Source organism: Tachysurus vachellii, chromosome 12, assembly GCF_030014155.1.
Source record: "Tachysurus vachellii isolate PV-2020 chromosome 12, HZAU_Pvac_v1, whole genome shotgun sequence".
NCBI classification, from domain to species: Eukaryota; Metazoa; Chordata; class Actinopteri; order Siluriformes; family Bagridae; genus Tachysurus; species Tachysurus vachellii.
Window position 1 is genome coordinate 12,441,892 of NC_083471.1, and position 72,089 is coordinate 12,513,980.

The 72,089-nt window shown below is 39.3% G+C and overlaps 4 protein-coding genes across 4 annotated transcripts in view; all 4 read left to right on the top strand.

The window, feature by feature from the left end:
• The window catches only part of gda (guanine deaminase), a 12,690-nt gene extending 9,885 nt beyond the window's left edge, over positions 1-2,805 (top strand). The window contains exons 10-14 of the mRNA XM_060883827.1: positions 371-438; positions 1,118-1,264; positions 1,562-1,680; positions 2,129-2,156; positions 2,449-2,805. Of these exons, the coding sequence (XP_060739810.1) occupies positions 371-438; positions 1,118-1,264; positions 1,562-1,680; positions 2,129-2,156; positions 2,449-2,519 (433 nt within the window). The 3' untranslated portion in view covers positions 2,520-2,805. The remainder of the gene's footprint in view (positions 1-370; positions 439-1,117; positions 1,265-1,561; positions 1,681-2,128; positions 2,157-2,448) is intronic.
• Positions 2,806-11,139: 8,334 nt separating this feature from the next.
• On the top strand, positions 11,140-19,062 carry zfand5a (zinc finger, AN1-type domain 5a). The gene is made up of 6 exons (XM_060883190.1): positions 11,140-11,326; positions 14,449-14,607; positions 14,937-15,027; positions 15,605-15,711; positions 17,169-17,285; positions 17,781-19,062. Exons 2-6 carry the CDS (start codon positions 14,451-14,453, stop codon positions 17,927-17,929), a joined length of 621 nt encoding a protein of 206 aa, XP_060739173.1. The 5' UTR covers positions 11,140-11,326; positions 14,449-14,450; the 3' UTR covers positions 17,930-19,062.
• A 6,738-nt stretch (positions 19,063-25,800) lies between these two features.
• On the top strand, positions 25,801-39,560 carry tmc1 (transmembrane channel-like 1). The gene is made up of 20 exons (XM_060883436.1): positions 25,801-25,912; positions 28,532-28,552; positions 28,835-29,186; positions 29,744-29,902; positions 30,291-30,381; positions 30,589-30,670; positions 30,771-30,877; positions 33,392-33,490; positions 33,617-33,759; positions 34,419-34,563; positions 34,698-34,892; positions 34,994-35,173; positions 35,811-35,957; positions 36,344-36,472; positions 37,000-37,067; positions 37,186-37,425; positions 37,792-37,917; positions 38,343-38,421; positions 39,068-39,207; positions 39,398-39,560. The coding sequence occupies exons 1-20, from the start codon at positions 25,801-25,803 to the stop codon at positions 39,558-39,560; spliced, it is 2,778 nt and encodes a 925-aa protein (XP_060739419.1).
• A 19,456-nt stretch (positions 39,561-59,016) lies between these two features.
• tmc2b (transmembrane channel-like 2b) overlaps positions 59,017-72,089 on the top strand; it is a 16,644-nt gene continuing 3,571 nt past the window's right edge. Inside the window, exons 1-16 of the mRNA XM_060882592.1 lie at positions 59,017-59,059; positions 59,273-59,308; positions 59,980-60,370; positions 61,170-61,343; positions 63,071-63,161; positions 63,241-63,322; positions 63,445-63,551; positions 64,058-64,156; positions 64,256-64,398; positions 64,510-64,657; positions 65,196-65,390; positions 65,495-65,674; positions 66,189-66,350; positions 66,449-66,577; positions 71,214-71,281; positions 71,361-71,600. Coding sequence (XP_060738575.1) covers positions 59,017-59,059; positions 59,273-59,308; positions 59,980-60,370; positions 61,170-61,343; positions 63,071-63,161; positions 63,241-63,322; positions 63,445-63,551; positions 64,058-64,156; positions 64,256-64,398; positions 64,510-64,657; positions 65,196-65,390; positions 65,495-65,674; positions 66,189-66,350; positions 66,449-66,577; positions 71,214-71,281; positions 71,361-71,600 — 2,288 coding nt within the window. The remainder of the gene's footprint in view (positions 59,060-59,272; positions 59,309-59,979; positions 60,371-61,169; positions 61,344-63,070; positions 63,162-63,240; positions 63,323-63,444; positions 63,552-64,057; positions 64,157-64,255; positions 64,399-64,509; positions 64,658-65,195; positions 65,391-65,494; positions 65,675-66,188; positions 66,351-66,448; positions 66,578-71,213; positions 71,282-71,360; positions 71,601-72,089) is intronic.

The window sequence follows — 72,089 nt, forward strand, 5'->3', positions numbered from 1 at the left end:
ACAGTCAACTTGGTGTCAACTTGGTGTATGTAAATATTTGACCCACTGCAATACTGATATAACGAATTAAAGCTGTATCTGATGTCAACTAAGCAGATGGCTTAATTGACATGCAAAAAAATGTATGGTAATATGAAATGAAGCTGTGAAACACTGAGTTTGAACGTCTTTAACTGTAATAGCAAACATATTAGCTGCATATTAAAGTTATTTGAAAGTTAAAAGTAATAAAAATAGTACATTGCATTGTGACAAAAATTCAAAGGAGAAAAGTTATTCAAATTTCTTTGATATTCTTAGAATATCTGCAATTAACTGTGATCATTCATTCATTCATTCATTCATTCATTTATTCCCTCTCTCTTTTCAGATTGATCAGTGGCATGCTTAATGTAAGGAATATCCTAAAGCACAATGTCAAATTAGGCTTGGGCACAGGTGAGTGCCGGGAATTTTGCTATCCATTGACTTATTACAGTTAAAATCTGAAATGATTTAAGAATTTCAAGTATAAGTTAAACTTATGTGTAGCTGTAGACATAGTTAAAGTAAAATTAATATAAAATACAATTTCCTGTGGGGGGCACGGTGGCTTAGTGGTTAGCACGTTCGCCTCACACCTCCAGGGTTGGGGGTTCGATTCCCGCCTCTGCCTTGTGTGTGAGGAGTTTGCATGTTCTCCCCGTGCCTCGGGGGTTTCCTCCGGGTACTCCGGTTTCCTCCCCCGGTCCAAAGACATGCATGGTAGGTTGATTGGCATCTCTGGAAAATTGTCCGTAGTGTGTCATTGCGTGAGTGAATGAGAGTGTGTATGTGCCCTGCGATGGGTTGGCACTCTGTCCAGGGTGTATCCTGCCTTGATGCCCAATGACGCCTGAGATAGGCACAGGCTCCCCGTGACCCGAGATAGTTCGGATAAGCGGTAGAAAATGAGTGAGTGAGAGTGAATTTCCTGTCACAAAGCTGTGACCATCAGGACAAAAGGTACTCGACTCCTGAAGAGGTTTCTTTACACAACCGGGTGGTCAAGTGGGACTGAAGTCAAAAGATCATAGCTGGCAGATTTACTAAGTCTAGACCTGGACATTTTAATGGCATATTCTGACGTTTTGTGCAGATGTCGCAGGTGGTTACTCCTCATCCATGTTGGACACAATTCGCAGAGCTGTAGACACATCTAAAGCTTTGTGCCTTCAGGATGATCAGCTTAAGCCCCTCAGCTACAAGGAAGCCTTCCGTTTGGCTACACTGGGAGGCAGTGAAGGTACACAAAATCTCTTAAATAAACTGAACTCTATAGTGAGGATCTCATAGGAATTACATAAAGGATCTCATTAATTTAACCATCTGTTACATTTTTTCCACCTTTCCCAAGGAAATTGTGATTTTGCAAATTCAACTAATATTCAAATAAAACATAACCAGTTTTGTCTGCTGTTTATTTCATTTAAAATTAAAAACTGGAATTTACTAAATCTGTCACAAATGTTAGATGTTATACTAAGTCATAAGTGCAATATTTTACACAAATGATTTTCCAATTCAAATTGTATTTTTACAGTGCTCTCGTTGGACGACTGTACTGGAAACTTTGACGTTGGAAAGGACTTTGATGCCCTGCGTGTGAACATATGTGTTCCTGGAAGCCCAATCGATTTGTTTCCTGGAGATGACCCCGAGGTTTGACCTTTTCTGACATAAACAGTAGCCAGTTTTCTTTATTAACAAATATGGTGTATAAATAGTGGCATGGCTGACTAATTTGTGAAGAAAGTATTTTGCTTTCAAAATGTTAGAACCAGATAAGTGTGTTTCTTTTGTATACTAACTAAGAATACTATACAACTTTGTGTTAAACCAAACAACATTTACAGCATTTAGTAGATGGTGGCTTTAGGATATGATGTTAGCAGAAAAAAAGGTGGAAGCAGTAATTCTGCTCAATCATATAGTGTCACACCATTTTGTGTTTTTTTTTTCATTCTGGTGGTCCATTATACAATGATTCTCACAGTTTAGATGGAGTAAACCAGGCACACTTAAGAAGTATAGTCATATTGTTGTTCTAGTGATAAATGGAGCAGCTGTGGGCAACTAATGAGACCTTTATTGTTGTGCTCATTTTTAGGTTATTTTGGAGAAATTTCTAAATCTGGGTAAGAAATTTTAAATCTTGTATGTGACCTATTTATGTAATATATGTGACCTATTTATGTAATATATGTATTTTTTAATAAACTGTTAAATTGGCTTCTGATTGATAACTAATTGAAAATTTATAAACCCTAGTATAATTTTAAAAAAGATTGCATCGTACGCATGATCAATAGCAAGACCAAGCAAAACCAAACCATGAGTCAAAGTTTTCATAAAATTTATTTTTTTTTTGATGAGTTTATATCACAGTTTGCTTAAAGTCTTCCATGTGTCTACATGTTTATGTTGTAGGTGATGATCGGAACATTGTTGAGGTTTATGTGGCCGGCAAACAAGTTGTGCCTTTCCCTGCCTCGAGTTGATGTTTCCAAAAGTTTCCTTGAAGCTGACAGATGCCATCCATGAGATATGAAAATGGTGCTCATATCTTAACTTATGAATATGTCTTTATGGTCAGATTTAGTTTTTAAACTGCACTTACTGCTCATGAGAAATAAAAGACATTTTATTGGTTTTTATTATGCCATTTTGTCCCAATAAACTATGTGGCACTAAAAGTAAACATCAGTGTGCAAACAATGAAGCACTGTTACATACAAAATAAGTGAACTTAAGTATGAATGATCAATAAATGTCAGTCCCAAACTACTTATCATCCAGTGCATTAACTATAGGATGTAAACACCTCTTCCAAATTTCTCCACAACAAGAAGCTTAAACTACATAAGAGTCAAAAATGGCTTGCTTTCTGTGAAATCCACACAATCTATTTACCCTCTCATAGCTTTCTGTTCCACCTGATCCTGCTGTGTGTAACAAGCGGTACATGTCTGCCATGTGCAGGTGACTCAGACTTCCTGCAGCATAGGAATTCTGCAAATGGCTGCAAATTAGAAAATCAGCCACCGGGGAGCTATTGTACTATTTTTCAGCAGGACAAGTTTGCTTTACTTGGGAATCTTAAACCACACAACTGCTTTAGTTGAATGTGGAAAAACATATTATCTTTTTTTTTGTATCGGGCTTCTCAATTTTCAAGTTAAAATTTACAGGATTTGGATCACACACACACAAAGCTAACAAATCTTTCTTTGTATTTGAAGCCAGACGGGTCTGTTTTGTGATGCTTTCAATGCTGTAATTACCAAACAGCTTCTACAAGTTACATTATGCCCACAGCATAATTTACAATGGCTCTGTCTGTTGGAGGAGTGGCTGCTTTTACTGTTTTCATCCGATCATTTAATTCCAACAGAGCATCTAGAGTCTGGCTGTAGTGTTTAAGGACTCCATCTGTGTAGGGAATGCCATTTAAAAGTTTCTGTCTCTCAAACAGATTTCCTCCTCTCTCAACCTTTGTCTAAAGAATCTTTTCCTGATTCTTATTCTCAGTCTTTTCCTTTTGGTTATTTAAATATGTACAATAATATTGTTTTAGGGCCTTCGTACATTTGACACCTTTCTTCATAGAACACATTTGTGAGTTACTCTGGTTTGGATTAAAGCCAATCAATGCATGTGATGCTATTTATGATATATAAGAACTGTATAATAAATAATAACTTTTATTGAGTTGTGTTTTCCAACAAACCAACAGACGGTACCAACAAACAAAACACAGATCTCTTTGTATACTCCTGCCTCCTGCGGCTCGCCAAGCTTTAATATGCGGCTCGCATGGCAGTAAATGATCATGTGGTTAAAATTTATTTTTCATTTAAATAACATTAAAAACAATCAGGGAAGCATAGAAAAACGAATGTGCTCTATTACAAATAATAATATATATTTATATATTATTTGACTCGTCACTGACTCACTGCGTTCTGCGCAATAGCCAGTTTTTGGCGGCCTGCCAGAAGCTAGTTTGTGTTTCATGCTAGTTACAGTAACAACTTGTGTTTACTGTACACACGGACTAAAAAATGGATCGATTTCTTATCAAACAATCCCACGCACAAAATGAACAGCAACAAAGCAATGTGACAGTGACAAAAGAGGTAACTGATGGGGGAGCATGCATCATCTGCAACTCGAAGACTGAATAACTTGGCATACTTTGCGGTGAAAGTGGCTCTCCTATTGACTTTTTCTTATCAGTGTGGCTCACATGAAAAAAATAGTGAAGACCACTGCTTTACATGATCAAAGATGCCTTGTGGATAGATGATGACAATTTGGGTTGTGAATCACATTTCAAGTGTCATATCCCCTATGGGGAAAAAACATGTGATCACATGAAATGAGAAACAAGGGTGATCTGAGAAAATCAGCTGAAAAATTTAAATCAAGTAAAGGAAGGACGCTCATGAAGAAAAACAATCACACATATGACCTTGACCTGATTTGGATCCATTTCAAAATCTAATCAGTCCTTCTGCAGATATTACAGATAGTGTGCATAATACCACATAACGAGGAAATCTTGGACACATGGACACAATAAAAAAATTATGTAAAAATAAATAATTCATGAACAGCAACAAAATTCACCTGTGGAAAACTACATGCAACAGATCTAGGTAAATAAAAAATCGTGTAAAAATCAGGTGAAAATGACTTGTGAATAAATTATTTAAAAAAAAAACAAATCATGTGGGTTAAAAATACAAATTTATAAAAGATGATATAAAAGAATTATGAAAAAAGAGGTGAAACTAAATGAAACATTAAACATTTCCATGAGAAAATAAATTAATCATACAAAAGTCAGATGTGAAAAATTATGTAAAAAAAAAAGGTATGCATTAAAATCACTTGTGGAATTAAATGTTTAATGTATAAAAGTCTAGTGTTTTAATAATCAGTCATCTCAGTCATAAATTCAAGTGAAATATGACTTAGTCTTGTCTTGCCTGTGAAGGCTCAACATATTTTTTCCCAACACCATAACATTAATTTCATAAATATGTTGTTTGTAAGGTTCCCATTGCAGCGCAAAGTGTAAATGTTTCTCTCAGTAAAGAGTTATTTAAAAATGCCTAGAAATTTCCAATGTCTACATTTCAAAATACTTCAGCTTCTTATATTTAAAATAACACAGCACGAGTAATTGCGATGCACAGCTGTATTTGCTGTATTTTCAGTCCTTTACAGTACATGTGCTATTACTTTTTATTTATTTATTTTATTTATTTAATGTAATCTTTTACCAAACTAGTGTCATTTCATTTACCTACATACACATGTAAATGTGTAAAATAAAATTGTGGTGTCTAAAAAGATATTTTTGTAGGAACCGTGCAAGAAAGACCCTTGAGCTGCTTTTATGATGACAGATGAACCAGCTGGCCATGTTCCAACACTTCCAAGAAGCATTGTGCTCTTCCATGTATTCACATGATTTCACACACTCCCAGTATGTTTAACTGAGATCAGATTTAACTCTGTGTGAAGACCAAAACATTAAAAAGTCAATAGTTATCACAACTGTTTCATCTGACAATGCGAGAGGAATATGATTCATTCAGTGTGACACAGTGCAGAGTGACAGTACTGACTCAGCACCTACTCTTATATTCTTCTATTAGTTTATGAAAGATGTTCTGACTAACTGACGAGCTGAATTGGGTGTGTCAGGATGAGGACATTTCTGAATTACATAATACATGAATACTACTTTGCATGTAATTGGGTCTGAGTGTACTTAGACAGGGAAAAAGCTAAGAATAATAGAGCATTGTACATTAGGGAAACTCTTAGTCTAGTCATGTTTCCAGTATGAATGGACTCTTACTAAACAGAGACACGTTTAAAATGAAGAAGTGAAGCAAAGCAGTAAAGAGGTAGGGATCTGACTCAAACCAAGCAAGGAAGAATGTGAATAAGGAACAGTGAGCAAGTGATGATGGTGGTGAAGTAATAAAAACAAATTTGGGGAAACCCGACTCTGTGTGTGTGTGTGTGTGTGTGTGTGTGTGTGTGTGTGTGTGTGTGTGTGTTCTACACAGAGTCTACACAGAAACTGCAGTGCATGTGGAGCAAAAAAACAACAACATTACGTGTTACATAAATACTGTTTCAACATCAGACACTATCACCCAAGTCGACCTAACTAGGGCGGTCAGGCCCTGGTTTATACCTTGGTATCCCGTTTGCCCTTCAGAATCACAAACATGTCTGACACAATATAGCCATTCAAGCCTCCCCAGTGACAAAGACTGTAGAAAGCTCACTGGTGCCATTAATGTAGGCTCAGTCCTACTGGTTCTATATGAATATCTCATGCCACAAAAAAAAAAAAAACATGTCCACCAAACACTACCCGGGCTGACAACACAGATGCTTTTAGCCAGTTCTCTTCAATGAATAACAAGTACAGGGTTTCCACTCTCTCATAAGATGTGAATGCATGGAATCTGGGGTGGAATCTGATCTGTTGGCACTCGCTAGTCAACCCCATCTCTTCTCCTGGTGCAAGGAATTCTATCCACCTGTTTGATAAACACAGTATATTCACTTTTGACCAAGACGTAGATCACAGCATTCTGTTATTACTGAAAGAAGAATGTTAACCTTAGAAGCCAGAGAGAATGAGAGAGAGAGAGAGAGAGAGAGAGAGAGAGAGAGAGAGAGAGAGAGAGAGAGAGAGAGAGTTAATATTAATATCTCATCTTTGTTATAAACAAAGCAAACAAGAGGTTGCCATGGCAGAAGTGATTATCACACCAATGATAAATATACTGATCATCGCAGAAACAGGCCCAAACTACAAACACCCAAACACACACACACACACACACACATACACACCCTGGAACACCTGCAGATTTTTTTTTGTCAACCTCTCAGGTTACATGACCCAAGAGCAATCTAATACACAAAGAAATCCCAAAGCAATCCATTTAACCCTTATGTTTTGGGTTACATTTTAAAGCAAAAGTGAAATGATAAGAGAAACATGGACTCGGAATTTGAATATATGTAAATCATATTTATATCAGGAAGATTATGTTCATTTTTAGACCTAAGTGCATAAGGGCGACACAAATGAAAATAAAAAAGTCTTATGGTGGTGGATGCATAAGCTGTGAGGAGTCTGATAACGATTAGATATGTTATGAGATATACAGTATATATATATATATATATATATATATATATATATATATATATATATATATATATATATATATATATATACACATATATAATATCTAAAGAGGTATCAGGGTTAATGCAACACTAATCTACAGAGTAAACAGAATTTGTACTGTAGGTTCAAGGCACTAACAGCCCTGCAGTTACCTCAGCACAGTTGAAAACTCACATCATCCTGAGGCTAGATGAGACCAGATGCTAAACAGAGATCAGCTTGAATTCTGAGGAAGAAAACTGCAAGTATATAAACAGGAGAGAAATCATATGAAGCCAATTTGCAAAAAAAAACAGATCCATTTTCATTTTTTGAAACCAACCTGACACTTGCCATAAGAGGATGTAATGCAATAGTGGAATTTTTCCTACAATTTAAACACTTCAGTCTCTCTTAAAGAATGTGCTGATGATTTGCTCATTTCTGATTCCATCTCAAGAAAGGTTTTGTTTGGCATGAAAACCAACAGCTTCCTCATTTCAGAACACTTTTTTCAGATATGTCTCCCGATCTCCCTGATACCACCACTGTGACTTTTCAGCCTTTTTACCCCACTGTTTTATAAAGGTCAGCTAAAAAAATATCATTGTGAAAACATTTTATTATGGCAGAAAAAGGAGGATAAAGACATCATACTCTTTCCCACAGACATTTCTGGGAAATGTCCTTATCTCCTCTGAGGTCTCATCCTGATCAATTTTACACTTTGTTTTCCTGGGTTTTTAAATCACATGCTTTTTGTATTCACATTGTAAAATGAGTTAATGTTGATGTGGATGTGGCAAAAACATTACGCTCTGTATGATAATATGTACTATTATAATGATAATATATACTGTTATTCGGTATATGTATGTGCTTTAATGAACAAAAAAGTGACCCAAAAGTGAAAGGGTTAGGGGATTCAGGGGATTTTTCAGGGTGAATATTGTAGCTATTCACCCTGAACAATCCCCTGGTTTTTCCACCACTCACAGCTTCAAACCTTCCCATTATTTTCTGATTGTAGGACAAAACAACTGGTTAATGGCAAATTGATCATTAGAGGAGAAACCACATTCTGTGTCAAGTTCAATCTATTATATTGTCATGTGTAGAATGATGGTGCAAAAATATTAAGACTTTAAGAGTCAACATGTGTCTTTTGTCTGCATTTCAAAGAATCTGACTGCACAAAATCTTTTTAGATTGTGTAAAGTCAGCAAGCTTTTAAAATGATTACTTGCCACCGTATATGATATGATCCCAATAAAATATTTCATTGTGTTATAACCGGTGGCTTAGTGGTTAGCACGTTGGCCTCACACCTCCAGGGTTGGGGGTTCGATTCCCGCCTATGCCTTGTGTGTGTGGAGTTTGCATGTTCTCCCCGTGCCTCGGGGGTTTCCTCCGGGTACTCCGGTTTCCTCCCCCGGTCCAAAGACATGCATGGTAGGTTGATTGGCATCTCTGGAAAATTCGTAGTGTGTGATTGCGTGAGTGAATGAGAGTGTGTGTGTGTGTGCCCTGCGATGGGTTGGCACTCCGTCCAGGGTGTATCCTGCCTTGATGCCCGATGACGCCTGAGATAGGCACAGGCTCCCCGTGACCCGAGGTAGTTCGGATAAGCGGTAGAAAATGAATGAATGAATGAATTGTGTTATAACAGAATATACTGTATGATACACTCCATCAGAATATATTATAGGATGAAGATCCTTAAATGATAGCTACGTGATTAAAGAAAATGACTTTGTTCTGCTTTGTCATCAGTGTGATCTGGGCTCCTGCGGAAAATGGGGTCACAAACAGAAATAAATAAAAAGGATGATGATTTTAGGGTAATAAGTATATTATCGTTTGTGTTTCTACATTGCCACTGTTGTAAGTCAAGTCAAGTCACTTTTATTGTCACATCACCACAGCACATGTGACTTGGTGAGTGAAATTCTTGGAAGTGAGCTCCAGAAATTGCAGAAACAATTATCATTCAGGTGAAATTAACAGGTGAAAATGTGCAAATGTGCAATATGGTCATACATAGTCAGTACACACAGTGTACTAATAGACATACTTATAGTAGCACTATACATTATATGCAATATGTACTTATATATATAAAAATATGTTAAGGTGCAACAGATTGTATGGATACAGAAATGTCATGATGTGCATCGGATGGTATCCAGTGGTAACAGATAGATTATTGTATTAAATGCCGTGTGTATGTATAGTCCAGTGTTGAACTGTTGAAGTTAAAGTGCAGTGTGTGGCATATCATATTGTGGAAGTATGCTGTAGGGTGTATTAGTTATGACTGTTAATTAGTCTGATAACCTGAGGGAAAAAGCTATGCCTCAGTCGGTTAGTGCGGGATTGGATGCTGCGGAGACTTCTTCCTGAGGGAAGCAGAGAGAGCAGTATGTGGGACGGGTGGCTGGAGTCACTGATGATCCTCCAGGCTTTGCTTATACACCGCCTGGTATAAATGTCCTGGAAGGAGGGAAGCTCACCTCCAACAATGTGGCTGGCAGTTCGCACAACCCTTTTCAGAGCTTTACGGTTGCCATTGGTGCCATTTCCAAACCAGGCAGTGATGCAGCCCGTCAGGATGCTCTCTATAGTACAGGTGTAGAATGTTCTGAGGATGCTGGGGCTCATTCCAAACTTCCTCAGCCGTCTCAGGAAGAAGAGGCGTTGATGCCTTCTTCAGCACTGCTGTGAGTAGCTGTGAGTTTCACATCATCCTATGATTCCTCATTATTGGTGGCCTGTAGTCAAGCCTGGTAGAAGCTCTCACAGAGATTTTAACTTCATCATAGACTTTCTGTTTTAGACTCCACGTTTGCCACGATGGATTTGTCTGTGAACACAATGCAACCACAACGTGTTGTTAAGCAGAGCTCACACTGTGTACGATTTTTCCTAATCCTTCGCGAATATTGCTTGTCAGACTGTACGAACATGATCCCCATGTCACACTGTAGGATCTCAGCTGTCATCATGTCAGACTGTAGGATCTCAGTTGTCATCGTGTCACAATGTAGGATCTCAGTTGTCATCATGTTAGACTGTAGTATCTCAGTTGTCATCATGTCAGACTGTAGGATCTAAGTTGTCATCATGTCAGACTGTAGGATCTCAGTTGTCATCATGTCATACTGTAGTATCTCACTTGTCATCGTGTCACACTGTAGGATCTCAGTTGTCATCAAGTCAGACTGTAGGATCTCAGTTGTCATCATATCGAACTGTATGATCTCAGTTGTCCATGTCAGACTGTAGGATCTCAGTTGTCATCATGTAAGAGTGTAGGACAAGACGTCAAAATCGGATACACACAAGAAGATTTGTCCCGGGTTTTACATCATCAATCCGTGACACGTTCAGAATCTCTCAAATCTCTCAGAGCAATCTCTCTAAAATGGCAGGTAGCCGCAAAGGAAAACGATCTGTAACGTTTGTTAGTTTTCTTCCTGCTGACTCGTTTCGACATCTTCCCTAAGGTGGTTTGAATTTGTCGTGCTGATTGCGTCATCCGGTTTGACGCTACTACTGCCTGTTTTTGACGCTAGTCGTAGATGCAGGTAAGTGTCTGAAACCTTCTGACACTGCCAGCACTTAAGGAAAAATCTGAACGCCATCAATTTGCTGTCGGTGACCATGTCAATCCAGCAATCAAAGACTAGAGATTTTGCCCTAGGATTCTAGAAATCTTTAAGGATTTCGTCTCAGACGACTAAATCGTGGCTAAAATCGCACACTCAGCTCGAGTCATCAGTACATATGTCGTAAACGTATCTATTTCTTTAATTGACATTTCCGTTCCGCCTCCTGGACACATCGCGTAACCAATAGCGAGCCAAAACGTCGAGGTGACGTGTTAGTCCCGCCCACTTTACTAAAGAAGGAAACAAACAGCGTGAAAGAAAAGATCGGGAAAGGACAAGAGACTCCGGGAGTAAATTTATCGCTGTCCTCGTCACAAAGCCATCGGAGTGAAAAAAAAAACAGGAGCAGAGCTCGCTAAATTTACAAAATCTCTACCTTGATTCCTCAGTCGACATCGATTATAAGTTGAGAATCGACCTATAGGTAAGTGTGATGTGGTCCTGTGTCTATTTTAAAGATGTTATTCTCGACAGGAAAAGCTCGATTAACGACGGTTTGCTGACGTGTATTAAAAACGAAAGACCTTTAGAGAGAGATGATGATCACACACGAAGGCGTGTTTAATGTTTATATGTGAATATATAAGGTGTTTTTCGACGGGTGGATCCTGTAGAGACAAAAGTCAACTAGTCAGCACCACCATTATGAATAATTGGACATGACTTGTCTGGGCAAAAACACAGGACAGGAAAAGCTGGCTAACTTCCCTCGTAGATTGAGACGGGTTGACATTGGATTGTCCTCAAAATGTGCTCATTAATCCGTGTATAGTCTATAAATCCTACGCTTACTGAGAATTCGTCTGACGTTATCGAGGTGATGAATAGCTCGTCTGCTAACCAACTAATCCTCTTATCGTCTATTGTTTTGTTCGATTAGTTAGCTACATGGCTAAACGCTAGGTGCTTTGTTAGGTTTTTGGAGACATAAAAAAAGACAGTTTGATTTCAATATGAACATCTGTTGAGAGACACTTAGCTTTAACCAACCCGAACAAAACAGTTTTCGTGTTAGTCAACTAGCGAACTGACTGAAGTGAAAAGGAAGTGCTACTGTAACAAAGAAACAAATACTTGTGTGAGTTGAGATGAATAACCAGGCCAATCAGTACTACAAACTAACCCCTAAACTCTTTTTTTTCATTAATATATACGAAATGTACTGCTTTTTTGTTCCCGTTTTGTAAAAATTAGGTACGAGGTGTCTCCTTACCGAGTTGCTAAGCAAACCTGGCTGGTGTTTCAGTTAGCTGAACAAACCACAAACATTAGCATGTAGCATTAGCGCTTCTCTTTATTCTAGTTTTGTCCTGTCACAGTTAAGCTAAAGCTTTCGGGGATTTATTTACCTAATACCTGGCATCTGAAGGGTATAATATATCGGTATGATATATTAAATATTAATATAAATTGTCATCTTTCGGATTATTTATCGTTCAGACAGGAGATATATCTTTTATTCGTGGAACGTTGCCGTGCGCGAGACGTATCGTTTTAAAAACCTAGCACCAGCAGATAATTTCACTGTATACTTTCACACGATTCGTATTACCTCGGCTATGAAACTTGGGTGGAATTGAGTGAAGCTTATCGCCTACTACAGGCACCATTTCATGTTAAGTGTGGGCGAGACGACCAAAAAAAAGTGACATCACAATAGTCACGATATGCGACTCCAAACATTGTTCTAGAGAAAAGTAGCTAACGCATGCCCAGAAACTAGCTGGATGACGGCACATCCCAATTTGCATACTACTTATTCATCGTGATCATTGGCGTATCAAATTACAAATCATGGCGCACTAAGAAGGTTGTGTCTTTCACTACAAAAAGAGAGCCGTTTATCAAAATGGAAACTGTTAGATTATAGTTTTCCTATTATTATTTTTTTTGTCTACATAAAAAGGAGTCCTCTTTGGTCAGGGCATCACAGACCAAATGTTTGTGCATGTACGAAAACACTATACTGTATTAAGAATGTAGCCGAAACAGTTACTCACTTGTAGTACTTGATAATATCTCCAAGAGTTTAATGCAAAAATGTGGGCTAGGAAAATCAATGATGATTGTTGATTAGTCATGGGGAACAGTGGTGATCAGTGATTGGTCATGGGGAACAGTGGTGATCAGTGATTGGTCGTGGGGAACAGTGGTGATCAGTGATTGGTCGTGGGGAACAGTGGTGATCAGTGATTGGTCGTGGGGAACAGTGGTGATCCGTGATCGGTCGTGGGGAACAGTGGTGATCCGTGATCGGTCGTGCTGAACACTGGTGATCCGTGATCGGTCGTGCTGAACACTGGTGATCCGTGATCGGTCGTGGGGAACACTGGTGATCCGTGATCGGTCGTGGGGAACACTTGTGATCCGTGATCGGTCGTGGGGAACACTGGTGATCCGTGATCGGTCGTGGGGAACACTGGTGATCCGTGATCGGTCGTGGGGAACACTGGTGATCCGTGATCGGTCGTGGGGAACACTGGTGATCCGTGATCGGTCGTGGGGAACACTGGTGATCCGTGGCCGGTCGTGGGGAACACTGGTGATCCTTGATCGGTCGTGGGGAACAGTGGTGATCCGTGATCGGTCGTGGGGAACAGTGGTGATTGGTCATCACTCATGTAGTATGGCAGCAGCTGTGTATGAACTGGGAGCCCTAAAGGGGTGGGTGTGTGTGTGTGTGTGTGTGTGTGTGTGTGTGTGTGTGTGTGTGTGTGTGTGTGTGTGTGTGTGTGTGTGTGTGTGTGTGTGTGTGTCCAAAAAGTCCCCAAATCTAACACACTAAACAAGATCCAGTGTTCCCAGTTGTTTTCAGGAGAGAGCTAGTGCATGCACAGAAAAACACCAGATGAAGTCACAGATTTGTTGCATATTCGTTTTTTGTCATTATCATTTTCATAATTTAAAAAAGGAAGATTTTCTGAGTTTCATCAGAATAGGGAATATTATTCCACTGCAGTTAAATTCTGGAATCTGATTGGACAGAAGATCTAACACTAATGTTAGCTGTAATTCAGCTGCAGAATTCAGCCAGTTACTTTTTAGAAACTTTGTAGATATCAAAGTATGTCACCTCAGCTTTTGTGGTAAACTCACTTATTTTTTTAGGCAGGTACATGATCTAGATTGTAAACTGAAGGTTGAAGGATGTGGTGTCCAGCTTGGTCAAAGTAAAACAAATGTGCGCTAATTACAAACATGTTTACAGGAACATAGTGATTTGAGAGATCTTAGTCACCTCAGGGAAACATCATGCAAATGGTTGGAGGAAGCAGTCTATCTTGAATTAATTATTACCAAAAGAAATGAAGCTAGACAGAAATGACACTAAGTTTCTTAAAAAAAAAAAAGAAAGAAATGCCACAAAGCATGTAAATCAACTTGAACCAGATTATTGAAACACTATGAATGTTTCCAGTTTATTCCATACTGATATCATATTAGTGAATGTTTTTTTGTTTTTGTTTTGTTTTTTACAAGTTTGCCATAAGCTACATGAGAGATATAATCTCACTCTCTCTTCCACAAAAATGATCTTTCCAACAGCAATGGCCCAGGAGACCAATCAGAGCCCGGTTCCTATCCTGTGCACCATGGGTTGTGGTTTCTATGGCAACCCTAGGAATAATGGCATGTGCTCTGTGTGCTACAAGGAGAACCTGAGTCGACAGCAGAGCAGCGATCGCAGCCCGGTGAGCCCTCTGGGTAAGTCACACAGCAACATTATGAAAAGAAAATGACCTGGTGCTCCTGAATATCACAGAGAGTCTAAGGAGTAAAATTGGTCGTAGGCAGGATGTCCTGCTCTGTCCCTACACTGTCAATCACAGTGATGCTAGCGAATCACACGTCTGTCCTGTATGTGGAAGAGGCTAGACTGTTTCTGTCCTTCACATCCCTTTTCTGGTGTCTTTGCATAGTGGAAGACGTTTAGGTTTAAAGCCACTCAGGCCGATTGTTTTAAATGTACAGAAGTTTTACAGTAGTGCTGCTGTTTGCAGTTGCTCAGTCATGTACTTTCCTTCCTGGAGCAGCAGGCAGCCCTTCATCTGAGACGGCGGCCATGCAGAGACTAGACGGAAGCCTAAACAAAGCGGAGGCGACGTGCGCAGAATCAGCATCAGAGTGAGTTTCTCTGTTCAAAAGATGTCCATTTGCCCGTATCATCATGTCTGCATTTTCTTTATTCTCTGCTCCTAAAAATTTCTTTCTTTTAATATGTACTTGATCAGTCTGTCTTTCCCGTTTATAAGTAGACAGAAACAGTGTTGAATTTAGATTTTTTTTTAAATGCTACACTTTAAGAGAAGGTACTTCAGAGAGGCAATATATCCCAAAAAACAATCTGAAAATGATTGACATTTTTAAAAATAGTCTTTTGTACCTGTAGTGTCCTGCTTTAGATAAAATATGATGTCACTATGGCTCTGTGCCACATTTTTATTTTTCGTCTAAAGAAACCTATCTCTTGGTGATGAAAATAAGTGTAACTATAATAACAGTGTAAAGAATAAATCTAAGAAAATCACACCAATAGAAAAAGGCCTTCTACACATGTGTGCGTGTGTGCACATTGTGTTCATTGAGGCATATGACTGAGAAAAGCCTCTTGTAATGGTCAGGTGCTTTGGGTCTTTGCCAGCAGCTGTACATGTGGTTGTGTGTATCAAAGTCAGCGGAAAATACTGTGCTGTTTCCTCAGAGGCATGTTGGCCGCAGCCTCCCTGCCTGTCACGCAACAGATGACAGAGATGAGTATTTCCAGAGAGGAGAAAAGCCCATCTCCTACACCGCACGTTGCGGAAGCAGGTATTATCTTTATTTAGCGCTTAAACAACAAACGAAGTTTGGTTATCGACACTGTTGTAGCCAGTGGGAAATGACTAATCCTCATGCCTGTTAGTTTGTGACATAAGCCAATCAAGAGAGCTTGTTTGTTTTAGTGTTCTCCTCCAAGATTGTTCAACTGTCTCCTGGATCACGTTCCTCTCATGCTTTTATTTTAATTTTTTTTATCTTGTCTCTGTCTTTCTCATTTAGGCTCCTGAGTCTTCATCCAGCAACGTAACACAACCTTTTGTATAAAGAGCCAATACAAATAAAAATTCTGTTAGAGGAAGCATGTATTAACCCTCAGCCCTCCCATTAAGCTCGCTAGCATTTACACTATTTAGATAATAAAGAGAAAAGTGGCAACATATTGAAAAAATATGAGGTGACGTGAAAAGTACTTGCACATATTCACATCATTTTTCTTCAGCTCTTTTATATTGCTGTAGTAAAAGTGAGTGTATTTGTGTTCTCTGCAGTGTTACAGAAAACTTTATTTGAAACGTTAAAGAAGATTTAACATTTAACTGTAGGTTCCAGAGGTCTGAAGTACTTCCCTTTTTTGTTCCATCTCTTTCTTTCTCTCTCTCCCTTCTTCCTTCTGTCTCCACCCCTCCTTCCTGTATATTCGGTTCCTGCTGTGGTGTGCCTTTCGGGCACATACCTGTGAAATTGTAGCCTAGTCCCACAACTCATTCCAAACTCTTGGTATGTTTTTTATTTATTTATTTATTTTTCTTGAAGTCATCCACAACATAACACTGGAGTTCAGGACAAAAGGCTAATGTTTTTTTTTTTTTTTTGGAAGCCAGTGGATTTTCATCAGCTATGATTCTAGTGATCTTCAGCTGCCACACAGACACACTGATATTATCCTGTAGGATATCTGGGAAAAACAATTAAAATTCCCTCAATGATGGCAACAAGATTCCTCAAATCTTGATAATTAACTACTGGGATGATGGTCATTGTATGTGGTGCCCTTTTTAAATGCTGTGCTTTCTTTCCAAATACCTCAACCTTAGATCCATAAGTCAATAAAATATTTTCTCAGTAGTTGTTATGGAGTGTCAAAAGCGATCTCTGCAAACTTAAGGCACATGACTTTGGTTTTTGTGTAGTAGACTCATGAACAGTAATGTTACCCAGTTTCAATGATTTTTCAGGTCTTTAACTCCAGGTTTTTGGATGTCTAGCTTGTCTAACACTGGACAGATGAATATCTATGCTCCTTTAGATACCTTTCTAACCCCTTCTTGCAATGGTTTACATCAGTAAACACTTCTTTTTTTTTGTCATCTAGGTTTCCATCTTACTGTGAATGCTTGAATGCTCTGTTTACTATGCTTAAGAACAATAATTTCTGTGTTACTGGTTTAAACAGATTGTCGTTGTTGATTATTGGCTTTTTATTTCCTTGTTTCCCTTTCCCACAGTCATTAGCCAGCCAACTTCCTCCTGCTCGCCTCTTAGCGATGTGGCCAAGAGTCCAGACTCGGACAAACCCAAAAAGAACCGCTGCTTCACTTGCCGCAAGAGGCTCGGACTCACAGGTTAGCGTGCCCTAAGGAATCATGGGTAATGCGGTAGCATTTAAGGCAAGAGACAACAGATGAAAATGTGTATCTAGCTTTAAATTATAAATTATATTTATTTATTTTTTTTAAATTTACCTTTTTATTTGGATATTTGTCTTTTTAATTATACAAATGAGGCATATGCTTAATTTTCATGTTGCTTCTTTTAAAAAAAAAAATCAAGTATCACTTTTAAGACACTCGTGTGAAAGGCATGTGAGAATTCCAGTGGAATATTAATAAAACTTTTTGATTAACAAAAAATCTAAACAAAATCACTACATTTGTCTGACTGGATGAAAACAGTGAGGTTTGGCTATTTTTATTTAAGAGATGATGTTGAGCAAAAATTCAAACCAGTCTCAATTCAATCTTTAAATGTCAAGATAGCTGATGTTTTCTACACTGGTTTCCTGTTCTAAGCTTTTATATCTTTTTGAATAACGAGATGCCCGTGCATGTGTGTCACAGGGTTCGGCTGCAGGTGCGGTCAGCTCTTCTGTGGCATTCACCGCTACTCGGACAAGCACAACTGCACGTATGACTACAAAGCCGAGGCGGCCGCCAAAATTCGTAAAGAAAACCCAGTGGTGGTGGCCGACAAGATCCAGAGAATATAAAGCACGGAAAGACACGAATTATTGAGCTACAACAGATAAACGGACTTATGTGTTTTTTGCTATTAAGAAAAAAGAAGGCGGGGGAAAAATACAGTGCTGTGTGACGACCATGCATTAATTACCGTTTGGTTTTAAATATTCATAGTTTTGTTTTTTTTCTTTTTTCTTTCTTTGGGACGCTTTTGCCTGCTGTGCCAGCTCTTTTGCCATAGTTTTGCTTTGTTTCAGGGAATGGTAAGATATAAGTAATACTTATAACTGCATCAAAAATGGAAATCTGAGGCTTATCATTTATAGCTGATTTTGTTCATAAGTATTGGATCATTGCCTTTTTAGAAATCGCATGGTTTGCCAAAATGAGGTTGTGCAATTTAGCGTTGTTAGCAGGGAGTTCTCTGACTTTTTTTTTTTTTTTAAAGTGCTGTTCTACAACTGGTTTTCTTCCAGTCTGGATTAGTAGACAATTTCTTCCTCGATCTTTCACTCCAGCCTGTACAGTAAAAGGTCAAACAGATCGACTTTCTAAATAGGCTGCCTGTCCTGGTTATCAATCATTCATCCCTTTTCCCCATAACAATTTCAGAATGTGAACATTACTACTGTGAGCCGCTGGCAGGCGGATGGACGGCGGAGATCCAAAGGGCACCACCGTTGTCGTTCGAGCTTCTTTCACGGCACAATAGATAACTATGGGGTTGTGTTTTTTGTTTTATCATTCGAGTGCAGTTATTTAGGCATTTATTTGGTGTTTGTGAGCGTGCATGTGCGTGCGTGAGTGTGAGCGAGAGGGAGTGAGCGACATGCAGTCCTTCCTGACTCAGTTACATTTGGACATTTGATGCTCCACATCCAGATCAGTGTTTTGTTGTGTGTGAGCACTAGCACCCGTAACTGAACTCCTCTCTGTGTGTGTGTGTGTGTGTGTATCTGTGTGCTGTGACGGCCCCGGGAGTGACGAAACCGTATGTATCTGTTTGAGTTTTAATTTCAGATGTTAGTTGTATGCAAATTTGTAGAAAAGAAAAACCTGTTCATATTTATGTACTGCATTTAATTGATTGTTACTTTTGCCATTAATGCAAAAAATATTGTGTATATAAAAATGTACAGAATAAAATTAAAAATGAATCACACTGTCCTGTGTTTCTCATGTGTGTGTTCTCCCTGTTTGTCCATACATAGTCTGTGTGTATATATATAGTGTATGTGGTCAGTGTATTGTGTGTGCATATATATAATTATTTATTTCATGTTGTTATTTATTATTATTATTATTATTATTATTATTACTACAGAATCCTGATCCCAGATCAGTTTTGCTGTTCTCGTAGTTTTTTCATTGCAGGATACTCTCACATCTGGTATTTTTATGATAAACTGCAAATTATGTATATTTTCCCTCTTATCATCTTCCAAGACACTGTACTCCTCCACTATGCATAAAAAACAGGCGGCTAATGTTTCTCCACCTTACTGGATCACATGGTTCCTGATCGTCCTCTCATTATCTGAGATGTTGCTTGTTTTGAGATATAATTAAATGCAGTTCTAGTTCTTCTTGCTGAACGGTGGAGCTGCTGTTATCTTCCTAGATTCACCCCCCCCCACACACACCCCCCAAATTGGATGTCCCATTATAGAAGTCTTCTAGTCCTCTTAAATTACCAAAAATGACATTTATATTAATAATACTTAGCCATTTATAGTTGCATTTAATAATATGGAACGTCTGCTCAAAACACTTTAAGACCCTATGGCTTACATTACAGTAAGTAATGTCTTACAGTAAGTGTTTTCATCCCCTCACCAGTGGCTGTTTTTATGCCTCTGGGTTTGTTGCATTTATATGAAATTATCCCAGTAAGCTGCAGACAAACTGATCACAGCAAGGTCAAACGTCTGAAATGTCTTTAATAGCTTCCTGTTGGAAGTAGATTTTAACAGCTTAATGCTTAATGGATGTTTTTCCATTGAAAAATGTCCCCACATTTAATTTTATTTGTTTAATTTTTTATATATTTTTTATAGTTGTAAATTTTCTCAAGTCCCTGTCAATGAGATAATATAAAAGCAATATATTATATGCATATATAATATACCCCTGATGTTACACAAAAACTTCTGGGGCATAATAGGATGCTAGATGACTCAAGTATCATTAATACCAGCTTTAAATGGATGCAAATAAAATGCTAAAAGTACTATGCAACAAAGGTTCTCTAACAGCAACAGATTGTTTAATTGTAGAAACATTCTTAATGAACACAACAAACCTTTAGAGAGACCTCTCAAGATAAGAAATACGCACAGGTGTCCTGACAGCTGTCTAATGGCTTTAGCTGCTGTTGTCAGGAAGGAGCTTGTTTAACAATGTGTAACTGACCTAGGAACAGCTGGAGAGGTGAGTGTCAGCAGGTGCTAATTTCACACATATACATACAACAGTGCTAAAATGTTTTGCTTTAAGACCACATGAGACCTGCACCTCTTCTAAATTAAAGATGAGATCAGTTGTTAGCTGTTTTTATTGTTATGATCCAGTTGTTGTTGTATTTACTGTTGGTGGTATTCCACTGTCTCTGTGCCTTAGGAGTCGTAGCCGATCTGGGGTCAATTTTACCTTAAGCTTCACAGATAACCCCAAGAAAAGTGGTCATATTTTCCAAAGCTTTGTGTATGGACGTTAAGATGTCTGAAACGTCTTCTACTGTAAATGGATTCAAAGAGCTTTAGAATGAATCGAGAATATTCTTTCCTAACATCACTTTTCATCACAAGAAGTAAGGATGCAATGGGATTTTGTACTAAATGACTACAAATCCTGAAAAATGAGGGTAGTTGTGTTGTGGTTAAGAAAAGTTACAAATACAGCCACAACTGCTGGGAATGTTTTGTGAAATGATGTGCATGTGGCAAACCAGAGCAAAAACAAGCAACCAAATGCAACATATCATAAAACTGCAATCCATTAAGGACGGGATAAACACCTGACAATCAGTTATGGAGATCAACACAATACCATCGTAACAAAATCTAAAGGTTTAATTCCTCATAGCTGAGCTAACAATTTTGAACAACACTTTTATCCTGTTATAATTATGTTCAATATTCTGGAAGTTTTTTGTTTGTTTGTTTGTTTGTTTTTTTGGGGGGGGAGGAATTCATTTAGCTTGGAATGTTTTAAAGTTCTTACACTGGAGACTACTTCCAAAAACATTCCTTACGGAATAGTTCACCATATCAAAACTGCACAAAGTTTGTTTTAGACTCTGTGTAAATTATTAGAGATATTTTCACTTGATCCCCTTACTGACCAACATGGTCCATTACTTGCCATAATGAGGTTTGGGTAATGCAGTGGGATCACATCGTTAACATGCAGCAGGTCAGTGAAAAGGACAAGACAGCTGTGGGAAAAATTACAGATTGATTACTGTCTGCTGGTGAGACAGGGCTTACTTTCTCTTTGTCCCACATAAACTCACTTACTTAATCCTTATTACACCAGTCTTTGGATGGATGCAGGCCGTGGCTTCCATGTTTGACAGTATGGGCCATGTGAGGGAAGGAGGACAGGAAGAAGAGATTAACGCTGGGGACTATTACTAGGCAGCGTACACTGGGAATTGTTTCCAAGATTAATACATTTATATGGCTTTTGAAAAAAATGCAAATGTTCCTATGTGATTAAACAAAGCAGCATTTTCAGTAACAGAGTGGGTTAGATTAGAAACTAAAACATGTCCCCCTCACACTGCACTGCATGAGTGTGTGTGTGTGTGTGTGTGTGTGTGCATGTGTGGGACACAATTCAGATCTTGGTGTGTCAATAGGTTTGACCAGAGCCAGAAGATTTCCTTTTGGTTATTAAGGTTAGATTTAGCTTATATATTATATTAATAACTTTCAATGGAAGGCGTGTGTGTGTGTGTGTGTGTGTGTGTGTGTGTGTGTGTGTGTGTGTGTGTGTTTAGAGACAGAAGTCTTAGAGGAACACGCTATTAAAGCTTAGTCTGATTCATCACTTCTGTGAGTCAGAGACTGAGATGAAAATTGATGTTGCTCTAATATTGAATGCCATATTATAACTCCACCCACAATACATTTGGGCTTCAGACTCCACCCACTTGCATATATTCCAGTCATGATTTGTTGCGTTTTTTTATTCTGTCTCTATTGTGTGCTCATGCGCATGCACATGCACCCACACGAACACACGCACACGCACACACACACACACACACACAAACACACACACTTTATATTCAGTTGATATGATTATGGTAGTAACAAAGTTTCTAAGTGTGTAGATGTGTACGTGCTTCTGAGTCCTTAATCTTAATCTTACATACATCCTAATGGTGACAGACAAGGACACAATGTACTACCAAAGCACAGTATTACTCTTTTGGTACATAAAAGTAGTACATAGTACATAGTACATAGTACTTCTCTCTCTCTCTCTCTCTCTCTCTCTCTCTCTCTTACACACACACACAGACACAGACACAGACACACACACACACACACACACACACACACACACACACACACACACACACACACACACACACACACACATACACACACGTTGCCAGCACTGAGCTGTCTGTAAAGCCTGTGTTTTTCAGTGTAACTTAACTGCTGGTTATACAGCTCCAATCACTACTTTCATCCATTTCCATTCTACCATCTATAGCACAACTGTGCATACAATTTATTTACTTATCAATTTATTTTTCAATTTTTTTACATACACGTATTTATTTATTTTTTGTTAATCTCATCTTTTTGTCTCTGTGTACTGGAAGCATATGACACTAAAACAAATTCTTCGTATGTGCAAGCATTCTTGGGAATAAAGCTCTTTCTTCTTTCTTTTCTTTTTCTTCTTCTATATGTTTATCAAACACCTCGAGTAGAGGCATAGAGGTGCTCATACACACACTTCCCAAAGAAAGGGATGCTAAACACAAACACTGTTAAACAAATGCAAGTTATAAAGATGAAAGTATGAGATATTTGCATAATTACATAATTATGCTTAAATAAACTGGAAGACTTGTTTTAGTTATATAAATGTATATGTAGATGGTAATATTATATAAAACTCATCACTTATTCACTGCAGTCCAGAAAATTATTATTATTATTACTACTGTAGATATCACATTATGTAATACTACTAATATTACTAATCTAAAAAATATTATTAAATACTTTTCTATCATAGTATAATTCACTCAAATGTTCATGTAAACATGACCTTATAAGCTCTTTTATATATATGCAACAATATATGCTATTTACAAGCCTAAAAGAGAAACCCAACATAAAAGAAACATCAAAAGGAAATCTGAAATTCTGAAAGTTGAACACTAAATAAATACAATGAAGATATAACTTACAAAATACAAAATAGGTTATTTGTACAAATGGTTTGGTAAAGAGGTTCTACTTTGGGTGCACAGCTTTAACTTTAACAATAAAAAACATGACATTTGTCTATAATTCATTTAGAAATTCTGTTGGGTGTTTGGTAGTTTTCTGTGTAACTGAGACTAAAGACTCTGAGACTAAAGACTGAAGCTTCTCCTTCATTTTAAGTCCTTTGTATCAATACATGCCACTTAATGTTTTAATCAGCAGTTCACTTTCTTATAGCTAGCTGGCTAGCATTAGCAGTGGAGATTAGAGGCATGCATAAATACAGTTTAAAAAAATCTACACACTCCTGTTAAAAATCTTGCCCTTAGTTTTCATTTGCTCCCACCTCACAACTCTAAATTGCACTTACATGTGAATGAGTTTGTGTGTGTGTGTGGTGCCACGTGAGGAACTAAAGTATTTCCACTAAGGCTCTGAGGTTACATGCTCCACCATAACCCCCAGTTTAAGACCCTTGTCCTTTCTTTTCCAGGGGTAGCACCAAATCCAAACTTTATGCTTAATACCAGACCTGCTGCTTTCCCAGTACCAGTCCAGGTCTCAGCTCCCTTTCTATTGTTAGTCTCATTGCCCAGTGATTGTCCCATTCCTCCATGTTAAATTTCCTGTGCCAGTCTCCCCAAATATCATCCCAGTTTTTGCCCCATCTCCAATTTATTTCCCCATTCTTCTTCTATCATTTGTATTCCCAGGTCCTGATCCTGTGTCTGTACTCAAAAACCTGCATCTTCACAAATATCCAACCTGAGATCAAGTCTCCCAAGTATTAGTCCTAGGTCCTTAGTATTCCTAAATACCAGTCTCAGTAACTGCTCCTTTCTGAGTGTCAGTCTCAGGAACTATTCCTTCCCCATTGTTAGTCTCAAGTCCTGATCCTGCCCCACCATGTTTCCCTGATCTTTCCAAAAGGCAGTACTGGTCTGAATATTCCTGGCTGCTCCGTTTCTTGTAGCATTCCCAAGTGCTGAACATTCCCCAGGGTCAATCCCTGACCTTTCTTGCCCTGCCTTTGTTAGCCCCAAGCTCTGCTCTGATAATGATTCATCCTAATAATCAATCCAAGATCCTAATCTTTTCTAGAAAATGGTCCCAGCTTAAGGAAATCCAAAATCACAGGTTCTAAACTACCAGCAATGTCTTCAAATTCAGGAATAATTTTTCTGTGGGGGGGCACAGTGGCTTAGTGGTTAGCACCTTCACCTCACACCTCCAGGGTTGGGGGTTCGAGTCCCGCCTCCGCCTTGTGTGTGTGGAGTTTGCATGTTCTCCCCGTGCCTTGGGGATTTCCTCCAAGTACTCCGGTTTCCTCCCCAGGTCCAAAGACATGCATGGGAGGTTGATTGGCGTCTCTGGAAAATTGTCCGTAGTGTGTGATTGCGTGAGTGAATGAGTGTGTGTGTGTGCCCTGCGATGGGTTGGCACTCCGTCCAGGGTGTATCCTGCCTTGATGCCCAATGACGCCTGAGATAGGCACAGGCTCCCCATGACCTGAGGTAGTTCGGATAAGTGGTAGAAAATGAATGAATGAATGAATTTTTCTGCAGAACCAGTCCAAGCTGTTTGGATAACTCAACCCCATTTCAGTCAATTCCCTGTGTCAATTTTCCAGATCCTTCTTTACTAGAAGTTCCGTGCTCATTCTCGAGTTTTATTCCACAAAATCAGGTTTAATTGTTTTTCCAGTGCCACTTCACATTGAGTGTCAGAATCAGGCTTCGAAGCTTTTCCCGTGTCAGAAGCCACTTAGGACCCTGGAGCAAAATGTACTTAATGGCTTCCTGACCTAAGTTATACTCTTGTATAGAGAAATAAAAAATTGATAATACACACATAAATTATAAATTGCTCTCCATAATGCAATTCTTTGACATTTCTGAAATTCAAAACCTTTTCAAATAGCTCTCCATTATGACACTGAAAAGATTTAAAGAGACAAGGTTAGGTTTAAGATTCCTTCCATATCAGTTTTCGGTTTGATAGTTGTTAATTTTATCAGCTAAATAATTTAGAGAAATATTTAATAGAGAAGATGTTTCAGGTCAAGCTTGCTTTTTGTTATTTTGAGGTACAATGCTGAAAACCTGTAAACCTTTAACTGGTCAAATGTATAAAATGAAAGGTCAATACTTTCATATCATCACAGCAGATCAATCATCTGACATAGCCTTCTGTATCACCTTGGGCATGTATTTCATCCTGAATAATTATCCATGCCTTGTCTTCAAAATAAGGGAGTCATAATTGTGTTGAATAATTCACAGGATGAGAAATTGAGCGGCTCTAGGGTTTCCAGAGCTTATTGTTCCTGGACGAGGTCTCTCAATGGCTGCAAAAAGTGAACTCGTCATGCTTCTTACTCATCACTGGCTGTTCATGGATTGGCTAAGTGTACAGACCTCTCATACAGGCGCACATACATACGTATGCATGGATGCATCTTTCTTATTTTTCTTGAACAGTCCTGCATACACACAGGTACAAGGTTACTGAGGACCACAATGCCAAGAGAAAAGCTCATCGCATTGGAGAGTGACGGTAAATTGGGATTTTTACTTTCAAATATTATTAGTCATTTTTTGTGATTTTTTTAAGTACATCAGTGTGTTTTAAAGCAAAGTTATCCATTCACTCACATTATCTAAAACATATTTTATCCAACATGAGAAAAAATTCAGATCTGTGTACAGTTGGACATCTTTTGCAAAATTGATGTTTTGACCAAATGAATCAGGGACAGGAAGAACGAGGATATTCACAGCTAATAACTTTGTGTTGGAAAGCCAGAACTTCTTTGAATTTATTTAAACTGAAGAGTACACCCCTGTGAGATGAAGAAAATTTGTTTTCAGAAGCAGTGCAGAGTTTTCAGGCATTTGATAATTGATAGTTTTGAGTTACCAGAGCTGGGAAGTTTTTTGTACCATCCTAAAACAAGCAAGACAAATTTTGGTTTTAAGCTTCATTTTCACAGGATTTTAATATCACTAAGTGTTTTCACCAGTAATGTAACATAGGCACTTATGGCACTTATGTAGGAGTAAGAACTTTTTACACTTTTTGATTTTTTTGTTAATTTTTGGATTTTTCAGATTTTTCTTTTTTTTTTCATTTACATAACCACAAAGATTCTACACATATTGATTGTATGGCAATATGCCGCTCTCTCTGTGTATGTTTTAGCCAATGTATACATGCTATGGAAGCAATACGGTTGGGTGGGCATTGTTTGACCCTATCCAGAGACCCTGATGGTGTATAACAACAAAGGTTGCCAGAGAAACAGGGGTGTCTTCAAAGATACAAAGACCCAAATGCAGGGATAATATAAAGAGTGTTTATTTAGGGGAAAACATGACAAAGGGCTAGAAACACTAGGCAAGTGGAAACACAAAACACAGGAATGCAAATATAACAAACTAGAGACAACAAACAAAAAGAGGACTCTGCAAAAAAAAAAAAAAAAACAGACACGAGACAACTGGTATAAATGGGGTGACAATCATTGTAACACAAGGAACAGGTGTGCAGAGGTGGAAACGGTTAAGGAAAGGCTAACGAATGTGATACAAAATCAAAAACAAAGGCACATGGCACAGACACAAAAACTGCCAGAATGTCCCCCTGGTGTCCAGGTAGGGAATAGTCTCAGTCATTCCTTACAAAGGGAACCAAAAACATGCTTCCTCAGTGTCCCTTTGTACCTGCTGTTTGACATTAGCATGCGGTATAGGCAAATTTGGTTACAGTGGACACAAGGGACACAGTAGCTGTACAAATTTTGCCAAGAACCCGATAAAGAAAATTAGGGACATTTGTTTTTGAGATGAAGGATGTACAATAAATCAGAAATTGTTTTAACCCACCTATCTTGCAAGTGCTAAGAAATATTAGAACATGTGACTGAATGTCTACTCTTGGTTTGAAACCTTGGTTTCACAAAAACACTGTATTTTTTGTTAAAAAGGATAAACCAACATGAATTCAAGAGAGCTGTCTATCAGAGAACAGAAAGCCAGCTGAGAAAAGAAGGAACACTGATCAGAGCCATTGAAGATACATTGGGATAATCCAATACAACAAAATGGAATTACAATTACATAAAATATTGTGTAAGCTGTGAGGACATACCCAGAAATAAGTTAGTCACCAACAATGTCCACCAATGTTTGAAGAAGATTTAGAGAGCAGAAATATATAAACCATGTCACAATGTGAAACCACTCAGCAGCAGCAAGAATTAGAATGCTAAATTAAAAATACAGGTATGAATCACAAATGTTCTGGAAGCAAGATGAACCTCTGAGGGAGAAATGCCAAAGAGTGCAGAAAGAACAGTTCTGCTCATGATGCAAAACACACAAGCTCATTTGTGAAACATGGTGGTAGTAGTGTCATGGCTTGGCCTTGTATGGATGCTTCTGTAACATTCTCACTAATCTTTATTGATGATAGAAACAGCAGAATGAATTTAGAAGTCTACAGAAACATTCCCTCTGAATATTGCAGAGAAATGTATCAAAATCCAATTACAGAGAAGTGCATCCAAAAATAATACAGTAACATCAATGCTGATGCAAAAAAGTAGTTCAGTAATTGAAAATATTGATTACAGCAGTAATTATAGACAATGACCCAAAACACTCTACCAACCCAACAAAGGACTTCACTGTCAAAAAATAATACATAAAGTGAAGAATAGTAAAAGTCTGATATCACAAAGAATAAAAAGGGTCATCATCATGATCAAGTTCTTGTAAGCAACTGATATGCAACTGATTCCTTTACTTTTGTTTCTTTTGCATCAATGATGCCATGTTTGAGGCTGACTAATTCATCTCATTGTAACTCTCAGAAAATTAAAGCTAAATTAAATCATTATAGAATGGAGCTAACAAGATTTAAAAAATCAGTTTTGTTTTAAGGTTATCTTTAATATTTCTTAACTATTTTTTCATGCAGTTACACATTACTGATACACTAACATTTAAAAAATTATAAGCACTTGTTTTGCTTTGCTCCTAATAATTTGCTGCTTATCACACAGCTGATTAATGAGCTTGTCCCCTTTTACTGGATAGGTTTTTCGGTACTTGTAGGTTTTTTCGTGTAATTGTTAATTCATGTCTAAATGCCATTTTCACTTTGTCTTTACAGTCAGCATTGATGTTGATGAAGGTATACCAAAAGTTTTCAATTTCTCATGATTTGGAAGATAAACATGGCCCAAAAATCAATTAGCAGGAACTGTTTTAATTTTCTCTTCTAGATTTTTTTTAAAAATATGAAGACTGATTTTGATTTGATTTTAATACAATTAGCATTATATCTTCACTCCTGAACCTTACTGTATATATTAGAGCACTCTTGCACACCCTAAGCTTTTCCTTAATAACAGTGTATTCTTGATAAAAGTGTGATGCTGATAAACTAAAAAAAATCACCTATTTTATTTTGCAGGAGATATAACTGATAGCGTTTACTATGTTGGAATTGATGTGGATGGAAAAAAGCAGCGAGAGGAGATGGACAAGAAGAAAGAAAGAAAACTTGCCAAGGGACAAAGTGACAAAGTGCAGAAGCAACAGAAAAAATCTACTTATCTTCACAACTGTGAAAAGAACAGAATTAATGTAGGAGGAGAGGTAGAGGAGATTCCCATGGAAAGAAAGAACAGTAAGAACAAGAAGGCAGCGATACAGCAGGAGGATTCAGAAGGAGATGGAGAAGAAAAGAAGATGAAAATGGTGCAAGGAAACAATGATCAATCAAAAAAGAAGGAAAAAGTAAACAAAATGGCAACTGAGAGCAAGTAAGTTTTAAATATAAAGAATAACGCACTGTTAATCTGTAGTTATTAAAATATGAGTATTAGTACTAAATCTATATAAGTAAGGAAATGCAGGAAATGTAAAATAAAATAATAAAGGGAAGCAATACCAAACTTGTTAAGTAACAAACTTGAGGGTAATAAAAATAAATTAAAAACTAAGCAATGAGAGCAAATAAATTTGTAATATAACTTTAATAGTCATATAACAAGCATGTAAAGTATAAAAACAAAGAAAAACAACCCCTTGGGGGCGCCCCTGTTGCAAGCCTTACAAAATATAAACATAAAGATTAGCTTTATTTGTATTGTAAATACATTTTATTTGCAAAAATAGAAAGCATGTGGATCTCCAACCAGACGGTATTTTATGCTCATTTAAACCAGGAAGTCTGGAGCTTTAAGGCAGCAACCTAATCTGCATATAATGACAATATAAATAGGCATACTTGGTTGGCTAATGTGACAAATCAGTGGTCATTTTAGACAAACTGCCCAACTTTTTGCAATAACATATGTAACTTTGATGTCTTCCATAGCTCAAAGGCAAGCTCTTCATCAGCTGATGAATCTTTTGTGGACTCGCTGAATTTGGAGGAGCAGGAGAAGCTGATGAAAGCCATAGAGGAGAAAAAGAAGCTCATTGCCACACTGAAAACACAAAACTGGCCAATGCACAAGAAATTATCTACGCTCAGGTCAATCACATACTTTACAGTATACACAGAGATATGGATTAATTCTTTGATCCATCTTGCAGAAATGTTCACTGATTGCAGACAAACCAAACACTCACTATGCTAAAAGCATGTTATTTTTCTGGGTTCATATTGTTAAGTGATTGGTAACATGCACACCCAAAATCCTTTCCTGAGTCATGTACAAAAAGCTGCCCCAAACTTCAACTTTGGACATACAAGCACAAACCTCATACTAAAAAGATATAGCATCTGCAGTTATTATAGGGTTGTACTGTTACACCTACTGTATATTTAGAGACCTTAATGATTGTACAATGAACAAAAGCATGGGTCATATCAATAAAGCTGGACTTCTTATTACCTTCATCTGTTTTCTGCAACACAGGGAGTCACAAGCATTTATAGAAAAGAATGAGGGCACTTTAGGACAAGTCAAAGGGAAGAAGCTCTACACCTACAAGGTCATGGTGATGAAGGTCAGCAGTCATGATTCAAAATGTAATACTCATTATGTTCATGGTATTGTGATGCACAAATCTGTTCATTTTAGCACTTATTTTGAATTACACTTTGACTTTAGGTGGTTTGAGCTTTTTGTGTGTTTCAATGTTTTGTAATGTTAGATTATCAAAAACTGAATGTTACACATTACAATGAGCATTGTGTTGTTTTGGTTATATCAGAAATGGGTGAAGTTTAAGCGAAACTTTAATAACTTTAAGAAGGCCTGCATTCCATGGGAGGGGAAGATCAAGAAAATTGAAAGTATGTTCAAACTTGTATGACCTCTATGTCTTTTTTAGCTTTTAAGGAATCACTCACATTAGTCACTTCTCTCTGATGATGTATTTGTATTCTCCGTCAGGTCACTTTGGCTCAGCAGTAGCTTCCTATTTTATATTTCTGCGATGGATGTTTGGCATGAACATAATTCTCTTTGTTCTGTCCTTTGGGCTGGTTATGTTTCCTGAGGTAAGGAATAGGTTGGCTTCAAAATATTCAATGGAAAGCTGTGTTTAATATTAATATTCTAACCAGTATTAGGACACTAAAAGCTAAGGCTGCTTACAACATCGTATACCATCTGTTGAAATATGACTATTTACTTTTGGCTGGGCTCCCTGGGTCCCTGGCCAAAATGTACGCCATTGCTAGGTCTACTTCTACACCCATCACCAACTACATTTCTTCATTTTCAGAACACACTATGGCCAAACACTCCCCAACAACATAGTGACTGTGAACATGACAATGTCTGTATTTGACAGTCACCTGATTAGTTGGGAAGCATAGTCTTGGGTGTCCAGGGAAAATTAATTGGTGATGGGTCCTGCTGAGAAGAACTTTGACATCAATATTATATAACCTGATCATAAGTATCTGAAACACTCAAACTCTGATAAGGCAACTTTAGTGTAACCACGGACAATCAAATCTCCTTTTCCTTGCATTTTGCTAATCAGACACGTTCATCCGCTTTTATAAATACACAAGCCACTGTTTGTTCAGTCCCCTGTCATTGCGAGACTGGACTACTGCAACTCACTCCTTGCAGTTCTGCCTCAGAACTCACTTCTGCATATTATCCAAAATGCAGCTGCAAGACTTGTTCTAAACCTTCCGATGTTCTCCCACACAACCTTTGCTGCACTCCCTCCACTCCCTCCTGTAGCTGCCCACATCAGATTTAAAATGCTGATGATTGCCTACAAAGCCAAAAACAGGCCAGCATCCACATACCAGTTACAACCTACTCTGCACCATGCTCTCTCTCATCCTCTGCCACTGCTCAACTGGTCACATCATCTATCAGGGTACAAGGAAGGTATGCATCAAGACTCTTCTCTGTTCTACCTCTGACCCCTGTTCTACCTAAGACCTACCTCTGTCTCATCTGAAATATTAAAACTAGCACTTCTTGTCCTATTCTTTACCTCCCAACAGAGCTCTTACACTGATGGCTTATTCCATGACCTAGTGAACAGTATTTATGTATTAATTGTATTGGTTCAACAGCATTTCAATGAATCGATTTGGGTAGAGGCATCAGCCAAAGGTCTTAAATATAAATGTAAATGTAACTGCACCTCAGTGACCGCTTGTCATACAGGTGCTATAAAGAGTTACTATCTGCCTAATGTAGTAGACTAAATACATGTTTAGTATCATTGTAATGTAATTCTCCTCCTTTGGTCCCTAGAACTTTGCTAACTGTTAAATTACTTCCCCATTGCACTTAGTCTCAAGTAGTCTTTAACCATGAGATTTGATCTGTTGACCATTTTTGTAGTCATTAACCACTTCTCAAAGTTTCTCAGGCATATCCTTGTCAGCTCTCTTCTATCTAATTGTCTCAGGTGGTATAGCTGCCCATTCTTCTTGCCATGAGTTTTTACTAACTTCCCTGTACCACTGGAGCTCACACATCCCTTAAACATCAGAGATCCATCGGCATGCTTCACAGTGATCATCAGAGATCCATCGGCATGCTTTACAGTGGGGTCACTGTAGGCCTTGTTGACTTCTCTCCAAACATAGCGTTTATGGTTGTGACTATAAAGTTACATTTTGTTATCTTCACTCCAAATGACTCTTCTCCAGAAACTGTGAGGCTTGTCTAGGTGCTGTGTGCCGTACTGAAGGCGGGCCTATTTTGTGGCATGGGCGCCGTGACGGCTTTCTCCTGGCGCCCTTTCTATTAATAAGTACCTCCTTATTGTGCACCTTGAAACAACAACACCACCACTTTTTTCCACAGCAGACTCTTGAAGTTGTTTGTGGGTTTTTCTTTGTGTCCCGAACAATTCTTCTAGCATTAGTTGGTGAAATTTTGGTCTACCTGACCATGGCTTAGTATCAACAGAACATCTTATTTTCCACCCCTTTATCAGAGTTTGAACAGTACCGACCAGAATTTTAAAATCTTTAGATATATTTTTATATCCTTTTCTTGCTATATAAATTTCAACTACCTTATTAAGTAGGTCCATTGGCAGTTCTTTTGTCTTCCTCATGGTGCAGTATCCAGCCAAGTCAGTGCATCACCTTATGAGCTGAGAAACTCTCTGATTATTTATGCACAGACACTAATTACAATTACAATGAGTCACAAGTGTGGAAACGTCCCTTTAATAGCTATTTAAACCTCTGTGTGTAAACCTGTGTGTTTATAATGTGGCCAAACATTCAAGGATATGTAACTTTTGATAAAAGGTTTGGGAGATTTCAGTTATAATTAGGTTTTAAAAAGGAGTCAAACAACTATGTGATAATTAATGACCACATGACCATAGACTTAAAAACAAAAATGTTGTTTTGCATTATCAGTCATATTTTCCAAATAAATGGCAACAATTTCTTTCAGGGTATGCAAAGCATAACTGTATATTATTCAATAGCATAACTGTATATTATTCAACAGCAGAGACCTAGATAGCACACTGTCATCTGCTTTAAGTCAATATTTCTATAATTCTCTCTCTGCAGGCAATACTAGGGCTGCCATATGGAAGTATTCCCAGGAAGACTGTCTTTAAGGAAGAACTACCCACTGCTTCGGATTTTGACATCCTATGGGACCTTGAGGTCAACAAATTTTGAGAGACTTTATGCACTTACACTGTTCTGCTGTGTAAGCATGGTGATGATGAATATCATAATTAGCATAGTCATAAACAAACACTTACATGAAGAGCCTGTGTGTTTTCACAGGGTTACATAAAGTATTCAATTATGTTTTACGGCTACTACAACAACGAAAGAACAATTGGATGGATCAAGTTCCGCATGCCCTTGTGCTTCTTATTGGTTGCATTGTGCAGCATAGCTTACAGTTACATGGAGATCATTAGAATGTAAGTGTGGGACATCATGTCCTTGTTTTCTACATCCTATATCCATAGTGTGTTCTGGTAAATAGCATGAATCCAGGTTGGATAAATGAATATTTGGACTCCAAATATGTCTTGTTATTTTAAAATTTTTTGGAATTTTCCCTTTTGGAAAAATGATATGTATTTTTTAGTATAAACAAAGATAGGTTTGAAAAATGAAACTAATAGGTGAGAATGTATTAAACTGATGAACTGGTGATGAAGTCCGAAACTCATGAGTGGATATGGTTCTCTTGGGATCATATGTGCAACCATTCTTTCTCCAAACACAGCAAGCTGAATTTTTGTCAAAAAGTTGTAGCATCTTTCATCAGACTAGAGTGAGTTTTGATTTGCCTAAACGCATCTAAAACACATTTAGATGCATGCAATTGTGTGCTTCATTTTCCACAGGGTAGTTTTGCATATCATTATAATTGAAGATAAGCCCCCAATGTGATTAAGCAATTCTGCTTTTTTAAGCAAGCATCATGTTGAGGGCCTGATGAAAAGCAGAGCTAAACTAACATTAATTCAGATCACTATCCTTAAGCATCAAACCAGCTGAGGTTATCCACTGATACTAAAGAAATGGTATATTGCACCATCTGCTGGTCACCTTTCCTAAAATTTGTCCACAGCATGGCACACAACGAAAGTAAAGGAAGTGGAGGAGATGACACCCACTTCAATTACAGCTGGACAATATTCACCAGCTGGGATTACCTTGTTGGAAACCCAGAGACAGCTGACATCAATTTTGCCTCCATTGCCACAACCTTTAAGGTATGCCTGTATGCATTAATGTGTGTGTGTGTGTGTGTGTGTGTGTGTGTGTGTGTGTGTGTGTGTGTGTGTTTGTTTGTGTGTGTGTCTGTGCATGGACCTTAAATGTTATTACAAATGTTTCTTCTCACAAGGAAAGCCTTATTGAAGAGAAAGAACTCAGAAAAAAAGAAGACATACGATGGACGATATTTTTTCGCATCCTGAGCAATATAATGGTTTTCTCCATACTGGTGGGAAGTGGGTACCTAATCTATTTTGTAGTGCACAGGTCTGAAAAGTTTTTCCGTGCTGGGATGTACAACTTCGGCTGGTGGGAAAGAAATGAAGTAAGAATCCTGGATGTGTCCTTCTATGGATGTTATATTCTGTTTAAAATGAAAAAAGCACAAAGAGTTTGGAGATAATCCCTTAATATTTGTTTCCCCAGGTGAATGCGGTGATGTCTCTGTTAACCACGTTCTGCCCTATGTTTTTTGAGGCAATAGCCCTTATGGAGAAGTATCACCCACGCATTGCCCTACGCTGGCAGCTGGCCCGTATCTTTGCCCTTTACGTAGGCAACCTCTACAGCTTCGTCATAGCCATCATTGAGCAGATAAACATCTCGGTGGGTCACTTTTGAATTTATGTTCCCTTTGTTTGTGTCACATCCACTTTCCAATCATTTCTTGTATACCTTCCAGATGTAAAATGAAAAAAGCTATTTTTTATAAACCAATTTGGGTAGTGAGATCATCCTACTGAAGGTCTGAGAGACCTTCTTTTCTAAGGCACTTAGTCCACTTACTTTACTTTACTTTACTTTACTTGGGGGAAGTGCGTCATTTGTACTGCCATTGACACATAAGCACCAATGACTTCTTAGTTTAAGTATTAAAAAGAGAATACTTCTAGAGTGTAGGTATGGAGAAATTGTAGAAAAATGCTGGTAAATCCTTCACCCTTGGGCAGGAACATAATTAATATTGTTACTAGACCCATGTTAGTTTTTAATCTTAATGAAAATTTGCATCCTCTGGTTTCTTTTCAATGAGGCACTTTGCATGGCTTTCTAAATTTGGTTAATATGATTTTTCATCTGTTTATCTTATCAAATAAAAAACAGCCAAGACTATTTGTCTTTGGCTATAATACCCATATGGGTACAATTTGCTGAGGGATAACATAGGCCATTGAGAAAAAATCTAAATGAAAATGTGAACAGTGCTGTGAAGTGTATGAATGTTTCTTTACTTGTTTATCAGAGGGTTCAAGAAGAGGAAATGAAGCATAATCTGACCATATTTGACGTGAACATGCCTAACAGGTCCATAGCAGAGAATTCAACCATTTCTCATGTGGATCCTGCAGATGTACCCAGAGGGCCTTGCTGGGAGACTATTGTGGGGCAGGTACCTACCTACATACTTACTTCCAGTGCACCCACCTACCTACCTAACACACATAGTTACCCAACCACCAACTTAACTAGCTTCCCCACCCACCCACCGACCTACCTGCCTAGTCAGACCCACCTACCTCTATACCCACCCAACCATCTAACTGCCTACATTCATAACCCCTGCATCCACCAACACATCTTCCATCCACCTATATCTACATTATCTACCTACCTACCCATACACTAGTCTACATATCTGCCTACCTACATACCCAAAGAATAACAAAACTAGACTATAATACATGCATACAAAAGTCCATATTTAAAGACCAATAAAATTCAGAAATTGACATGCTTAAAAATACTTTTGCTCTCTTTCCCTCTTTCTTTGCTTAGGAGGTTGTACGTATGGTGATTTCAGACACATTGACTATTTACATTGTGCTGCTGGTTAATGACTTCCTCAGAGCAATTGTGATTCGGGTCTTCAACAGCTGCTGGTGCTGGGACTTGGAGTACACCTTTGTGAGTTTTCATGCCAGCAGGTTCATGCACAAGCTATAAAACAAAGTTTTTAACCATTATATATATCACTTTCTAAAATGTGCACAAAAAACAAAGACAAAGGGCTTAATTTACAGTTTCTAGTGGTTTCAATCATTTATAACACTACAGCTTCTATAGACATTAGTATTTAACTACTCATTAAGTTATTAAACTATTCAATAAATAATGACATAATTAATTAAGTAGTAAAGCATGGCATGCTGTGTTGCTGTGGGACCATAATCACTTAAAAACTTTTTTTATACTTAATATTGGGTAACACCCACAAAACAAGAGATTTCCTTGTTTTATATAGTTTATTTTATTTATTTCTTTTTTAAAAGGGCTGACACTGCCAGAGATGAGTCATTCTATTAGTGTTAAATAAATGTCTCTTCAGTGATAACATCACCATACTAAATAATTACACTCTGTTTTCTTGTTGTGAACAACTAACAGTATATCACTCCAACCTAAACACACTTTTTTTGTTGACTTTTTTGTAGCCGTGCTATGCCCTTTTTGATCTGAGTGGCAACGTGCTCACCCTCATATTCAACCAGGGAATGATCTGGTAGGATAGTCATGGCTTTTTCTATTATTATTTTATCAGTGTGCATAACACTATCTGGTCCAAACCTGCTTGTGAAATGAATTACTGTGTTTGTTTATTGGGTACTTGTGTATTTCAGTTTGGGCTCGTTGTTTGCTCCCTGTCTTCCTGCACTCAATGTTCTCAGACTGCAAACATCCATGTACATACAAGCCTGGGGTGTCTTGTGCTGCAACATCCCTCACCCACACATCTTCAAAAACTCACGTCATAGCAACTTTTACATGTACATACAGCTGTTCATCCTCTTTGTCTCAACACTGCCCACCATCTTCGCCATCGTCTATATGCGTCCATCCTTTGACTGTGGGCCTTTCAGGTACTGAACGATCAATACGACTTTAAGTAGAGTCCAAGCTTTTTCCCATGTACAGAATGTCTATGTTTGATCTTCATCTATTCTGATATAAGAATAGATGTTAGCAGAGAACTAATTTCTCTAAATATACTGTATATATTGCCTCTCCGCCATCTCTACCACTAGATGGTAATGTTGAATGTTAATATCTAATTTTCATCAGCAGCAACTTATACACACACACACACACACACACACACACACACACACACACACACACACAATCCTCCGAGTATATTTAGATTATATACATTTAAATCTAATATTGATTATAAAATGATCAGAGATGAACTGGTACATAACAGTATTGTATTTGACGGATTTCAGTGGGAAAGACCACATGTACGACGTGATCACGGAGTCACTGGAGTTGGATTTTCCGAGATGGTTCAGAAATGTGGTCAGCTACGTCTTAAACCCGGGAGTGGTTGTGCCTTTAGTACTGTTCATGGTGTAAGACACAGTGTAAAATCACATTAATGATATAAACAAGACAAGAAAAAGCATAGTACAATACTTTCAATCAATAAAATACAGATTTATGTAAAAGTTTTGGCACTCCCATCAAATGACCTCTTGATTTTTTTTTGTCTTTTTTCCCTCTGTTGTTGAGTTTTCTTTCTATCTTTCTTTCTTTCTTTCTTTCTTTCTTTCTTTCTTTCTTTCTTTCTTTCTTTCTTTCTTTCTTTCTTTCTTTCTTTTTTAAACAAAATTTGTGCAGGGATTAAATTTGATGTTAAATTTGACAAGGGGTGCCTAAATTTTTGCAAAATATATATATTTTTTATTTTATCTTGTCTTAAAAATACAATAAGGTACAATTTTAATATCCTTGAAAACATTGAATAAAATATTTTTGTTTCTCTTTTGGTTTTTAGCCTCACGATTATTTACTTACATTCGACGTCTAAAACATACAAGAAGGCCAACAATGACCTAAAAAAGAAACTGCGGGATGTAAGTTGAAAGATCACTGATTTTTTGTCCAAATATTCGGATAATCTGTGCGTGTGTATGTGTTTTAGAGCCACAACAACTTTGACTGGACTTTTAAAATACATAAAATACGTATTGTGGTTGTTATTAAGCTTTATAGCTGTGTTGAAAGATCACAAGGTTTTACTCTTTGACAAATCCTACCACAGTTTAAGAAGTGCAATTCTCAGTGGATCAAATCTGTGCTTAGAGTGGATTCTGTCCCATTTGCCTTGTTTTGGATAAAAGCGTCTGTGGATGTGGAGCTTGTGTTATTAAACTTTGAAAATCAGGAACACTGGATCTTGTCTAGAATCCGTTTTAAACAACCACACAAATGGCTCAAAAAAATTTTGTTCTTTTATTTTAAATTCATATTTGTTTCACTTCATTACTTTATTTGATTAGCTTTTTATCCCTTATATCTACAATACACCATTGTTGTTGCTGATGCTATAACTATGTAATGCAATTCTAGCTTTATTAGAGCTATTTGGAGACATGGATTTGTATGACAGGAAATAAGACAATGTACATAGTTTTATTCATAAATATGAATAACACTCTGTATGTGTGTGTCGTTGTCGGTGTGTGTATGTGTGCATGTGTGCGTGTTAAATAACAACAGCAATGTGAAGAGAACAGAAAGAGGGGCAAACTTGAAGCAAAGAAATCGGCCGAATATTTGGAGCAGGTCAAAAACATGGCTGCCACAGAACAGGACAAGGTCAAACAAAGCAACAGCAACGCGTCTGGGAAAGGAGGTAAGTGTACAGACTGTAGGGCAAATACAGTGATTATGGAGATGAACTCATTGTGGAACTTTTAATTCAGTGTTAATTTTGATGTAAGCATTTGATGAAACAGACTCCAGTAAGACTAATCCCCAAACTGTCATCAGATGACTCACTTTAACACTTTCTTTCATTTTTATTCTCTTTCCAGCGAGAGACAACAGCAAGAGAAGCAGAGAGAGTGGTTATTTTCCTACTCCTCGAAATGTGTACAGTGGGAGTCGAGGTTCGAGCCTGAAATACTCACACAAACCTCCTTGCACTCGACCTCCTTCAGCCCGCTCTCACCTCCTGCATGGGCAACTGCCAGGATATCCACCATATTAAAAAAAGTAGAAAAAGTCACAAGCTAGAGCTGGTTACATCAGACAATATGATAGAATTTCATTTTGTGTCTCTTTATCACTAATTTCTAATGGATCCTGGAGAGAATCAGTTCTCTGCTGAATTTTATGTTCTATCCAGATTAACGTACCTTAAGCATAATAATACAAATTGAATTGCAGCATAATTTTGTTGTTTTTCTTCTTTCATGGCATCAGCAAAAATCACTGATGATTGACTGAATACACAAGGAATAGCAATGAAATAAACATCGACCAGGCCTCACAATTATCACATTAATCAGGGGTTTGATTTAAAAACATGGCATCCATCCTCTTTAACACAGAACTAGCTTTTTCATGATAAACAAGTATGAGTACATTAGCAGAAAGCTTGCAGAAAGCTTTTTTTTAAATGTATGTTGTGCTGACAATTTCTAATGCATATTTATCTTAACATAGCTGCTAAACTGCTTCTTATAAATGAATAAGATTCAAGTTAATAAAATCATGCCAGTGTTTCTTTTAAAAAGATGAAGCTCTTATTAAACCTGGTTCAAATTTGTATCCATAAAAAAACAACTTAAAGGTAGGGTCGCCGATGTTTGAAAGCAAATGTCGACATTTGAAATCACCAAAACAAACACGCCCCTAACCCAAATGGGTCCCACCCCTGTATTGATAGGTCCGCCCACACATACATACGTAACCCAGGCAACTAATAGAAGGAAATGTGTCTTTATCATAGCTGAAGGGAAGAACAATACGATTGCAGATAAACAAACAAGCAAAAATGACACACAAGCATAATCATGCAAAGGACGGCATATATTAGTTCTGTGAAACAGAGCAAAACCAACGTTACTCACCTATCGAGAAGTAAAAAAGCAACCTCGGCGTCTTAAGTAAAGTTGGCCACATATTCACAGATTCGAGTTTCCCGAGTCAATAACTCCTGAGCTAAACACTGTTACTAGCAAAAAAACGGTTGTATCTGTCTCTCTACATTACTACAATAGAAAAGAGGTGTTATTTGTGTAGTAACAGCGTTTAGCTCAGGAGTTATCTACTCGGGAAACTTTAATCTGTGAATATGCAGCTAACTTCCCGCTCCTTCAGTTCTCTCCAGCACTGGAAAGCTGATCCTATATTAACACGGGTCCTACTTTTTGCCTTATCGTATTTCTTTGTTTTTATCCTCCATGTCAATGTTAAAACCGCTTTCTTCTAATGTCACACATGCGCACTGAACACTCTCTCCGCCCATGTTGACAAGACCCGCCCCTTTCTGCTCATTGGCTACACGTTTGTTTTGATTTTTGTTTAGTTTGTCTACCCAACTCAGTTTTCTGAAGCATTTCTCCAACAACAGAGACCCTACCTTTAATAACGTTAAATCATATTTCAAGGCTTAAACATGCTTTCAGCTTTACATATTATGGTTATGTTTTTTGTATTGAGTTCTCAACTCTAAATACAGCTCTTTTAGAATAATCCAGAAAAAATTAGGAAACAAAAACAAACTCAGCACTATGTTGCCGGTTTATTATGTTACCTACAACCGTTGGCGACATCAGTGAGAGTGACATGATAACGGCGAGAGATCATGTGATAGCATTTAAAGTGGTCTCTTTTTACTGATGGATAAAGTAGAGTGAGAATGATCAAAACAGAAATAAACATAGAGGATATTCAGAAAAATGACCAACGAGTGCAGGAATTCTTAAAATATGCTTCTTCAAGGACATGGGAACGTTTTAGGATGCTAGGTTTTAGAATTTTAAATTTAGAACAACAAAAACTACAACAACAATATAATAATAATAATAATAATAATAATAATAATAATAATAATAATAATAATAATAATAATAATAATAATCTTCTTCTTCTTCTACTTTCGGTTTTCCTGTTAGAACAGAATCTGTTTCCACATCTCTATCCTGTCTACTTTCTTCAGTCCTTTCTATGTCCCATTTCTTTTAGCTAGTCCCTTCCTCTGAATGTTGTCCTGTACTTTCTTGTTCCACCACCATGTTTCCTTATCTTCTTTTTTCTTTCCAGATGACACACCTAACACCCTCCTACCTATCTCCCTGATCACTTCTGCTGTAGTTTCCAAGTCTTCTGGAAGCTTTTCCTGACCACCCAAAGGCTGTTCCTGAATTCCTCATGACATTCTTCATTTTCCATTCTCCTCTCCTTCCTCGACCAACAGTAGCCCAATTTCTGTTGTTGTTAACCTGGGCCTCGACCGATCCTTGTATTTAATTCGCACTGACGACTCGCATGTTTAAATTTGGCACGTTTTATGCCGAATGACCTTCCTGACGCAACCCTCTCTTTATCTGGGCTTATGACCGGTATATATATATTGTTAGTTTATTGGTTTGTTGTTTGTTAAAGCCTATTCTACTTATATTTGTAGCACCCCCAGTGTTAAACAAGGTCATGTACCTGTGTCTATTGCATCAAAGGCCATGAAACAACATGACATTGGTAATAGAATCTAGAAACATGGGGCATCAGTGATCCAGGAGGGTGAGAAGAGCAAGAGCAGAAGATTAACAGACAAGCAGGATCTGAGGAAGCTTTAGTTATGATTGTCCAAAGCTCTTTTTGGTTGCTTTGCTGTTTTTATTTGACATTTTGAACAAATTGATACTTCTGTCAGTCAAATCTGATATTTATTTGTGACGTGACATACGGCTAAGTACTGTACGGTGGCCCATACTCAGAATTCGTTCTCTGCATTTAACCCATCTAAAGTGCACACACACAGCAGTGAACACACACACACACACACACACCGTGAACACACACCCGGAGCAGTGGGCAGCCATTTATGGTGCGGCGCCCGGGGAGCAGTTGGGGGGTTCGGTGCCTTGCTCAAGGGCACCTCAGTCATTATGTCATTATGGACTGAGTATGCCTCAGCCGGGTTTGATCTCAGACTAACAATTTTTTATCAGGACTTCATGTGAGTGACAGATTGAGGTCTTGGCTTACCCCTGCACTCTATGCCGCATTGTCTCTACCGTGTTAGTCAAGTTTCACTTGTCTGATCTTAGGATCTTAGACGTACCTCCACCAGAATATGTCTGTCTCTCTTTGTCTCTCTGTCTCTCTCTATCTTCCTGCATCTCTCTCTGTCTCTCTCAGGCTCTCTTCTGACCCAGTAGCTGTGTTATATTTTGCTTAGACAACAGAAGCTGCTTGATCAAATAAAATCAAATATGACAAAAATATATTGAGGTTTGAATGTGAAAGTTTTTATATAACTGTCAGGGAGCACCCTGCTTCTTCTCCCGTGCGCGCCCCGCCCGCTCATTGCCATCGTACTGATCTCGCACACCTGTCCCTCATTACACACGACTATATAAACACCACACTCGCTCCACTCCAGCGTCTGTTATTGTTTTCTGTGCACAGTGTGTTTGCTCTGCCTACCTGTTTCATTAAACTCTGTTTTGCTGGTGCTTCAGCTTCCGCCTCCATCACTATCGCCTAACAGAATAACGGACCTAAAAGACGAAAGAAAGGACAGGATCCACCGGTCTCTTACCTCGCGATGGATCAACAACCCAGCACGGCTTCCGATTCGGTTTGGGACCTCATTGCCGCGCTCCGAGCAGCTTTCCCTTCCTCCGCTGCTCGACAAACACCCCCCCCCCCTTTCCACCGGCAGCCCCATGGCGCTCCCGGCGGCCTTTTCCAGAGAAGCTTCTGAATGCTGCGGTTTCCAGCTCCAGGTAAATCTGTATATTGAGATGCAACCACAAGGATTCCCCACCTAACGATCCAAGGTATCATCTTCATCTCCCTCCTCTCCGGAAGAGCGCTGGCTTGGGCACAGTTGCTGTGGAATGCCGCTAGCCCGGCTACACAATCTTACGCTGGGTTCACCACGCACTTCCTGGAAGTGTTTTGCGCCTCTTCAGGCGTCCTCACCATGGCCAACCAGCTGCTCAGGTTATGTCAGGGGAACGACAGCATTACGGATTACAGCCTCCGCTTCCGCACCCTGGTGGCCTCTTGTGGCTGGAACGAGTCAGCGCTGCTCAGCATTTATCGGCTGGGATTGAATCCAGAGATCAAGCAGGCCATGGCAGTGCATGAGGACACAGTGGGGTTGGAGAGCTTCATCCAGAAATCCATCGGGCTCTCTCAGCGCCTGGCAGCCTGCCATCCTGCCCTAACTCCCACTCAACCGGAAGCTCTGCAAGGCGCCATGGCAGCCCCGGACGTCGAACCGATGCAGCTGGGATCCCAGGGACTGTCCCGGAGAGAAAGAAACAGCCGCCTGGCCACTGGGAGGTGCCTATACTGCGGATCACAGGGACACTCCTTCACTCGGTGCCCCACTCGCCCTCTTCGTGCTGCGGTGAGGACTGTTGAGTTCCCAACAGACATCTCACCCCTATCCAAGCTCACCGTGTCTCTTCTAACCCCTCTCTATCTATCTCTGTGTGTGCTCTAGTTGACTCCGGCTCGGCGGGGAACTTCATCTCCCAGGCCTGCCTCAACCGCTTACGCCTCCCCCGAGAGAGGGGTTCCCAGGACTTAGAGGTACAAACCATCGAGGGACGCCAGCTGGGAAAGGGGTGGGTGAAGTACTGCACGCCGGTGGTGACGCTCCAAGTGGGGCTATTCCATCGAGAGGAGATCCGGTTCCTGGTCCTGGAGAGTTCCACCGTCAGCGTGATCCTGGGGAGACCATGGTTACAGAGGCACGCACAGAGGTGCTCCTGGGATCACTGTGACATCCTGGAGTGGAGTCCCCACTGTAAGGAGCACTGTATCTGAGGGAGGACCTGAGGGAGGCGAGGGTTTTTACCAAGCTCGATCTCTGGAGCGCTTACAACCTGGTACGCAGAAGGAAGGGAGACGAGTGGAAAACTGCCTTCATCACACCCTCGGGGCACTATGAATACCAGGTCATGCCGTATGGCCTCTCTATCTCTCCAGCCGTCTTCCAGGGGTTCATGAACGAGGTACTTCGGCCCTACCTCCAGAGGTTCGTCATGGTCTACATAGACGACATCCTGATCTACTCACGGGATCGGGAGGAACACCTGAGACATGTGCGTGCCGTCCTGGAGGTACTTCGTTCACACCAGCTCTACCTGAACCTCTCGAAGTGCGAGTTCCACCGCCATACTATCCCCTTCCTGGGCTACATCATCAGTGCGGAGGGGATTCAGATGGACGAAGGGAAGGTAAAGGTGGTGAGGGAGTGGCCCGTTCCTGAGTCGATCAAGGAGCTCCAGCGTTTCCTGGGTTTCGCGAATTTCTATCGCCGGTTCATCCAGGGCTACAGCTGGATTACCGCCCCCCTCACCTCACTCCTGAGAGGTAAAGCACAAACCCTGAGGTGGACCAGGGAGGCTCAAGAAGCCTTCCACTCAGCTCCACCTGTGTGCCTTCTTCTCCCACAAGCTTTCCGCAGCCGAGCAAAACTACGATATCGGCAACCGCGAACTTCTGGCCATCAAGCTGGCCCTGGATGAGTGGAGACACTGGCTGGAGGGAGCCGATCACCCATTCACAGTGGTCACCGATCACAAGAACCTCCAGTACCTACGGGAGGCTCAACCCCCGGCAGGTACGCTGGGCCCTCTTTTTCACCAGGTTCCGGTTCGACATACCTATCGGGCGGTACACTCAACGGCAAGGCCGATGCCCTATCCCAGATGTACAGGCTGGACGAACCCAGTGACCCGGAACCCATCCTTCCCCCCGCGTTCATCCTGGGGCCAATCGTTTGGGAGATCAACCGCAAGATTCGCACGGCATCGCTCCACGAGGCCACGCCTGTGGGGTGCCCAGAAGGATGTGTCTTCGTCCCGACCTCCTGCCGACGCGGTCTCATCAGATCAGTCCACGAGGGACCTGGCACGGGCCACCCGGGTGAAAAGCGGATGGTCCAGCTCGTCCAAGCGCAATACTGGTGGCCAGGAATGACTGAGGAGGTCACACGGTACGTGCAGGAATGTCCCACCTGCGCCATCTCCAAGGTCCCGTGCCACCTGCCCGTGGGCAAGCTTATGCCGCTCCCTGTCCCTCAGCATGAATCGATTTCATGACGGATTTGCCCCGGTCGGAGGGCCACACCTGCATCCTGGTGGTGGTAGACCGATTCTCTAAATCCTGCCACTTCATTCCCATGAAGAGCCTGCTGACCACCCTCGAGACAGCGGAAGCCCTGTTCCATCACGTCTTCCGGAACTTCGGACTCCCCAAGGAGATCGTCTCGGACAGGGGTCCTCAGTTCACGTCTCGGGTTTGGAGAGCGTTCTTCAAATTCCTGGGGGTGTCGGTGAATCTAACATTACCACCTGCAGTCCAACGGCCAGGAGAGTAGTAGGGTTTGGGAGCCCTCCGCAACACCCGCTGACACGCCGATGCACGGTGGCTGGCCTCTCCGCGCTTCCATCCCGGGGACCTGGTGTGGCTATCTACCAAGGACCTAAAGCTGCCCTGCCACAAGTTGAGCCCTCGGTTCATTGGGCCCTTCAAAATCACCGACCAGGTCAACAACGTGTCCTACCGACTAGAACTGTCGCCGAGGTACCGTATTCACCCTACCTTCCATGTGTCCTTGCTCAAACCGTGTGCCTCTCCTGTCTCTCGCCCCCAGTTGGCCCCGCGGCGCCTGCCCAGCCGGAAGTCATGGACCAGCCCGGTGTCTATGTGGTGAAGGAGGTTTTGGATTCCAGGCGGCGCGGGGGTCGCCTCGAGTACCTGGTGGACTGGGAGGGGAATGGCCTGGAGGAGCGGTCATGGGTGACTCGGGGGAACGTGCTGGATCCGGCGCTGCTGCCGGAGTTCCATGCTTCACATCCACGCTGCCCGGCGACCCCGGACGAGGGGCCGGCCTTGTCACCGGGTCAGGGCATCTGGTGCCGCCCCTGGGGGAGGGGGTGGTGTCAGGGAGCACCCTGCTTTTTCTCCCGTGTGCCCCCCGCCCGCTCAGAGCTCATCGCCATCGTACTGATCTCGCACACCTGTCCCTCATTACACACGACTATATAAACACCGCACTCGCTCCACTCCAGCGTCCGTTATTGTTTTCTGTGCACAGTGTGTTTGCTCTGCCTACCTGTTTCATTAAACTCTGTTTTGCTGGTGCTTCGGCTTCCGCCTCCATCACTATCGCCTAACAATAACATGATGATGATGATGATGATGATGCAATTTATATCACAGTCAAAATGGACATTATCACAAAGCAGACTTACAGAAATCTGGAGAAGTAGAAGATGTCCCTAAATCACTATCCTAAACATTGTGGGCTATTCAGTTCTATTGAACAAAAAATAAATATAAAGATAAGCACATTTATGAATTTATGGTATGAAGACACTTGGTATATAACTAGGTGACCTAATATTTATTCTATATATATATATATATATATATATATATATATATATATATATATATATATATATATATATATATAAAATGAATAAAATATGAATTTTTATTCATTTAATTATTTAACTTTGTTGTCTTACTTTGAATTTGTTTGTTTATCCCTAAAACCTATAACGCATTGTAAATAAGTGTCTTGTACTGTTTTGATATATTCTACCAAAAAATATTTTAAATCTCACTCTTGGTTGACTGCAGATATGTGCCTCAAACCCATCTCTGTAGTCACCTCTTACCGTCATAGGCGCTCTCGTTTACAGAGAAGAGGTTCTATTTTTCATTATCTACCCTCCTCTGTTGTCTGAGTCTCAAACAATGGTGGTAGGTGGGCTCTGGAATTGCCAGTCTGCTGTAAGGAAAGCTGATTTTATCTCGGCTTAAGCTTCCCACTACTCCTTAGATTTTCTGTTGCTAACTGAGACCTGGATATCCCCACAGAACACAGCAACATCAGCTGCTCTATCCTCTTCATATGCTTTCTCTTACTCACCACAAGAAATAGGCAGGGGTGGTGGTACAGGTCTACTGTTGTCAAGGAGATGGTGTTTCACACCTCTCGTCTCATTTAGCCATCTTTTGAATTTCATGCCATTTCAGTTATCTCTCCAATCAACCTTGTCATCATTGTTGTCTAATGCCCCCTGGTCCCCCTCGAAGAAATGGACACACTGCTCAGTGCTAAGCAGCACCCCTCTGACAGTGCTAGGCGTTTTCAACCTCCTCTCTAACAAGCTTCAATATTCTTCCTTCCTGACTCTTCAGAACTCCTTCGCCCTGATGCCCAAGACCTTGTTTTCACCTGTCCTGCCCCAGCTACAGACATGACTGCTACCCAACTTCACATCTCCAATCATCACCTGGTATCCTTCACTATCACTCTCCCTATCCTACCTAAAACTTTCAGCCTTTCTCTCTTACCTGCTGCAACCTCCGCTCTGTCTCCCCTTCTTCTGTAGCTTCTGGCATGCTTTCATCTCTTCCCGATCCTGAAAAATTCACAGACACTTTCCTCTCTTCTTTTTCCTCAACCGACTTTCTCTGCTCTCTGTCCACTAAACCGAAGAAGACTTCTTGTTCTGGTCCTTGACTTTCAGATGTCTTGCGCAACAATTGAAGAAAGCTTAGATCATCTGAGAGAAAGTGGAAGAAATCACAACTTGATGCAGATCTTGACTCTTACCATACACTCCTGTCCAAGTTCTCTTCAGACATGACTTCTGCCAAGACTTCCTGCTACAATAAAAAGCTTGACGCTTTGGCACAAGGCCCTTGTGAGCTCCACAACATCTTCTCTTCTCTACTCAACCCCCTCCAGCTTCTCAACATCTTCTCTTCTCTAGCTCCACCTGCTTAATCCTCCCTGACTGTGGAAGACTTTGCTTCTTTTTTACCACAATAGAAAATTAAAAAATCTTCAGGACCTTCACTTCTGCTTTGACTGCACCTACGTCTAACAGTCAGGATTCACCTACTCATTTGTTGTCGCATTTCTCAACCGTAGCAGCAGAAGAGATTTTACAACTCATCCAGTATTACTCCTACCACCTGCCCTTCCACTATGCTCCAGACTGTCTTGCAAGACCTTGTGCCCTTCTTAAGCATGATCATCAATGGATCCCTAACATCTGGTCATGTACCATCTACCTTCAAGAGAGCAAGGATTATACCCATCCTAAAGAAGCCTGCTCTGGATCCATCAGACATCAGTAACCTTTTTGGATGTGAAAAACTATTTGCATTAGATCAGCCAAGCTGTCATCTGTCCTCATCCTCCTTGATCTTTCATCAGTGTTTGATACTGTCAACCACAAGAGTCTCTTGTCCACCCTCAAGAGTCTTGGAATTTGCGGATCAGCATGGGAATGGTTTGCTTTCTACCTGGAAAGTCACTCATATCAAGTAACATGGAAGGGAGTGACATGCAGACTCTCCATGCAGACTCTCCATTGGTGTCCCACAGGGCTCAGTTGTAATGAGGCGTCGTAAGGCGGATGATCCATTTGCAGCTTTTATTAATCGTAGACAAAACAGGCAAGGTCAGGGCAGGCAAACAACAACAACGTAGCACAGGCAAAATCGTAATCGGGAAACAGGCAAAAAGGTCAGGACAGGCAGCAAACAATCAAGAAACCAAAGACGTGAACAGAGTCAGAAAACCAGAACAAGAAACAAACATAGGAATCGCTCAGACTGACTGCAAAAGCAAATCGAGACTTCGCACCGGGGACAAGTTCAAGTGCGCTTAAGTAGCGTGGGAAACATGGGAGGTAGAGCCAGGCGGTAAGACACTGGGTTTATACGTCTGATAATCCTGAAAGGACTTGGGGCTGAGCTTCCGGCAGGGCAGGCGGAGACGGATATCGCGAGTGGAGAGCCAGACCCACTGACCGGGTTGATAGTCGGGATGTGCTCGGCGACGCTTGTTAGCCTGAGTCTTTTGTCTCCGGATGGCCCTTTGTAGCTGGCGGTGCGCCACGCTTCACGTCTCCTCGCTCCAGCAAAACCACTCGTCCACGGCCAGTAGGTCAGACGGCTCACCGGACCATGGGAACAGGGGAGGTTGATAACCTAGAATGCACTGGAAGGGCGTGAGGTCTGTAGCGGGTTTGATGAGTGAATTTTGTGCATATTCTGCCCACGTAATGAATTTACTCCAGTCGGACTGGTTGTTGGCAGTATGGCAGTATGAGCAAAGGAAGCGGGTGATTTCCTGGTTCAGGCGCTCCGTCTGCCCGTTCGCCTGTTGGTGGTACCCCGAGGTGAGGCTGACATTGATGTTCAGCTGTTTGAGGAACGCCGACCAGACTCGTGAGGTGAATTGGGGCCCGCGGTCAGAAACTATGTCCTCGGGCAGGCCGAAAAAGCGAAACACGCAGTTGCAGAGGGTTTCGGCTGTCTCAAAAGCCGTGGGAAGTTTAACAGCAGATAGTGACGGCCACCAGAACTGGTTCTGTGCCAGGTGGATGGTTCCTGCGATGCCGGAATGGCCGGAGCTAGAAGTGGCGTGTAGGAGGTTCAGGAGGGGGCGGTGCATAGCTCCTCGGGAACGTAAATTTTCATGGGAGGACAATCTACTGGAGGAGGAGATTGCGCATTGGTCTGGGCGATCTTTGTCATAATGTCCCATTGGACCGGGGCCAGGATGCGGGCCTCAGGGATGAGAGGCTCAGCAGGTGCGTCTTGGTCAGGCTCACGGTGCATGAGCGACAGTGCATCAGCTTTCGCTTTCTTGGTTCCCGGGCGATAGGTCACGGTAAATTGGAAGCGCGTGACGAACATGGCCCATCGTGCCTGGCGTGTGTTCATGCGTTTAGTGGAGCGCAGATATTTGAGATTTTTATGATCGGTGAGAACGGTGAATGGGTGTTGTGTGCCCTCTAGCCAGTGCCACCACTCCTTGAAAGACGCTTTCATGTCGAGTAACTCGCGGTCCCCGACATCGTAGTTGTGCTCTGTGGATGACAGATTACGTGAGAAGTACGCACATGGAAACATTTTGTTCGCTGGGCCTTGGCGCTGGGACAGGACGGCTCCGATACCCGTGCTGGAGGCATCCACCTCGACTATAAACAGTCGGGTTGGATCAGGATGATGAAAGATGGGCACCGAGGTGAAATTTTCCTTTAGACGTTGAAATGCCCCGACCGCTTCGGCTGACCACGAGAGACAGGCTGGTGCTTTCTTCGTCATGGACGTGAGGGGTGCTGCTATGGTGCTGAATCCATGGATAAAACGGCGGTAGAAGTTTGCGAACCCCAGGAAGCGCTGCAGCTCCTTTATGGTTTGCGGCTGCGGCCACTGTAGTACTGCCTGCACCTTCGAGTCCTCCATGGCCACCCCCTCTGCCAAAATGATGTAACCCAGGAAAACCGTCGACGTCTGGTGAAACTCGCACTTCTCCGCCTTGGCGTAGAGTCAGTGCTTGTTGGATGTGGTCTTCCATGGTTTCAGAGTAGATCAAGATGTTGTCAATGTAAACAATCACCCAGCGGTCCAGCATGTCACGGAACATGTCATTGACAAAGGACTGGAACACTGCTGGACTGTTGAAAAGGCTGAACGGCATGACCAAATATTCGTAGTGTCCGGATTGGGTTGAAAAGGCAGTTTTCCATTCATCTCCCTTTTTAATGCGGATGAGGTTATATGCGCTGCGTAAGTCGAGCTTGGTGAAGTAGTGAGCTCTGCGAAGCTGCTCCAGGGCCGATGGCACGAGGAGGAGAGGGTACCGGAACTTCACTGTGATTTCGTTCAGCTCATGGTAGTCGATACACGGTCGGAGGCCTCCATCCTTCTTTTTAACAAAATAGAACCCTGAGGATGCTGGAGAGACTGAGTGCCGAATGAATCCCTTCCTGAGCTCCTCCTCAATATATTTGTTCATGGCTGCTGATTCGGGTTGAGACAGAGGGAAAATCCTTCTTTTGGGAGGTGTGGCACCGGGCAGGAGGTTGATGGCACAGTCGTACGGTTGGTGTGGCGGCAGTTCGGTGGCCTCAGCCTTGCTGAATGCCTCCGTGAGGTCCAGGTATTCCGTCGGGAGACCGGGCACATCGGTGGCGGAAGGCGCAGTGGCTGTGGTGTTGAGTTGGAGTGGTCCTTTCGCGGGCCGAAGGTGTTGGGCGCACTTCTTACTCCAGCTCGAGATCCGCGGTTCCGACCAAGAGATGACCGGGTTGTGTAGCATGAGCCACGGCAGTCCCAGGATGAGTGAGTGACGAGGAGAGCGGATGATGTGGAAGTGGATGGTTTCATGATGATGAGGCCCCACCTGTAGCCGGAGGTCCCGAGTGACGAACTTGATGTTCCCCTCTCCGGCCGGCCATCTATCGCCTCCACTGCCAAGGGAGAAGCGCATTTGGTTAGTGGTACATCGTGGGCCTCGGCGAACTCCCCCAACTTAAAGTTCCCCGCAGCTCCTGAGTTGATGAGCGCCGCCAGTTGAATCTTCTTCCCTCATACCTCCAAACGTACATTAACTTGGGCACAGTTTAGTGATCAGGGAGTGAAGTGGTTTAGACTCACCGGAGTGTTCCGCTTGCTGGGTGGCCTAGTTGGACAGGTGGTTGGAGGAGGTACCGGTGGCGGTGCGGGGTCCGTCGCCTCGGCAGTCCCTCGCAGATTCTGTAGCGCCGCGGTGAGCTCTCCGGCGAGCGCCGTAAGCCAGATTAGCTGCTGATGGTGGCCGGCGAGCTGCTGGGCTTGTGCGAAGAGTTCCGTCGCGAGCTGGAGGATGGCTGCTGGATCGTTCTGTGGCGAAGTCTCCTGTAATGAGGCGTTGTAAGGCGGATGATCCCTTTGCAGCTTTTATTAATCGTAGACAAAACAGGCACGGTCAGGGCAGGCAAAGAACAACAACATAGCACAGGCAAAATCGTAATCGGGAAACAGGCAAAAAGGTCAGGACAGGCAGCAAACAATCGAGAAACCAAAGATGGGAACAGAGTCAGAAAACCAGAACAGGAAACAAACATAGGAAACGGAGCGAGGCAGGTGCTCCAGCTGTGACATCAGTACTTGGTCATCTTTTTTTCTCTCTGTATAACTATCTTGGTTATTTCCTCACATGGGTTCTCTTACCAATGCTATGCTGATGATACACAACTTATCTTCTCTTTCCCACCCTCAGATACCACAGCTTCTGTTCAGATCTCAGCATGTCTGGCAGATATATGGATGATGGCTCATCAGTTGAAGCTCAATCCTAGCAAAACTGAATTGCTGATCATCCCAGGTGATTCATCCCTAGGTCATAATCTTGCAATATCCCTGCATAACAATCCGATCTACCCCTCAGTCACAGCTCTCAACGTTGGGGTAACCATGGACAATCAAGTGTCCTTTTCCTCCCATGTTGCTAATGTGACATGCTCAAGTCGGTTCCTTCTCTACAACATTAGAAGTATTCGGCCATTTTTGTCCACACAGGCTGCTCAGGTACTTGTTCATCTTGTTATCTCAAGATTGGATTACTGCAACTCACTGCTGATGGGTCTACCTATGAACGCAATTTGTCCTCTGCAAATGATCAAAGTTCTCGCCGTACCACCCCGCTGCTGCGCTCCCTCCACTGGCATCCAGTAGCTGCACACATCAGATTCAAAACACTGATGCTTGCCTACAAAGCCAAAAATAGACCAGATCCCTCTTACCTCATCACTCCTCACACTGCACCTCACACCCTCAGAGCTAGCAGCACTGCTCGACTGGTCTCACCATCTCTCAGGGTATGAGGTAAGTACACAAAAAATAATTTTTCTGTTCTGGCAACAAGGTGGTGGAATGAACATCCTTTAGGGGTCCGGACAGCTGAGTCACTGGCTGGACAGCTGAGTCACGACGGTTGAAGATTTACTTCTTCATGAAGTACTTGAACTAGCACTTTATCCCCTGTTTGTAGTATGTGTATATATGTGTATAAAAAAAAACTTTGAACAGTGTTTTAGGCTCATGGTATCTTAAGTCTGTAACCTAGTAAACCAGAGTTAATGTATTCAATAATAGAGACTCTGAATAAGGGCGTCTGCCAAATTCTGTAAATGAAAACGTAAATGTTCATTTTCAACCTTAACAATTAGGTTTTATTTGTAGAATTGTCTAAACAAATTACAAATTTGTTATATTTATGTTCTAATAAGACACACGTTTACAATTAAATACACCTGTGCTAATAAATAAATATTTCAAATGCTCTGATGTAATAAGCATATCATGTTTCTAGCTCTGGTACAGTTTATTCAAGGTGTATAGCGAGCGGTATCTGAATGATCCTGAGGTACAGTGTGTGCATTGTTTCCATGCTTTTCAAATATACACTACTGGAGTTACAGATGTCCCCTCGCTGGATTCTCAAATCTACTGTTATCTCTGCTGGTGTACTGTGTCTCATAGATAGATCCTTTTCCCCACTCCGAGAGATTTGCCAGCATAGATATATGTGGTTTGTGAATTGTCCGATGGCCTTGACTACACCATTTGCCCTGTCATCTTGTACCATTTACAATACTGATAATCTAGAGTGTGTTGATTGAAATATTTTGGCATTCATTCTTTCTAAAAAAGGCCAATATAATTAAATTGGTTAAAGAGCCTTAGAATATGATGACTGTCGACTAATTTTACGCAAACCTGACATTTATTCATCAGAGGCTCTGTGCATACATTTCATTAACATTGCAGGACCTCATGCAAAATGCAAGAGCAGATATCATTAACTATTAATCTAAGACATGTGAGATTTTTTCTTTATTTGTTCACTTGGTTAACAAAGCCACTGATAACCAGGAGCTGACTGGTTGATAGAGGTGGCTCAAGGATCAGTTTACAATCTAAAAGTATGATTAAAACACTACACCATACATTAAACAATAAATTGTTTTAATTCACAAACTCTCCCATGTGAATAGAAGCCTTTCATTAATTCTTGATAACGGACATGCCACTTATGTTCTTAATTATGTTATTAGGCAGGTATTGACACAGAGAAACTCAATTTGTTGATCAAATTGATCATAAATCTGTCCTGATATGTAATGGACATACCTCTGTCTCCAAGCTTATTAGGACAACTTTCAGTTCGTAGAACATTCTTCCAGCTTTTTCCAACACTAAAGAGACTATAGTTTATTGAATTATGGGATAATCTTTGCCAAGATGTAGCAGATTATCACTCTTCCACAATCTTCCAGTAGAGTAATCTCCTGTTGTGATGGAAGCACACTAGATTGCCGGGCTGCGTCTGCTAGGCCCTTGAGCAAGGTGCTTAACCCTTGTTTGTTGCTGTTGTCCCTTGGCTGCACCCTGTTCAAGGTCACCATAGTGCAGGAGAGCTACTTTCACAAAATTAAGGTGCCCAAAAGCTAGTAGCATTTTTTTTTACATAGCTTATTGCCATAAACCAGCTGAATAAACTATTAACTTAAAAAATATATATTGAACAGTCATATTTTGTAATAAATTATTAAAAAATGTATATAAGCAGCATGTTAATTATTTAGTCAAGTTAATTGATTTTGCAGGTTTTCTGACTAAACTTAAAAAGTTATAATTTTCAGATTTCCTTCATTCACATGTTATGTTCATTCTGTTATCAGCAAATTGTTACTTTAGTCCTATGGCACATATAGTGATGGCCTCAGCCAGACTGAAAAAGACTATTTGCATAAAAAAGGGAACACCTTTGATATTGAAGGTAATATTCACCATAATATTAACAGAGATCTGGCATAGTGTTGACCTGTATGTGATTAAATAATAATATTTTTCTAGCATTCATATGCAATTGCAATAGGAAAGATTAAACAGTACTTTACTACGAAACACCACGATCAGTATTAAATGTGTACAGCACACTAGTCCTGCATCTTTATACAGTACGATATATTAATTCTTAATACCTTTTAATCCAGGCAGCTTCCAAATGGATCTGCCATGTGTTTTCTTTTTCCTTTATCCAAACTACTTCAATTTGTGCTTATAGATTTATATAAGTTCATATAATGCTGCCATGTATGGTGCAGGCTTGAGAATAGCACTTAGAGTTTACCCCTCACTGGTTGGATCCGGGCCCAGGAATCAAACCCAGACACAGCAGTGACAGTGCAGGATACAGCCACTGGACCACAAGGGATATTATTTGCATGGTTGTATAAAAGATTAAATGTAATATACATTACATAAATGACAGATTAACTTGCCAAGCTGTCAAAAAAATCTAATATGATCATTTCAGATTGAGGGTGCTGTTGGGGTTTCCCTTCTTCTAGATATGAGATATAAGACCATTCACTTTTAGAGGATTGGTCAATACTGTGGGTGTGGTTAAAAAAAACATAGTCTCTCCCTTAGTGATTAGTCATATTTCCACCTTCTGCACCACAAAGTTCTGTCTCTGGTTGCTGTGAAGTTCCCTTTGGAAGAAACCTGGCAAACATCTCTACAGTCACTGTGCCATGGCTCCTCCTTCTTGGTATTATTTTGAGTCATGCTACTCCAGGAAGTCAATGCAGCTGCTATGTAGCCATCAGCATGCAGTTTCTGCAGATTCTACCAAATTAAGATTACCCATACCAGTAATGTGAGAAGGGTGAAGGTCTCAGCACCTTTACAGTAAGTGTGAAGGTAACCCCTGTTCCTCATGACATTGTTGGAATACAGTATCCAAGTTATTCCTACTGCCCCTAACCAGAGGTGGGTAGTAAATGAATTACATTTACTTCGTTACATTTTTTTGAGCACAATTTTTTGGGTAACTTGTATTTTTTGAGTATAATTAAAGATGCGTACTTTTACTCTTACTCAAGTAGATTTTTAGTGGAAAAACTTTACTTTTACTTCGCTACAATCGGCATTCCCCCGTTACTCAAATGGTAATAAATATGAGATTTAATAAATAATAATTAGTTTATATGACAAGTCTCATGAGACATTGGAGAGGCTCAAAACATTGGAGTGAAAATATAGAATTAATTTGAGGCCATGGGTGATCTGCCTTTGATAAAGCCAGATCACCCATGGCCTCAAATTAATTCTATATTTTCACTCCAAGATGTAAAATATAATAGCTTTATAATGCGATGCATTCTGTGTGCACCAAACCAAAAAAAAACACGTAGTGGTACGTGTCAAAATTATGCCTATTTGATGGTAATTTGGTAACTATGGACACTTTGACCTTAACGTAATACTACATTTCACACACTGTCTAAATGTTTTCCCTCATATACGCTCTCGTGCAATCCTGTGAACCCTACAAACAACATGTTCATGAACAAACGTTCATTATAAGCGTCTGCATTTTCATATCCATGTTCCACAAAATAAATTGAATTGCATGCTGTAAGACGTTTTGCATTTATACGCAAATCCTGACATCTCACTAAAGTTTTTTTTTGACTAAGTTTTTTTTTCACTAAAGTGTAGAACATATACAAAATAAAAACGGGATTATATTTTGTTTTATCCCTACCTAAATAATACATGTACTTACTTATAAAATGTAACAAATGTAAGAATAAAGTAAATGAATCTTAAAAGGAAGAGCAGGTTAGCCCAGCACATCATTCATTTACATCATTAAACCACTAATCATATTTTATATATACATATATATATATATATATATATATATATATATATATATATATATATATATATATATATATATATATATATACATACTTCAACCTGTGTTTTATATTAGCAGAATAAAGAGACTTTTAAGGAGAGGTGTGTGAAAGCTCTCCAAGTAGTTTGAAAATCAGGGTTTTTGATTCATATCAATCAGATGAGAAGTAACTAGTAACTAACTTGAGTAGTTTTTTTATCGGATACTTTTTTACTCTTACTCAAGTAACTATTAAGATTGTTACTTTTACTCTTACTTGAGTAAATATTTCCATAAGTACTTGTACTTTTACTTGAGTACAGATTTTGGATACTCTACCCACCTCTGCCCCTAACTATTAAGAGGGCAAAAATGTAAGGCTAGATACACATCTAACCACTGATATATACCCATAAACCTACAAATATATTTTATTTGGCTTCAAATGATTAATTTTAAGCCAAATTAATCATTTGAATTAATTTTATGCATTAGAGAAATAATTCCATCTCACCACAAAAATTTTGTGACTTGCTAAATTAATTTTCTATCTTACAAAATAAATAAATAAGCATAAAACCAAACGCAATGGTAGAAGTTTGAATGCAAATACATAGCTACCTAATGGATTAGAATTAATAGAAAATATTATAAGTATACTACAGTATATAGGTATATATAAATATAATATTTATGACTGTAACATAATCAGTATGTTTCTTTCACTCCATATAATTTGGGCCTTATAATGAAAAAGATAAAGAAAAACAGTGTTGTTGTATGCCAAGCCAAAGAAAAGCATACACTCCTGGAAGGGGACAGTCAGTTTTCCCGACCCAGGGGACATACTAATGTTATAGTATATAATATTTTCCTCTCTCTTGAAGTAAAGTCTAGAGACTGTTGTATCTTAGGTGATCAGTCGTTCCTGAAAAACAAACAAGCTCATCTGGTACCAAAAACCATGCCACAATCAAAGTCACAGAGCTCAGATTGTTTCCTGTTTCCTGTGTTCAAAGTGCTTTACATAGTATCATCTTCATTACATCACTAACATTCACTATCAGTTTAAAAAAAAAATGCTGGACATAATGTACATGTGAAGGTCAGCTTAACAGCGCCATAATTCTAGGAAGGAGAAGGTTTTAATGGCTGAACAGGTTGTGCCTCAGTGTCAGATTCCCACCTGAATTATTCATCAGGCTTAGCTATGTCCACATAAGTAGACATGTGTATGACTAATTAAAGAACTATATATAAAAAAGAGCTACTTTCTTTACAGGTAATGAAAGACAGCATAAAAATATCAGTATGGTATTTATTTGTTGTTGTTAAGTACATAAAATGAACCCATGTGTCTTTTCAAAAGCTCTAATGTGATTTTTTTTTTTGGAGGGGATGGAATGACTATTACATCTTTCGTGGTGCTGTGTATTTAATATTCATTATATAATTTACTTTCTTTTGAGCAGATTTTTTCTAAATATTTTTTCCAAATAGGCAAAAAAAGGTAAACACAAAAAATTCAATAGTGAAATAATTGTAACTGAAGGAGAGTATTTTCAGTGTTATCTACGGTCAGCAGCTCCTAGCTCTATTAGCGTGCTCATTAAAGGAATACGTAGATGCATGCAGGTTAGGACCAGGTCAGTTTACGCTGTCTTTTGTCCATCCTCCTCTTGAGATTTCTCCTCTAACTGCTTGGCTTTTTTCATGCCAGTTTCCGGAGTGATATCATTTGCAGTATCCAAGGGGACATCTGATGCTTGAGCTTTGGAGGGATGCACCTGCCACATGCACACACATAGCTGAAAAGCTGAATGCCACTCAGCTGTATCGTCTGTGTCACATGCCTTCACTAGCAGAATGCTGCAGGTTAGAGGAATAACCAAATACTAAAATCACACAAACAGAGGAAATGCCGCGCCCAAAAACTGGCATCACAGCAACTCTGGATGATGGTGAGAAAAACAGCAGGGTTACTTTAAATTTTGCTTGTACATGTTTGGTGTGTTGGAGCTTTTTTACATGCGTATTTGAATGAAAGATTGCGCACAAACGAAAACTTTGTTCATACTGCTTTCTTGAACACTACAATTTATGTTTTTTTTTTATACCTTATATAAAGAACTTTATAATCTATTTAACATTTTGTGCTTATGACTGTGTTGTAGTTGGAATTGAGATTGATGCTGAATTAGAGAGTGATGGTAAGTCATGTTACGTGATAGACAGAAACTAGAATCTAAATATGTTTTGTTTTTTTACTATTTGATTTGTTCCCATTTTGATTCAGTGTAAAATTGTAAAATTGAGCTCCACATATTTGTGTAAAACTGTATGCATTTTTGAGCAAATCTACTGGAGTATCATCAGTTTTCACACATCAGTAGAAGAGAGTAAAAACTGATCTTTTGTACAAAGCATTGTCATTGTTTTTGTTTTTAGAATTTTCTAAATTTCTAAAATGTTCTGTTATTTTCCTTTTTCCCCAAAATGTGGTCTCAAACTGTTTGTGGGTTTGAATTGTTTTGAAGATGTTTTCTATTTGAATGATGGTAGTAATTCTGAAGGCCAATTTAAACTAAAATATTGACTTTTTTTAAAAGTCATTTTAGCTTACATAAATATTTAAAATAAATTCTTATTTGTTCTTTCTAAATGATCAGAACATTAATAGGACCTTATATGTGTGTGTGTACACATACATTATTGTCTTTACAGCATTTTGTATTTTTTGAAATAAATTATGCTAGTCTTAATAATTAATTAAAACATTTATATTTTTATAAAAATACATGAGTGCATTTTTGTTTGTATGTGAAGTTTGATGAATGTAGTATATGAACCAGGACAATACAATGTCTTACCTGTTCCTCAGAGGACACAAACAACAGACCAAAAAGTGCAAGAAGACCCAGACCTCCTGTTCGCAACACAAAAGCAAAACCAGCAGACAGTGATGATGATGACGAGGAAGATGTTGCTCCTCGTCAAAGAAGAGGCAGAAGAAAGAAAGATAACAATTCTGAGGACAATGAAAATGAGAAACCCCGTGGTAGAAGAAGAGCAAACAACAGAAGGAAGAAAAATGCCAGAAGTCAGGACTCTGACATGGACAGCGAAGAGGACAAAGGGAGGAAGAAAAAAGGAAAAGGAGAGACCAAGAAGGAAAAAGAGGAAGAGAACAATAAAGAGAAGACTGGAAAAGGAGCAAGTAAAGATGGGAAAGAAAAGGGGGATGACAAAAAGAAAAAAGGAGATGGTAGCGGGTAGAGTATTCTATAGGCTTTCTTTCTAGCTTTTAATATTTTAGTTTAAAAAGTCTTAAAAGGAATGATGAGTTCAGAATATGACACTAAACATATGCATGTACGTTGTGTACTTTTTTCAAATCATTAAGCTTAAAAATATCAGGCTGGCACACTTTACAACATCATTTAGTCCTTTAGATTTTAAATGAAACAGTGACAATGAAGTTACAGTAACACTGGAAAAGACACAAATATTCAAAAAAAATGAGGACTAGCATTTCAACAAAAATATAATTGCATAACTAAAAACAGAAGACAGAACAGATAACAGATCAGGAACTACAGCTAGCACACTATGGGCAAAGATTTTCACCTCATTCTGCATCTCCATGCAAACAATAACTCAGCCTTTTCCTTAGTGATTGTTCCTCAACTAGCTAGCTCATAAAATCACCCGTAATATTTTCTTGCCAGAAATATAAAATTTCCAGAATTTCTATATCATATATGGACTCTTTGTATAGAATTCTATAATGTAGTGGACAACAGTGAGAAGGACAGGACATCTGAAGTGTACCTTGTCATTTGTGAAACATGGTGGTGGTAGTAGTCATGGACTGTAAATGTGTAACTGGCAGTTTCCTTAGAAAACTATATTGATTCTCTGGCATCAAGAACCACAGGGGAATTCTGAAGTGTACAGAAAAGTCTTCAAATGCTTTGTCCTGAACATACATGTTTTAGCTTTATATTACTGATCATAGATCGAATTACAAACTACACTGTTTTAGAGACTAAAAATGGTTGCCACTTAAAGACTTTTTTTTCTGATATCCCTCTCTGGCAGCTCATCTGCAGGCGAGTCAGACGTTGATTCTCTATCAGAGGGTGAAATGGTTCGGCTAAAAGAGGAGGTTGAAGAAAAGAAGAAACTTATCGCCACACTCCGGAACAAACCGTGGCGAATGAAAAGGAGACTCGGGATTTTGAAGTAACTTAGCCTCTTCTTGGTTCAAGAAATGGCTTTCTGGGCCATCTTTTATGGTCCAGATTTTGGTGCACCATTGCTGGACTTATAGTTGACATCTGAGTTATAATAGAATCATGTGTCTACAATTCAGTTTTAGGTTGTAGCTTAAATGTTACACTTAGAGAATTCCATGCCCTGAACTACAATCTTCCATTAATTTATCAGAACCTAGTGTTGCCCATAGAGCCTCAATCATATCTATCTTGCAGGTGAAATAAAGTACTCTTGAATCCTTTCTACTATGGCCTTGTGGTGAACCTTTACCTCAGAGTGGCCCAGGCAATCTTGAAGCAGAATAGATGATGATAGTTTAGACAAGCTCAGTGGTAGTAGAGTCAAACACTGACCAGGAGAACACTGATAGCCTGTCCTGGCAGCTGGGCTTCAGTGGTTTGTATTTCGCTGAGTACCTGAATGCTGGAGAAACAGCTTTCTAGACAAAAAGGCTGGCAATATGGCAAATGAGTCTTTTCATTGGCCTGGTACCTGGATGGAAATCCTGGTAATCTATGAGTCTGGCTAGATGATGGTTCATTTTGGTTGGCTTCCGGAATTCTGAGTATTTCATAACCTACAACAACTCTTTTGTACGGTGGCCGAGAAGTGCAAAACACATTAACAAATCCAAAAACACATTAACAAATCCGAAAACACATTAAAAAATCCGAAAACACAAACACATTTGTTTTCGGATTTGTTAATGTGTTTTCGGATTTGTTAATTTGTTTTCGGATTTGTTAATTTGTTTTCGGATTTGTTAATTTGTTTTCGGATTTGTTAATTTGTTTTCGGATTTGTTATTGTGTTTTTGGATTTGTTAATGTGTTTTGCACTTCTCGGCCACCATACTTTTGGGTTAGCTTACAAGATTATTATCTGTCTTGACTTATAATAGAAGATGAAGCCTTTATTTGTCACATATACATTACAGCCCAGTGAAATTCTTTTCTTCAATATCCCAGCTTAGGAATTTTGGGGTCAGAGTGCAGAATTGTTTATGCTATAGCACTCCTGGAGCCACTCCAATTTAGCAGGACATCCCAACTTTGCCATCAACAACCCAGATCCTTAACAGATTGAGACCCCACTACCTTAAATAGCATACATTTCAGAAGCTTCTGCATATTGTTGGATAGCTGGTTGTTCAGTTTCTGGGCATTTTTGTCAATGCTGGTTTGTTTTCTTACATAATATATTTTCTTTATTCCACTAGCATGCCTCCTCAGGTGTATAGCATAAATAGCTTTTAAAGTTTTGAAAAAAAAACACTTAAAAATAGCAAACCCCAATGTGTACGTTGCTATATGTTTAATTTTTTTAAATTGTTAGGACAGCCTCTGCATGAATTTAGTATTTTACTGTTAAAGATAGTCTTTCTTGTGTCAGGTATTTAATGTGTCGTCTCGCCACAATCCCCACCTATCACCAATCCAGGGGGTAATTAATTGGCCAGTGTCTTGGGTTACATTGGAAACTAGTAGCAGGTGGAATGTGATATTGGTGAACAGGTGTCAGTGTGTGTGTTTACCCCACAGAGATGGTGAATTGGGCCACTTACTGCATGTAATGTAGCAGTATGAAAAATTTAAATAGGCTAGCATTGCAATGCTATATTTTTAATTCAATTTTTCTTTTAACGACACCATAGGAAGATTATCTCATTTGTCTGTTTCTGTAAATGGTTTTAGGGAGGCACAAGAATTTGTAGAGAAGTTTGAAGGTGCTTTGGGTAAAGGAAAAGGCCGGAGGCTCTACGCATTTAAAGTCATGATGACCAAGGTATGTGATCGTCTTTAACATATCATTGTGGTGTTTAAGAAACCATATAATTTCTAAATGGATTGTAATTTTTTTTCAGAAACTGATCAAGTTCAATCGTGACTTCGATAACTTTAAGACTGCATGCATTCCATGGGAGAGGAAAATCAAAGAAGTTGAAAGTTGGTTTTGGCTGAGTCTCCAGATTTATATGTGTTAATAAAAACATATCTGATTTCCTGGCTCATTTTAGAGCTGCTAATTATGTCATTTTTGCTGACTTGCTCTGATTTTTCAATTCAAGGTCACTTTGGGTCATCTGTAGCCTCATACTTCCTCTTCCTCAGGTGGATGTATGGCCTCAACCTTGTTCTCTTTGGCCTCATGTTTGGGCTTGTTGTCATTCCTGAGGTAAACTTAGAATTCATGATATTTTGAGACAAATAGATCCATATATTGTTTTATTTGGACTTGGTTAAATAATGGTGTCAGAAAAAATGATGGAATGGAAGCATTGCTACAACTATCGAAAGATTAGAAAGATGCTGACATTGTTAGTAAATTTGTAAACTTAACCTCCTGCATTTTTTTCAGTTGTTCATCCTAAATCCTAAATATATATTACTGAGTACTATCCTGAACTATTAAAGTAGAAACAGGAAGTAAAAATATTTTTAGTTAAAGAAAGGATATAGGCTTGGACCTGCTGGGGTGTCCTGTGAGTTAAATACTGAATGTCAACTCAGACATGCCAAATAGTCTACACATTCTGAAAACCATCAATAAAAGCATTCAGGCATTCATGCTGAACCATTTGAACACATATTACTATTCTGTTGAATCTATTCCTGCTTTTTCAGACAGATGATTGGTGATTGAAGTAATCTGTAAAGTCACATCTCGCTCTCTTTCTGGAGGTCCTGATGGGTTTACCGTATGGCTCCATTGCTAGGAAAACAGTCCCTAGAGAGGAGCAGCCCACTGCTATGGACTTCTCAGTCCTTTTTGAATTTGGAGTAAGGAATAGATTATTTTACCAAATTATATGAAATACTAAAAAACATTCATTTCAAATTCAAATCCCGATTTAATATTTTCATTTTTTGTCTTTAAAGGGTTACTGCAAGTACTCTGTCCTCTTTTATGGCTACTATAATAACCTGAATACTATTGGATTACTTAAGTTCCGTCTACCCTTGTCCTATTTCCTAGTTGGAATAGGAATTTTTGGCTACAGTCTGATGGTGGTAATAAGGACGTGAGTCTTTCTTTCCTAGGCAGGATTTACCTGCCTGCATTAAAAAAAATTCTAAATAATGATATACTGCTTGGAGAGACTTGCTGATAGTCACTGGCTAATATGTCACAGGATGGCAAGAAATGCCAATGAAGGAGGTGACGGGGGGGAGGAGAGTGACTTTATCTTTTGCTGGAAACTGTTTACTAGCTGGGATTACCTCATTGGAAACCCGGAGACAGCCGACAATAAGTATGCTTCTATCACAACTAGCTTCAAGGTCAGGCATAATTTCATAAATGTCTACAATTACTTTAACTCAAGAAATGCCTTGAGGGAACTGTTTTGTCCGAAACACACTTTATTCATTTATGTAATGCTTTATTTGCTTGATTAGTTGAATCAAGTGTGTAAAAAATAACAAAAAACAAATAACAACACAAATTTGTTATCATGGGTTAATACATTGGTCTAACTCCTGAGCATAAATCTGTAATATAATCATTTTTATAAACATGAAAGTCAGAACACCGAATTCACTCCAGACCTCTTCATCAACATCCAACATCAGAGTCTCATCTCAGTCTAATGCTCTAGTAGCTGGATGAACAAAAATTACTTCAGTCACACTCCAACATCTAGAGGAAAGCTTTTCCAGAAGGGTGGAGCTTATTATAACATCAAAGGGGGAAAAATATGGAATGAGATGTTCCGCAAGCATATATTGATGTGATGGTCAAGTGTCTACAAACTTACAGTACAGTGCATTTTAGCTTCTTCTCTGGATGTTCTGTCTGACTTTAATCATGATCCTGTAGGAATCTATAGTGGATGAGCAAGAGAATTTGAAGGATGAAAACATTCATTTGAGGAGATTTCTGCGTGTCCTTGCTAATTTACTGATACTGTGCAGCCTGGGAGGAAGCGGATATCTTATCTACTTTGTGGTGAAAAGATCTCAAGATTTCGCTAAACTGGATCGCAATCAGTTATCCTGGTACCAGAAAAATGAGGTAACTTAAAATGTGTAAACTATTACAATAATGTCTTTTTCTTTAATTCCATTATATTTTACAAAAACTTTTTTTTTCTTTTTTGTTAATAATGTGTCCTACAGGTGGAGATTGTAATGTCTTTGTTGGGTTTGGTGTGTCCACCTTTGTTTGAGACCATCGCTGAACTGGAGGATTATCATCCTCGGATCGCCCTGAAGTGGCAGCTGGGCCGCATCTTTGCCCTCTTCCTGGGAAACCTCTACACGTTTCTGTTTGCCCTTATTGATGATGTCAATGAGAAGGTAAAACAGAGATGCAGGAGGCAGATATGACATAATGTTCTAAAGTTGTGTCCCAAATTACATCCTGCACACTATGCACTATGTACTCTATTGTACAGCTAATAAATTTTAGAAGGGTAGCATCGTTACAAACACCCTGTAACACTAATGATTTTTTACTAACTGTAAATCTAAGTTTCCCAATTGATGGCAAATGTCAACAAGTTATTTAAGAGACATTTTAAGACTTCTTGTCCCCAGAAGTGACATCAACCATCTTCAATTGTTTTTCCTCATCCAGCACCAGTGCCTGGTAGCCCCACCCCTTTTCCATTACAAAGCTATGGGTGTTGATTTTGGAGGGTCGATTGAATAGTTAAAGTGCACTTGGTGGCACACTATTTATACTACACAATACCTTAAAATAGCCATAAGTGTGTAATTTGGGGCGCACCTTAAGTCATACTAAATGTTTATAAAAAAATCAATTTTTAACATTAAAATTTCTACTACCTTTTTGGCTCTTTCTCAAAAGCTGGAGAAGGAGAAACTGATAAAGAATGAAACTGACTGGGCACTAATTCAGTACTATGCTAACTACACACTGTATCACAACGTGACAGAGAATATTCCACCCCCTGACATCGCACCTGCTGATATCATCAGGGGTCCATGCTGGGAGACTGAAGTAGGAATTGTGCGTAACAACCTATTTAATTCACATTAAACAAACTATAGTTTTAAATAAGCAGCTATATTTGATTCAAAATTATTTATTTTTGTTACTTGCTGTAGGAGTTTATGAAGCTAACGGTGTCAGATATTCAGGTGACATATCTGACGATCCTGGTTGGAGACTTCATGAGAGCTTTAATTGTACGTTTCCTCAACTACTGCTGGTGTTGGGACCTTGAGGCTGGCTTTGTGAGTTATTATTAATGATTCTAAGAAGTTAATATTTTAAAGGGTACTTTTGATTCCAGGAAATAAAGTCTTGTAATTCACTGTATAATTCATGCATTAACTATGTGATAGAATATTTTAGACAAATACACCATCATTTAACAGCCTAGTTTAAAAAAATAACCACAGATAATACTATTTAATATTATTTATCATTGCCAATCCATGCAGGTTTCATAATGTGCAATATACAGTATATTATATACAACAATATACAATACCATGTCATTGTTGAGATCATGATGTGTCATTATACGTGTGTGGACTGGCTAATGGTCTCTAGATGGGAATGAGTGTGTGAGTGGCTTCTAGGTGGTGTCCTTTGATAAATTGTTTTATTTCAAATAAGCTATGTTTTTAAAATGATAACATGGATTGTTTCCCAAAACAAGTAGTCTTTTTATGTAGAACTTGGAAGAAGCAGCTGGATCTGGTAACTTGGATCATTCCTGTGTTGAATCTCAATCATGAAGCTGGTTGAGAAGATGACCAAGAATGTTGTGAAAGTCACAAATTACTGACTACTGTTTAGAAGTTTAAAATATGAACATTTTGCTCTTTGTTTAAAAATTTCTTGTTCACTTTTTATTCTAAAACAGTACAAACTGAAGAAATGCTTATGTATGAGCTGGTGTGAACTTTGACTTTGGCAGTGTAAGTGCTCTTTAACGTGAATGCAACCCTTCTTGTCCTCCTCCCAAAGATTCAAGGTAACTTATATACAGTACAGAGGTGGGTAGAGTATCCAAAATCTGTACTCAAGTAAAAGTACAAGTACTTATGGAAAATATAATCAAGTAAGAGTAAAAGTAACAATCTTAATAGTTACTTGAGTAAGAGTAAAAAAGTATCCGATGAAAAAACTACTCAAGTAGTTAGTTACTAGTTACTTCTCATCTGATTGATATGAAGCAAAAACCCTGATTTTCAAACTACTTGGAGAGCTTTCACACACCTCTCCTTAAAAGTCTCTTTATTCTGCTAATATAAAACACAGGTTGAAGTATATATATATATATATATATATATATATATATATATATATATATATATACTTTTAAGGAGAGGTGTGTGAAAGCTCTCCAAATAGTTTGAAAATCAGGATTTTTGCTTCATATCAATCAGATGAGAAGTAACTAGTAACTAACTACTTGAGTAAAATGTGATAAAATGTGATTAATGGTTTAATGATGTAAATGAATGATGTGCTGGGCTAACCTGCTCTTCCTTTTAAGATTAATTTACTTTATTCTTACATTTGTTACATTTTATAAGTAAGTACATGTATTATTTAGGTAGGGATAAAACAAAATATAATCCCGTTTTTATTTTGTATATGTTCTACACTTTATTGAAAAAAAAAACTTAGTCAAAAAAAACTTTAGTGAGATGTCAGGATTTGCGTATAAATGCAAAACGTCTTACAGCATTCAATTCAATTTATTTTGTGGAACATGGATATGAAAATGCAGACGCTTATAATGAAGGTTTGTTCATGAACGTGTTGTTTGTAGGGTTCACAGGATTGCACAAGAGCGTATATGAGGGAAAACATTTAGACAGTGTGTGAAATGTAGTATTACGTTAAGGTCAAAGTGCCCATAGTTACCAAATTACCATCAAATAGGCATAATTTTGACACTTACCACTACGTGTTTTTTTAGGTTGGAGCTGGAATTCTTGTAAGCTGCGATGTCTGTTTGTTTTGGTGCACACAGAATGCATCGCATTATAAAGCTATTATTTTTTACATCTTGGAGTGAAAATATAGAATTAATTTGAGGCCATGGGTGATCTGCCTTTGATAAAGCGCAAACGTCTTCCTCTGCTTCAGCCATCATCTTCCAACTAGAGGCGCGCTAAACTTCATACTCACATGAGCATACTCTCGCGAAGCAGCCTCTCCAATGTCTCGCGAGACTTGTCATATAAACTAATTATTATTTATTAAATATCATATTTATTACCATTTGAGTAACCGAGGAATGCCGCCGATTGTAGCAAAGTAAAAGTAAAGTTTTTCCACTAAAAATCTACTTGAGTAAGAGTAAAAGTACGCATCTTTAATTATACTCAAAAAGTACAAGTTACCCAAAAAATTTACTCAAGTAAATGTAACGAAGTAAATGTAATTCGTTACTACCCACCTCTGGTTTTCTATATATATATATATATATATATATATATATATATATATATATATATACAGTATATATATATATCACTAATCTAATCTAACACTACTTCTTTAGCAGACACCCAAAGAAGTATTTTAGGAAAACAGTATTCAAAACAGGATCAACTATTATGGGTACAGATGAATCCAAATTGAATTTCAATGGATCTGATGGTACGATTTTTGTGTGGAAATTTAAAGGAAAGGTGATGGAGGCCATTTTTTCTCTAGAGGTTCTTTGGATGCAAACTTGCAGAAACCAAATCAGAATTTGGTTTTCAGCATGAGATTGATTCAAAGCATACCATGTGAGATTTTCTAATGCAGTGAAAGTCATACATATATAAGTGTGGCTTAAGCTTCCACATATACAGTATGTTGGGGCCAAGGTAACATTAAAGAAGTGGTCCTTCCTTTTTTTTTTATCATGTCATGGATTGGGAAGGACACTGCAGTAGCTGCTGCTTACTGCTCACTTACTACATTATATAAAAGCCTACCATTGTAATAAAACACTTGAGGGGCAACCCATCTGACCATTGTTTTTAATATCCTGAAATTCTGAGCATTCCAAATCTTGAGGACTCCAATCAGCTACAGTGCTTCTGCTTGTCTTGGGAAGAGAGGCAGATGTGTATTTGTCAGGAAGGTATTTGTAATGTGGGGCACATGGTACAGTATGTGAACCACTTTAGAGACCTCTCTTTAGACTCTCTGAAAAAGCTTAGACAAATGTGAAAAGTTCTCTGACAACCCAGAATACTCAGCAAGGCATGTTCAACATGTTTATTGTGGCATAAAACGTTCTTCAGTTCTTTTAACTTCTGCATTAGAGGAGGAATAAAAAAAATTCAGAAAGTATTCTAGGCAGTGTTTCTCTGCTCTTTCAAGTTCTTTATGCCATTTTCTGCAGTTGTCCTACACAACCCCTTTGCTGCGTTCCCTCCACTGGCTTCCTGTAGCTGCCCGCATCAGATTTATAACATTGATGCTTGCCTACAAAGCCAAAAACGGACCAGCATCCACTTACCTCAAAGCTCCTATCACTTTCCGCACTGCAGCATGCTCCCTTCATTCCTCCAGCACCGTTTAACTGGTTCCACCATCTCTCAGGGTACAAGGAAGCTTTGCATCAAGACTCTTCTCTATTCTGGCACCTAGGTGGTGGAATGAACTTCCCCTAGATGTCTGAGCAGCTGAGTCACTGGCAGTCTTCAAATGATGTGTAAAGACCTACACCTTGCTGAAATGCTTCAACTATCTAAGTCTCTGTGGGGTTAGACTGATGGTATTCTTAGTCCATGACCTAGTGAACCAGTATCTATTCATTCATTAATAGTGACTTTAAAAGCATGTCTGTAAGTGGATAAGGGCATCTGCTAAATGGCATAAATGTAAATTTCTTATTTGTGTGGATGCAGTGGGGATTGGTTTGAGGGTTTGGTATGGCGGGTTAAAAAGTGCACGGTTGCAGGAGTCAAGTGGAACCTTAAATGTTTAAAGTCTTAAAAGAAATAGCTAGAAGCCTCCTCTGGTGCAAAGGACACCAAATTAGGATCTTGTGTCAGGTCTATCACGGAGACAAACTGTGACCTCACCAGGTAAGTGTTAAAGTAACACCTTGTATAGACTCTGGGAATCAATACAGATCTTAAGTCTGTCATCCTGATTTTGTACCATTACTATGGTGCTGGAGCACAGGTATTTCCCTCAAAGATGCAGAACAGCTACTTCTGTGCTATTACACTTGGTGGGATTCTATTTTGGATGAGGGGTTTAAAGAGGGGACATCTCCTACCATTGTGAGGCTGAAGTCTCCTCCATTTTGCAGGGCAAAGAGGGTAGCTGAAAATATGTGAGGGCAGAGACACTTGATTATACTGTAGGAATGTCTAAAACAATTACAGTACTTGCTTTTCATGTGGTCAAAATCATAGAGGTTTGTTTCCTTTTTTTCCCATCTCTTACCCATTGATTATTACAAATTTAGTTTAATAAAGCAAGAAATGTTGCGTGTTTATGTTTTTACTGTATTTATTATTAATCAGCAGTAAAATATAATTTAATGAAAAAAAAACAACAAATAATTACAACATTCAACATAATGTACACATTTGTATTTGAAATGAAAGTTAGAACTCTCAAAATAATTACTGATTCAGTTGATTTAAATTCTGCTTGGTTTACTTGAGTATTCATCGCTAACACGACACCCTGAAAGCAACATCTAGGATGATAGATGAGACTTAACAACAAGACTAACACAGAGACACCTGACTCTACTCAGAGCACTTAATTACAGGGGGAGAGAGAGAGAGAGAGAAAGAGAGAAAGAGAGAGAGAGAGAAAGAGAAATATACCAAGCGTACCAAATTTTGCATTAATTATTATGTACTTCATTTGTCTATTCATGTTTTGCAGCCTTCATATGCAGAGTTTGATATCAGCGGAAATGTACTAGGGCTCATTTTCAACCAGGGAATGATATGGTGAGAATATAATACTTGATCTAAATTGGCAAAATAAATTTTATACTAAGGAACTCATACTCATATACCTTTTTTTTAGGATGGGTGCATTTTATGCCCCAGGGCTGGTGGGTATAAACATTCTACGCCTCGTGACTTCCATGTATTTCCAGTGCTGGGCTGTAATGAGCAGTAACGTCCCTCATGAAAGAGTGTTCAAAGCTTCACGCTCCAACAACTTCTACATGGGCATCCTGTTGGTGGTACTCTTCCTCAGCCTCATGCCTGTGGTCTACACCATGATGACTATGTCACCTTCATTCGACTGTGGACCCTTCAGGTCATACACATTCTCCTAAACACAATATCAGATCTTGATCATCTTGCGCTAGGGATTAAGCATACCCAGGTTATAATGGTTACATTCAGATCATTTTTTTGCCCAGAATACTAAAAACTGATCAAACATTTTAATGTGACTCCAAGTTCTAATTTGAAACTTAATGGTATGCATAGGTTTCTAAAATAAAACCATACTTGGCCTAGTATCTGGAAAATATGACCTAAATGAGTAAAGGAATTTACTCCATAAAGACCAATTCTTTAATTGTCTACTGGGCAAACACATGTTATTTGTTGTTTTTTACTGCTATTTGATTTTTTCTTGGCATTTGTCACTTGCCATAGTTAACAGAGTTTGGTTTAAATCAATTCATATCATTTTAATAGTAAAATAGACTCATATCTATTATAACTCAGTACTAAATATCTCTGAAAACAGGTAGTTGTAAAATCTAAAAAATAAATAATTAAATAAATCATGGACCTT

Bases quoted from the DNA above. Each gene is read 5' to 3' on its own strand.
- zfand5a (XM_060883190.1), top strand. From the start codon at position 14,451: ATGGCCCAGGAGACCAATCAGAGCCCGGTTCCTATCCTGTGCACCATG. The intron at 15,712-17,168 runs GTATTATCTTTA...CCTTTCCCACAG, and splicing joins ACCGCACGTTGCGGAAGCAG to TCATTAGCCAGCCAACTTCC. The intron at 17,286-17,780 runs GTTAGCGTGCCC...TGTGTGTCACAG, and splicing joins CAAGAGGCTCGGACTCACAG to GGTTCGGCTGCAGGTGCGGT.
- tmc1 (XM_060883436.1), top strand. From the start codon at position 25,801: ATGCATGGATGCATCTTTCTTATTTTTCTTGAACAGTCCTGCATACAC. The intron at 33,491-33,616 runs GTCAACAAATTT...GTGTTTTCACAG, and splicing joins ACATCCTATGGGACCTTGAG to GGTTACATAAAGTATTCAAT. The intron at 34,564-34,697 runs GTATGCCTGTAT...TCTTCTCACAAG, and splicing joins CCATTGCCACAACCTTTAAG to GAAAGCCTTATTGAAGAGAA.